This window comes from Vigna angularis, chromosome 1 (assembly GCF_016808095.1).
Source record: "Vigna angularis cultivar LongXiaoDou No.4 chromosome 1, ASM1680809v1, whole genome shotgun sequence".
NCBI classification, from domain to species: Eukaryota; Viridiplantae; Streptophyta; class Magnoliopsida; order Fabales; family Fabaceae; genus Vigna; species Vigna angularis.
The window spans coordinates 54,891,306-54,963,394 of record NC_068970.1 but is presented as its reverse complement, the minus strand read 5'-3'; the positions used below and the strand labels follow the sequence as shown (position 1 = coordinate 54,963,394).

Sequence of the window (72,089 nt, the reverse complement as noted above, 5' to 3'; positions counted from 1 at the left end):
ACGATGATGAAGAGAAGCCAGAAGATCAAGTTTCACAGCCTTGAGGACAAGGTTGTTTTGCAGCGGGGTGTAATGTTACGGTATATGGTAGGGGGTAATAATAAGGTTTGGAAAGTATATGAGAAGAAGAATGAAGGTAGGAGGGAAGTGAGGCCGAACGGTATTGACCGTAAAGGCCGAACGGTGGAAGGCGAGGAGCGACCAGGCTGAACGGTGGAAGGTGAGGAGCGACCAGGCCGAACGGTGGAAGGCAGAGAGCGACCAGGCCGAACGGTGGAAGGCAGAGAGCGACCAGGCCGAACGGTGAAAGGCAGAGAGCGACCAGGCTGAACGGTGGAAGGCAGAGAGCGAGCAACCAGGCCGAGCCGTGGGAAGCAGCAAAGGACCTGAGTCGGACGGTTGAAGAGCTACCATCCTAACTGTCATGGCGGTTAGGATGGGCGGAAACTAATTACAGTAAAGGGAGATATATTTGAGGAGAATACTCAGTATAAGATAATTAGAGTAAATAAATATATATTCCAGGGAAATATACAATATAAGATATTTATAATTAATGATATATGATAGGGAAATATACGGGGGAGTATTTACATTAAATATAGGGATATTTATATTAAATATAGGTATATTCTAGGGAGATATTTAGTATGAGATGAGCGGGAAACAATTAGTATAAATAAAGCTAGAGTCTAGGGTTAAGGGTATGCTTTTGATTATTGAGTCTCGTTGACAGTCAGCTATGCGTCCTGTGAGGGAGGTTATGCTCCTCAAGTAATTGAAGGAGGTTATGCTCTCAATTATTGTTTACTTTTGTTTATTCACATATTTCCATCAATAAAAGAAATTCTTTAGTTCAATTCCATTCTTTCATTATTATTTTGCTTACTTTGAGTGTGTGAGAGGTTGTTCTGGTTAAGTTTCGTACTCAGGTACGTAACAGATTCTAATAAATCTTCCCATTAGTTGAACTTTTTCTTTTGCTTATCTATGTGTACCCTACCATGGTTGTTCTGTACTTGGTTTCAATTCAGCAACATGGAATAATAGCTTTGATGGTAGAAAGATGAAAGGTGTCCAACCTTGTCTTTTCCCATACACAGTTGGACTTAGTTTGCCCCAAATGTACCTTGGGCTCATGGGAATCTCAATGAATCATTCTTGACCCCATAACAGTTCTAAAGATTCAGCTTCCTCCATATTGCCCTGGCCCTGTCAGTTTCTCCCACACAATCTAACCTCAACTTTTCTCCAAATTTGGCCTAAGGTGATTAAGCCCAGCTTTTGTCTCAATCACAATCTGATTCCAATCTCTCTTTATGAGTTTCCACAGTGGTCTTTATTGGTGAAGCCCATAACGATGAAAGAAAAGAAAGACATTTGTTCGTATTAAGCCTAAAGCTTATAAGCTTTAGCTTGAGGAAGAGTTTTAGAATATTTAAAAATATCCAATTATATCGTATCATATCTGACATTATTTCGAAAGATTAACTTCCTCATTTCCTCATTATCTTATAGTTAACATAGTTCCTTATCTCATTATGATTTGTTCACCAAATTAGCTAGGATTGTGATTAGTATAAATAAGGGTAGTACTTAAAGTTTTATGAATATATCAAACACATCAATACAATGTAATATGAATATCTTAGTTAATACTTAATATCAATTTAGTGTTTCGTTGTCTTTTATCTTTCTTCCTCTCTCTCACTAAACTCATAACTTGAACAAAGGGATCAACAAGACAATTTCAAGTTTCAAAAAAGTAACACCAGTCTTCAGATTTCAAATAGAAGACAATATATACCAAAAAAGAGAACACATCACAAAAAAATTATATTGTCCTGAACAAACCTGCTTCTTTCCTCTTACACCAAGATGAGGAGTTGCTAAAGTTATAAAATTGATAGGCTCCAACCCAGCTATTAAGCCTCCTTTGGAAAACTTTTTTTCCTGGAGATTTTCTGTCGTGTTGTTTGCCAGATCACCTGGTTGATCTCTACTGTAGGTATCAGGTGAATAAAGAACAGCAATTGCATATCTAGCAAACAAGCCTCCCAAAGAATGGGATAGAAAGGAGATTCTTTTAAGGCTCCTTGTCTTTTTAACAACTTGCAATACCTGTTTTCATGATAGGCAATAATAATTCAACATGAAACAATTCAAGAGAAAATAAAAGTATCGGAACTTAAATGGAGCCTTCGAACTTCAATAAATTTTTGTAGCTCGGAACTCACTTCATCAGCTAACCGCTTTCCAGCTCCATCAATCCCAGTAAATGTCTTAGTGTAAGTATTTGATGAACTGACTGCAAACAACAAATAATTGATAAGAACTGTTCCTAAACAGATATATATATATATATATATATATATATATATATATATATATATATATAGGCACACACACACGTGTGTAAGTGTATGTACTATTATAATCAGACAAATAGTTTTAAATTCATGGACGAGACAATCATCCACTACCTAAGAAAATCTTCACAATATACAAAAAATTCATTATTATCGTAAAAAGCTTAAGCTTACTTCTTTTAAAATTATAGAACTGGTCTTTTTTTCCAGAATTAGCTAGACAAATTGTGAAAAGAACAGTCTAGTAGTGTGAGTTTAATTTGCAAGTTTACTCAAACTTGTATAGTATATCATTTTTTAGTTGGCATCCTTATCTAAGTTGCCTCCAACATAGATCATTAATAATTTGCACAATTGTTCTGATGTTTTGATCAATTTCATTTCTGTTCATGGCACATAGACTGTCAATCGTATTCAAATGAAAATGAGATATTAGAGCAATTTCTTAATCAAACATTCCAAAAGTAACATTGAATTTAAAGAGGCTAAGAACACTATGGTTCAATGATCAAACGTTACATAATAAGAGAAAGAAAAAGCTCTTCTAAAATAAACTTGTATGTAAAATACACAAATAAGGGTGTATCCACCATTGATTTACTTTCAACTGCACGACAATCTTAACAGACTAAACTAATTTCAATAACTTTATCCCATTAATTTTTTTAAAGGGATACACCGTTGTACACTTAACAAATAAGCCCACTTATAGGAGTAGAGGAGCACTATGCAATATAACATAGAGAACCAAAGTTAAAAGATGCACAAACCGTAAATTAAATAGTTTTTTCCAAGACGCCTTTTTAACTCTGTTTCTGCATAAGTCCAGTCCGCTGTGCTGTATCAATAAATAAACATGAGTACAACTTTGTAAATGACCAATTAATTGAGCAACATTCAAAAGAACCTCATAAAGGTTTTGGCTCAACTTCTGCACTGAAACCTGTCAATGGGATTATTTAAATTAAATCCCTGGTTTATTTATTCCTTACTGTTCGCCTAAAATTTTTCAGAAAAACTCTGTTTCTGATATTATTCATTGAGGAACAATTGTTTTCAAATAGAATACAAAAGCTTAATAACTGAAAATCCTAATCTATGATGGATATATTATATCCCTACAATTCACGATCAATTATCTCTTACGATAAATATAAAATATATTGTTAGCCTATTACTTTTCCTACTTATGGAATGTAATTAAATTTCCTAATTATATTATTGACACGGTATAAGGAAATATTAATTGCAGCATAAATGGTGGGATTCTAACACTCTTCCTCGAGTTGGGAAGTGGATGCCATCCATTTCCAAACTTACCAACAGTAGACATCACTTAGCCCTTTTGTCAATATCTGCAAATTGATTTCCAGAGCATACAAATGGTGTGCATTATCCAACTTTTCCTTTATGAAGTGACTATCAACTTCAATATGCTTAGCTCTATCATGTTGCACTAGATTATTATACACAATATTTATTATTGAATTGTTATCAAAATACAGACTCATAGTCTTCTTCCAATCACTCTTGAGGTCTTTTAGAATTATCTTTAACAATAGTATTTACAAAATCCCTAAGGCCATGACTCTAAACTCTGCCTCTGCACTTTATCTCACCACAACATTGTGTTTCTTGCTCCTCCAAGTGACTAAATTTTCTCCCAAAAAAGCGCAATATGCAGAGGTAGATTTTTTGTAGTCTATAGAACCGGCATAGTTAACATTTGTGTAGGCTTCTAAGATCAACTCCATCCCATTTTTGTAATAGAATACCTTTCCCAGGAGTTCTTTTCAAGTATTATAGAATGCAATAAACAACTCTGAGACGAGTATCCTTTAGATTATGCATAAACCGACTAACACCCTCTGCAAAATTGGCAATGTTAGGCCTAATGAGACAAGTAGATCAATTTCCCAACCAGCCTTTTATAAGATTGTCTATCCACAACTACTTGTATCTCTCTTGGGTAGGTGATTAACCAAAAAATGTGCACTTAATAGCTTGAAGATACTTTACACAATCTGTTATCTTTACTTTTTTGGGCTATAGCTCATCTCATAGAGGTTATGTATGTTATAATGTATGGTTAATCACATTTGTATTTCTAGAAATGTGATATTCTTTAAGGATCAATTCCTTTCAAAAACATATTTCTCATCTTGATCACGTTGTGTTTCCTCTAGTGGCATCTTAGCTTCCTACATGAGATCACTTTTTTCTTAGTGCTACTTTGGCTTAGATCATGGTGTCTACCTCTTATTCTTAGATAGAAAACCAAACTAGTGAAAGTTGTAGAAGAATAGTTGCAAGCCTGACATGAAAATCATACATGGAATATTGTTCCTTTCCTATATCTAGTGTTAAGCCCATTGGATGCAAATGGATCTACATCATCAAACCAAATATGATGGTTTATTAGACCAATATGAATCTCCTTTAAATCAAACAATGAAATTGCATTTTTCAAAGGAAGTATATATTGGATATTTTAAAAGAAATTAGACTAAAGAATTTCAAGCCCATTGACTCACCCATGGATCCCAATACTAATTTTCTACCTAGTCAGAAGTACCCATTTTTTGCTCCTGAGAAATACAAAAGACCGTTTGGAAAATTGAACTACCTCAGTTACTTGACCTAGCCTTTCCTTTGCACTCAATGTGGTAAGCCAGTTTCGTAATTCTCCATGTACATGACATTGAATGTAGTTATTCACCTTCTGAAGTATATCAAAAGGTGCCCTCATAAAAGGTTTGTTATAAATGGTCACAATAATCACACTCATGTTGTGGATTATTCAGATGCAAATTGAATTGGATCTCCTACTGACAAGAGATACACCTTCAGATATTATGTCTTTATTAGGGATATTTTGATCTCCCGGTAAAGCAAGAAAAAGACTGTAGTATCAAGATCTAGCATAAAAGCATGTGGTAAGCCAGTTTCGTAATTCTCCATGTACATGACATTGAATGTAGTTATTCACCTTCTGAAGTATATCAAAAGGTGCCCTCATAAAAGGTTTGTTATAAATGGTCACAATAATCACACTCATGTTGTGGATTATTCAGATGCAAATTGAATTGGATCTCCTACTTACAAGAGATACACCTTCAGATATTATGTCTTTATTAGGGATATTTTGATCTCCCGTTAAAGCAAGAAAAAGACTGTAGTATCAAGATCTAGCATAAAAGCATAATATAGAACTATGACCTTTGTCACATATGAGCATGGTTTGCTCAAATAGTTGCTTAAAGAATTGAGATTTCAAGAGTTCACACAAGAGATTCTCATGTGTGATAAGCATGCTACCTAGCATATTTCCTTAAATTCAGTATTTCACAAGAGGACTTACATATTTAGATAGATTGTCTCTTTATCGAAAAAAGATTGTATTTGGACGCATCACCACTTAATTTGTAAATTCTAATTATCAGTTGGCAAATATCTTCACCAAATAATCTATGTCCTAAAATGAGTTTTGGCTCATCTCTTTGTATTTGTGACACTTATACACACACACATATTCCTATGATGTAATTAACACAAATTATTATTTGACTCTTTACCATATGCTTGAACAATATTCAATAGGAATATGGAGTGGGGTGTAAGATGTTTCCTCTTATGACTGATTGGCTATCGTTCACACTATCTTAGATATAAGTGCATCACAAGGATGACCCCTTTAACCAGTGGATGTCAAGAACCCTTTTTTGCATGAGATCTAAAAGAAGAAATTTATGACTCCACCTTAAAGTCCTACTCAAAGTCAATATGATTCCTCTTTATTTCTATAGGGACCTCTAATGGTGTTGTTTTGCTTTTAGTTGGGATTTTTGTAGAGATCCTTTCCAATATTTCTTGGGAGTGGAAGTTCAAAATACTTTTGTTGGTATTTTCTTACATGAAAACATACACACAAAAGTTAACCACTTTGGCTAGACTGTAAGACGCCAACTATGTCCAAATTCCTATGGAAGTAAATGTGAAGCACTATAAGGATGAAGATGAACCTTTGGCTAATCCTTTTTTATATTGTCAATTGTTTGATAACCTTAATTATTTTATTAATACTCATCATGATCTTGCTTTTTTTTTGTTCAACAAGTTAGTAAATTTATGCAGTCACTGTCTCCTCCCATTTAGCTATTGTTTGGTGAATAATTAGCTACCTACAAGGTACTCTTGGTCAAGGTCTTTACCTCCCTTGTCCATCTCTTATGCAATTGATTCCTTACAATGATGTCAGCTGGGTGTGAATAATCATTTTTTATTTTTTGGTTGATCTATATTTCTTGGTCATGCTCTTATTACTTAGAAGAATATGAAATAATCTTAGGTTTCTAAATCTTCTACTGAGTTTGAATATTAGACTATATCTTCTACTCATTCTAAGATTGTTTGGCTTCAAAAATTATTGGGAGAACTTGGTTTACCTCAACACAAGGGCACTCCACTTCATGTTGACAATACTAGAATTATCCAATTTCTTGTCATTCTCGAGTTTATGGATGTAGAGCACATTAAGGGTGATTGTCAATATATTTGTACATTAAGATTGATTGTCAATATAGTTGTGAAGGCTATGATACTCACCTCATTCGTCTTTCTCATGTCTACACCATTCTCTATATTGTTGATGGCTTTACTAAGAAGACCTTGTTTTGGTCTTGTAATCATTTTTAGGTGGGCCAATGATGCTTCAAGATCTACTAGCATCAATATGAAGGGGATGCCGACAGAATTAGCTAAATTCCTGATTTATTACTTCCTTGTAGATTCCCCTATAATTTCTCTATAATATTTACTTGAACATATTTGTCCAGATTTGAACAGTTGACTTACTTGCTATTTTTTATTCATTAATTGAAAATTTTGATTAGCTGAAAATTAGTCATGTATTAGGCAAAGTTTCCTTGTATAGTTATGTTAAAAGTCCCACATCAACTAGCGATAAGATTAATTTAGAGTATATAAGTGGGTCCAAACCTCACCTTATAAGCTAGTTTTGTGGGATTGGGTTACACTTAAAGTCCACTTCTTAACATGGTATCAAAGTCAGGGGTTAGAGCCTATCCTAACAAGATTTGTGTTTGTTGAACATGTCATTCCACCTGCTATCGGGCCGCTTTCAGACCACCCATTAATATCTAGTCTCACGCACTAGATGTATATACCTCAGCGTGAAGGGGATGTGTTAGAAGTCCCACATCGACTAGTGATAAGGCCAGTTTCGAGTATATAAGTGGTTACAAACCTTATCTTACAAACTAGTTTTGTGGGGTTGAGTTAGGCTTAAAGTGCACTTCTTAACAAATTACATAGTGAAAAAAGCTAAATTGTGAAATTATAAATTGACATCCACAAGCTAAATTCAGAGATTATAAATTTTAATCAGATTTATATAATTGACATGCAAATTGGACAAGTACCTATTAATCATAAACCGGTTGAAAACAATAATCCTTTCCTACTATACTTGGTAATAGTAATTTATTGTAAAAGCATTGAGTACATTAACTTCACTTTTCACCCATAGTTCAAGACAAGCTTCGGTCATATTTTAACACAAATATTTTAAACAAGGTTTTATTCTCACAATATAATTTATAAATATACCATATACCTAGCCAAGATACCATGGACAAGAACAAGGAGATGATCAGGGTCGTTCTTCAAATTCCCTATGCTAGAAATAGAATTTCCATGAGTGACGGTACTCATAGCATGAGCACTAAGGCCCTGGTGTCTCTGTCCAATATTTATACCTGCAAAAGTTCATCTACCAGCCTTAATAAAAATTAAGCTATATTTGCACCAATATTATCATTGTTGTTAGATTATTAGGGTTATTGGTCTTTGTGTTTATAGCTTACACTAGTACTAGTACTTGTCCCCTAATCATTAGTAATAAGAGTACTAGGTTGTAGTCCTTTATCACATCTATACATCTATAAAACTTGTATTCATCCAGTAAACAAATATGCACACAGCCATCTTGGTCTCTTTTCTCTCCTTCCTAGATAAACCCAACAATTCCAACAACACCTAGAAATGTACAAAGGAAAATTGACAAAGAGTGAAAAACAAAGGATGGAGAACACAACCCAAGGAAATAATTGTAAAAAATGAGGTTTTCACCACTAATGGACCTTGAGACAGCATATGTAAGAATCTTGTTTAGGAAAAGTTCATGATGCCCTATAGTTTTAATGGATAACAAACAAAACAATGTGATTAAGAATGGTATGTTCTTTTCGTGTTCTCTCTATAAGTATACAAGACTAAAAATTTGCAAAATGTCTGATTCAAAGATATGGAATTCCATGATGATCACTCTAAGGCAATGCTCGACAACTGTGTGAAGACTTCATTGTCCTATTATCATTTCACCATCAATCAGAGGGTTTGAAGATTATGTCTTTTTGAAAACACTATAGTCCAACGTGAAGAGACAAACAGCATCAAGGTAAAACTCCAATGCAAAATTATTGAGCATAATGTCTGACACATAAGGACAAAAAGCAGCAGATAAAGTTGTCTGGAAAGTTCTACATACTCAGATCTCTTGTCAGCTCAACATTCAAATCGTTAAGTGCACACAACTTTTAAATTTTATAGAACCTAAGTAAGCCCACTAATGAAAAAAATTTGATGGTATTGGTGTTAGTCATTCAGCATTGGTGTCTAAACATATTCGGCAGGAAACTACAGCTTTAACGGACCATTATCACGAATGAAAGAAAGGGAATTGTCACGGGGCCATTTTTCAGCATGCATAAAAATTTCAGCAATCAAAGAATGCAGATTTTGTAGTGGAACACCCTATCCAGAAGCACAACATGCGCAAGCTGCGTCTCCAGCAGGTCTACTCAAGCTTTACCTACCAGACCAACGGCTGTTACGGATGATGTGGGGATTGATTTTATCACAAGACAGCCTAGTTGTTTTAGACAGACTGTCCAAGTGTGGTTACTTCAAGTTATTGAAAGACCCCTTTTCATCTCAAAGGGTGGCTTAGTTGTTAGCTGAGGAGGTTGTTCATTTCATGGAGATCCAACATTTATAAGCAAGTTCTGATCTGAATTTTTTTTGCCTAAATGGAGGGTAGTGCTATCCAAATGATCTAAACACATCACCTTAAAACAGATGGGCAAACTGAAGAACTAAACAAGGTGTTAAGAGTCTTATGCTATTTTCCTAATGAGTAACATTAGCAATGGGAAGATTCGTTGCATTGGTTGAGTACTGGTATAATATCCACTTTCAGAGTGCTGCTAGTTGCATTTAATTTGAACTGGTCTACGGCAGAAAATCGCCCACACTATCTACCTAGGGAATGCTGGGTTGAGTGGAGCTAATGAACTTCAAGACAAAGAGATTAGGTCCTTTAGCAGCTTAAACTTCCTATGGTTGAAATTATCAAGACTAAGTAAATGCCACTGTTGTATTTTCCAAGTCTAGTGCACCATCATGTGGTACATTTTGATAACATTAATAAATGTAACGCCCAAACACAAGTATCTCAATTCATCAGTGGTACCAACGGAAATAGTATAGGATAGTGTTTATCGGTAAGCTCCACACCAGTGGGGTTTAGAGATTTGATAGGAACATAGAGTTGATTGCATACCTCTAGTTGAGCAGGGTTTTACGCTTAAATAGGTATTTTTATCAATAAGCATGAGCATTAATGGTCTCATCACCAATGTTTTCACACGCATGTTTTTGGTTTCAGTGAAAAATCTCTACTCTGGTATTAGTATGGGTATACTTTCCGTGGTTCCTTTTCTCAGAGTTTTATAGGATAAACAAAGAAAGAAAGATTCTAAGGAACTTCAACCCAAATCATCAAGACAATGAATGGGTTTCTGTCTTTCTTTTTGTAAGTCTCAATTGATACTTAAATTTCCAACCGTCAGTAGAACTAGATAAACAACAAAAACATTCAATGCAATCCAAGACTACCAACAAGCCAGCTGTCAAGTACTAAAATATAAAATCAGCAGAAAAAAATTGGTCTTCTAGTCACTTGACAGTTTCCCATTGATCACTGGTAGAAAAGAGACCAAGCAATCAAGGAAGATGGACCATCTCTCGGGCCAGTACCAGGCCCACCCCACCCTCTAGCCCAGTTTTACAAACCTGGGCCATTGTCTGACTACCTTAATTTTACACTTCTTTCTTTTTTTCTAGAGAGTGGAAGGGTGGACCCCATTCTTCTCACAAAGTCCAACTTTATTTTAAGTTCATATATTTTTTAAGACTCTCTTAATTCTTATTTAATGATAGGGTTTCATAAGAATTAAATTTTTATAACTTTTATTTAAATTTAAAATTTTTATAACTTAAAAAGATATAATTAAATATTTTTTTATTCTTAACCCAGGGTGTCTTAAAACAAGGACAAAGGAAAGATGATACACCTTTTACATTTATTCAGCACACGTTATAAAAAAGTGAATTTTTATATTTTTAGAAAAGGAAAATAATAAAAAAAATAAAAATAGTATCACATCAATTTTGTTTTTCTAAAACAAGACCTCGACAGGTTCTAAAGGGAATTATAGATTTTTATAAAATATATATCTTAAATTTAAAGCTTCACCTGGAGAATAAAAGATACTATAATTTGATAACGAAAAATCCAGAATGACGAAGGCTGAATGTATAATTGGCCTATGAGACGAAACAAACGCTCTTAATTGTTGGAACAGTAAGTAAAACGCCACGAAATGGATGATAGAAAATAAAATTTGGGGATTGGGATTGAGAAGTGAGTGAAAATTACCAGAAGAGAGAGAAAAAGGAGAATTGGAAGCCGAGGAGGAAGAAGAACAGGAAGAAGCTAAGGGAGCTTGTTGCGAAGGGGATTTGTTGTTGCGATTGCAAATTCTTGGGGAGTAAGCACAGCGCGCGTGAATCATGTAAGGCGTTGCCATATGTATAATTTTTAGAGAGAGAGAAGGTAAATGAAATCCTAATTTCAAGGCACAAGTGTCGTGTTGTTATTCCTTCTCCACCAAATCACAACGCTACCCATATCACGATTTTCTCTCTGTGTCTGAAGGTTCTGTTCTGTTTGGTGATGAATTGGTGAATGGGAACAAGCGAATTGTGAATTAGTGATGGATGAAAACGACAAAAGAAGGGCATAAACGACACGCAATGCAACCCAAGGCAATGGACGCAGACAGCGCAGCGTCATCATACACAGTTTTGGCGGCCTCTATTTTTTCTTCACCAACTAAACATATTTATAAAACAAAAACTTGGGAAATAAACAAATACTAAATTATCTTCTGATATTAATACAATGCTTTTAATTTATTTTTTATCAGAAAATGTGTTACTAGACATTTTATAAAAGTAAACATTTTACAAGTAAATTATTATCATCACCTCAGGAACATATAATAAAAGACATATTGCAGCCTTATAAGAGGATGCAAATTTTTTGTTTTACCCTACTAACAGAATAATGAAGGGTATAAATCACCTCAAATTTACCAGTCCACTTTCCCCAACAACGAACCCAATAAAGCGTTTGAAGGTTTTAAAAGATATCCGTTAGTAGCACACTCTCTCCTCTTTTAAGAATTCTATGAATTCATTAGCTACAGCTAGGTTCATATCTTAAATCACATATCAAATGTTAAACAAATTATATTTATTATAAAAGAAATATAAATAAATATATAAAAAGAAAATATTAGATTATTTATATTATTTTCAAGTTAAAATAATCCTAAGTATTTTTATTTACTGTATGATAACTTGAAGGAGAACAAATTACTCATAATGTTCTTCTAATGGTTTATTACACGTGTTTGACTATTTACGAAACTCGAGATTTTCATGTTCAAAATGTATGTGACAATTTCAAAAATTCAATTTTGGCAGAAGTTTTAAACATATTTATAATTTGGCTTAAAATATGGGTTATGTCATACTTTATTGTATTGATATTCTTAGTATTTTTATCTTATTATTTATTAATAAATTATTTATACTTTTCAAAATATTTATTTTAGTTTTTCTATCTTGAAAAGTGAGTCATCCGTCAACATGAAGATAGTTATCCATGAAGACAATAACATGACAGAAGCAAAGAATGATCCTCTAAGAAAACTCATAAAGAAATTAAACATGTTGAATAGAGAATCGGTATGTCCCATTATACAAGAGGTCATTGAGGAGACGACGTCATTGAGGAGACATGATGTTCAATTATACAACTATGGTGCATTTAAGATTTTTTATTGTCTTCCATATTTAAATATTAAAATTGCTACTTTTTAATTTATACCTTAAACACAATCACTATAGACCAAAGGCTTTTATGTGTATATTTGTTGAACCTTAAACAATTAAGTCTTCTAGAAACATACTTGAGCAAAAGTAAACCTATTTACAAAATGGATGTTTGAGTGATAAAGAGAAATGTATCTTCCACCTCATATTGATGGGCAGGAGTTATTGAATATAATATTTAATGAAATAATTCTAATTATTTATGATTCATTGTTGGTTCCATTGACAACTAATAATCATCATTTCAAAATAATACATAGTTGAAATCCATGTTACAAACCTAAGATTTACTTTTTTTCATATCATTTATTTAGTTTATATTAATATTAACCTATGTAACCAATTTAATTAGAGTTCTAGATAAATCCAAATCATAGCAAATTCAAGTAATATATCCAAAGCTTGGAACTCTTTCATCTTAAATTTATTAATTTTGGCATGCAATTTATGATCTTGATATATGATTATTTTCTTTATCATGTTTAGTGTAACAAAGAGAAAAATTTATGAAAAAGTAACTATTACGTCATGTGTTAAATAAAAATCATCATTCAAACAAAAATTAAAGAAGATTGGACAAAGGTAACAATCTATACTTTTCACATATTATAATCACATACATTAATATGCATACATAATGAATTTTTGTTATTTTTTCAATGATTCAAGAATTCATAACCTATACTGTACTGGTAGGTAACATAAATCTATTGGAACGATGGAATTATGACCCTCATATAGCATTAGTTACTTTACATGAAAATTGTTTAAGACAATTTTGATTATAAAAGTTTAGTTGTCTTAATAGTTTTAGTTTTGATAATTTTAGTGTTAATAACTTTAGTTTTCATATGTGTTGTGAAATTTTCTGAGTTATGTTGGATTATTAGTTTGAGTAAATTGTAAATATAAATAGTTTACTTTTTTAAAAAAGAAAATATTTAATGTTTGTTAGTACACTAACAAGTATAAATGTACAATTTTAATTTGAAATGGTTATAACTGGATGTCAGTGTGTTGTTGTAACCTTTGTTAAGGAACATTGGATTCTACTGTAACTGATGTTTCTAAGATTTTCAACTTCGACATTAGTTTAATGTACTGGATATGACATCATAATTTCCATTAACGTCAAAACTCAAAAATAGCATAGCTATTTTTGTGCTAGTAATTATTACCCTATTAAATGAGAAAATTAAAAAAAAAATCCATGAAATAATTTTCCTTGCAAAAATAAAATAGTCTTGAAATCATATTATATGAGAAAATAGGAAAAAAATTCAGAGAATAATTCTCATAAAAGAGCACACATATTGGTTTATATAGATCAAAAACTTCCCAGAGGCATTTATATAGAACGAAAAAAGTCAAACATATGGAGAAATGAGAAAGGTGCATGTTTGTGTGAGGGTTGTCATCAGTTAATATAGACATGAGCTTCTAATCAATCATTTGCACCAATTGGCTTATGGTAATAGCCAAAGTCTTCACCATAACTATATCCACGCTTGTAATAATTGTAAGAAATGAAGGGTTTGGAAGAAGCAAAGTAAGAGTCGTTTCCATAACCATTGGAATAATGGTTAACCAAGGCAAAGAAATTAGTGTTTTATATGTTTTTCATTGTTAAATTATTATAAAAGATTATGTTTTTGTCTCTGAACTGAATTATAAATTATAAAGTATTTTATTCCTACACTAAATAACGTAAAACATTAACAAATAATATTATACAAAAGTTATATTATTGTAAAACTCTATTATTATATGGAAAATACTTTGTTAGGAAATATATGTTTTACATTGCATAGATTTAATATTTTATAATTTAGTTTAAAGACCAAACACAAACTCTATTATTGATTTTTTTTTTCTTAATATGGTTTTTTTTATATATAAACCCAAATTTATTTTTACTCGTATTAGTGACATGTTTATAAACTCAAATTTATTTAAACTTCTATACGTTGCAAGTTTAAGGTTTTATATATGTATATAATTTAGGACAATCCATGTGCACACTCATCTCCACTATCTGAGGAACACAAGAAAAGCAGAAAGAAGAAAAATTAAACATATAAAGAAGCCATATGATTAATCCAAGGTTAACATGAAATGTAATGGAATTTTTTTTTCTGAGATTTGTTTGATGGAAAATATAAGCACTTAAATTTCATTTCTACTACTATTGATTTTATAAACGAATTTTAGTGTTAAGTCAATCAAACTTTAAACTTCTTATTATACTTGAGTAAGTTAATTTGGATGCTTTTTTAATATAGTTTTCTAAAAAAGAAGTGAATATACGAATGTGATATGGCTTTGTTTATATAAACCTTTTTTCAGAACTTAATAGTTTCTGAGTTCTTAAAGAAGTATGCAAACACCTTTATCAGTTTTTTGAGTTTACATAATTATTATAATTTTTTAAAAATATCTAATGTATAACATACTTGCACTTTGACAATGAAGCAAAAGAAATTGACTTGCAAAGGTAATAACAAGGAACTAAGAAGAAATTAGGAACAGAATTTATATGTCTTCTTTGTTGGTGCAAGATTCATCAATCTTTTAACTCTATATAAATAAACGAAAACCAGAAGATTAAGAAACGATATATAATTAAGAAAAAATTTAAAGTAAATTATATATATATATATATATATATATATATATATATATATATATATATATATATGTGTGTGTGTGTGTGGAATCAACAAAACGAAAGAGACATACATGTTACTATCCATCACATTACTTTCTCTTACAAAGTCATCAACATGATCGCATGATAATAACATTTAACAAGTTAATGGAATATTATGAAAGGAGGTTATTATTTTAATAATATGTTATATTTCTCTCTTAGTTATAAAATTTACTATAAAATTATATATTAATTTAGTCATTGGTGCTATTTTGTAGAAGGTGCTACGAAGCAACAACTCATACACTCTTAAATTTTGAACTTTAAAAAACTACTACTACTACTACTAATAATAATAATAATAATAATAATAATAATAATAATAATAATAATAATGTTTATATATATATAAGCGAAAACATATTATTTTACTGCAGTTCAAATTTATTAAACTATATATAAAGTAATTTTATTAAAAAAGTAATTATAAAAATTAATAATTTGTATTTTTTTTGTTTTATTATAAATAATTAATTGAATTAAAAAATAGTTATAAAAGTATAAAATTAAAAAAAAAAAATTGTTATGAGTAATTATTTAAATTTAAAAAGATTGCTATTAAAGGGTAAAATTGAAAAAAAATTATGGATACCAAAAAGATAAATCATCTGCTCATGTTAGTGAAAACACACTTGTATTCACATTTTTATGATAATAAAAAGTTATGAAATTATTATTATTATTACAATTATAGAACTAAATGTAAATAATTTTTATAACTTTATCATAAATAGATTTTATTTATTTTGAAAGTAGTTTTGTAATTAAGAAAATAATTAAGTTTAAAAAACAATTAAATAAAAAGAAACATATACTTAAAAGAGAAAATTGATAAAATAATTTTTTTAATTTAAAAAAAAATATTTAAAAAGTAAAATTGCAAAATAACATAAAAGAAAGGAAGAATTTGTTATATATAGTTATAAATAATTACAATACTTAAAATCATCACCATTAAGTTCTTCCTTGGAACTCATTTTCATAAAACAAACAAGTAGACATACCACTTCATATATCACTATAGAACTCATAATAAACCATCACACAAACATTAAAGAAGTCAAAACAGTGCATCATAAAACACAAAAAAAATCCAAAACTGAAAAACTCAAAAACTGGCTAAAGGGGCGCTCAGGAGGCGCTCAAGCCCAAAGCTTGCACAAAAAGGGGGGCTCAGGGGCGTTCGAGGCCCATGACAACAAACTGCACACTTCCAAAACTGGCATTTTTATGCGCTTGAGCTTTGTTCTAATCATCAAATGAGTTTTTTACACCCTATAATTGATGGAAAATCACATTTAGAATTAAAGCAAAGTATTTATTTGATCATTAAACTCAAAACTAGGTGCACTCAACCACTTAACAACTCCAAAAGCACCTAAACTCCAAACATCACCTTCTAACTCACACTTCTGCCAACTAAGGGTCATAACAAGTCATAAATGACTCAACAACAGACCTAACACCTCAAATTCATTATAACTTCTATACTTTAGATTTTCACTACTTAAAACCCCTAAAATGGACCAACATGTGACATAAAACACCATAGAAAGCAAGTATCAGCTCCAACTCAAGTTTCGCCTAACTCAACATCTATACAAATTCTAAAAGACTTAAGAACTAACCATGAACTACTAGTTTACTTGTCTAACTATTTTCTCACAAATTCCAATGTCAAAACCTTTAAGAAAATGAACCAAAGCCCATACAAGATACCCATTATTAGCTAGAAATCAGTTATACATTAGATTACTCTTAATACATGACTCAAACACGTTCTAATTGTAATAAAAATAGACCTAAAATTCCATATTTTTCACTCCAACCCTTAACTCAAAAATCCACTTGCCACAACTCCCAATTTGGACCAAAAACTAACTATCACGTCAACTAGTACTTTCTTCCCAACATTTTAACATCTTTTACACCACTAAACTTTCGCACAATAACATACATGATAATAATTAAGTCCAAACAAAATCATCCATGTTTACAAACATCATTCCAACAAAGCACATTCATTCAAACATAATTAACACCAAAACCAAGCATTTCATACATAGTCAATCACATATACAACAACACACATACTCACAAATCACAATTTCATACATTATAATTTAATTTAAATATAAACACTAGTTTCTCTTACCTTACACCGAAACAACGAAGTTCTATAAACACCAAACCCTTGCTTAGAGCTCAAGGAACTCTAGAAACGCCTACAAAACACCGAACAAAGATCAGAGAGAGTCTTTAGGACCTCTGATCAACAGGAAACTAAAAAAAGATATTATAACTCATATGCGACAAAAACTCTTGAAGGATGATCTCAATTAAGAATGAAACGAGAAAAATGAGTCGAAACTTACTTGTTCTATTGAAGGGATTGATCGAGTAAAAACGTAGATCTCGTTGTCGTGGTCGTTTAGGTACCTCCTGGTCGTCAAAGAGATAACTTAGGAGTTAAAACTCTTAGAGAGAAGGTAGAAAACTCAAGAGAAGAGTTTTTAGAGAGATGATTTGTGTTTTAGATAATGAGACTAGTATTTATATTACAATACCTTTATTGTTAAAATAAGTTGGCTTCATTAAAATATAACACCAATCTACTTTGTATACTCAAATTTCTTCATTCTTACAAATTGTCACTTGTAAAATTGACAAAGTAATTATTTTAATTTTTAAAAATTCAAAAGAAACCCTTATAGAATAGCATAGGTAATAACTAAAACACATACAATTTACATTTTCTTAATAATAATGTATTTTACAAGTAACATTAAAATAAAGATATATCAAACTGTATAAATAACTTAAGTGTTAACTGAAAAAACATTTCATACATAAAAGAAAAACTTAATGTAATGAAGTTAAAAAAATTATTTTCATTCCTTTTTAAAATTTAAAATCAAAATATATCAAAATTTTAAACTAAACTAATTCTAATTTTACTTCAAAAGAGACTAAAAGCCTAAAATATTTAACCTCTTAAGCACGTATTTTCTATTAATAAAGTGATTTTGAGTTGTCAACCCCCGTCATTTTTCGATGCAGAAAAGCTTTACAATCTTTAAATTCGTAACATTTTTCTTTTTCACGTGATAATTTGTACATCGCTTGAACCAAAAAAAACAAAACCAGCGAGTGTACATCAAATATAAAAAATACTAATTAAAAAAAATGGTTTATCTATTAAAGCTGTTTTCAAGCACTAACCTGAAAGTACTTAAGAAAGAAAACTATTTTCATGAAAAATGTAAGTGTTTCCCTGTACAAATAACGAAATGAAAATGTTGATAAATAACATGCAACTGCAAAACCGAACCAAAATAACTATTTTCAAATATTAAGGTAACATCAATGCAGATAAATAAAACACGTTACAGAATATGTTTCAAGGCAACGTGTACAACGATAAAAGACAATACCTACATGAAGAGATACATTTTAAACATAAAGCCCAACGATAACTATCTATTGAGAAGTCAACCGTTAAAAATAACTTAATAAAGAAATTCAACCATTTAAAAACCGATAAAAGGAATAAAGATATTTAAAATTAAAGACTAATCTCACAAAAGATATATTCAATAATTTTACCTTCACCAAAACTCAATGTTATAAAGAAACCCACATTTGTTTTATACTTCCACTTTAATTTTCAATGCATTTTCAAAATTGGGTTGAATTTTTTTAAAAAAATATATTATTTATTGATTGCTTTAGCCAGTAATTATGGCAAACAGGGCTAAAAACTTCGATGAGATTACAAAACTAAAAAAAATAAAAATGTGGGTAAGAAAATAAAAATAGTTGCACAAGTTGAATGAAATTACAAAACTTCGATGAGAGGGTGTGTGAGATAGAGTGCTTATTCTAGGTTTAGATATCTCCACAAGTTTTTCTCAATGCTAAAAATGGAATTGTACTACTCTGCTCCAGCCGCATCCAATTCTATGATGTATCACTAATACAATGTTTTGTATGCAAATCCCTTGCTTCAGTCGCATCATTAATAAACTTAAAAAATGATCAGCTCTATTGGTGTTTAGCTGCCAAAAAGGGCTACAACACAGCCAACAAATTATTCAATGCTCAAAGCTTGAATTCAACACAAAATGCATCAAGAACTACAACCCGTAGCCTTTCTGAAATTTCTGAATCTGGTTCAGGAAGATCCATGTCATCTGCATAACCAATTAATACAATCATATATCACAAACATAACAACTAAACCATAGTAAACGTGACATGTGACAGAAGAGAACATTACCATGACATGAGGAGCAATCCTAATACAATAGACGGGGAATCCAGTGTAAAATTTGAAAGGTCCTCCAGCTTTGAAGGTTTTGGCAGCACAATCAAGAGATCCAGTGTATGGATATTTTCCATCAGCATCAGGTTGCATCTTCTGAATCTGGGTCTTCACATAGTCAAATGGCAAACTGCAAGCTGCTGCAAAGAATCCAGAAACGGAACTTGCACCTACAGATGAACAAATGTTAGTTGGCAACACTGAGAATAAAATCTTTGGCAGCTTTTTTAACCTATGTTTCAATATCCTACAACAGTAAAAACCAAGACTCCGAACTTGTATCAAAATTATAAATTCAATGCAGAAAGAAGAAACAAGTAAAATATGAGCTTGGGCATTGTGCAAGGGCGGTAACAAAAATGCAAGTGCCAGACAATTTGAATATGCATTCCCCCCTTTCCCAAGTATAAACATAAGAAATCATGGACACAGTATTCAATCCAGAATCATATTTAAATACACGCAAGTTGCAACATGAATGCACCTTAATGCATTAAAACAGGATGATACACCTCTAACCCATATTAAACCTTAAATCAAATCATAAATTGTGTTTAGTTTCAAAAGAGTGAATTACTTTGGTAACAACATACAGAAATGTAGCAATTGCACTCTTTTTTACTTAGCATGAATAGCACAAACTTATAAAAAATATGCACTGACATTGTCTTCTAAAGCATACTAGAAGCTGACAATAAAAATCCAAGAAGAGTTGTCAACAAATTTAGTTCCTAAATAATAGAAAACAGAACAAGGAAACATTAAGGGCATGTTATGAAAATTGTTTCAAAATCGTTTAAAAAAAACAGAAACAGCTGGGAAATGTTTTCTCATCCTATTTGTTATCTTCAAGTGGGTGCACAGGGGGGACAAACTTATAGACAACAGAAATGTGCTCACGAGACAATCACTTTTAAGTGTGCTCCAGGGCAGTCAAATTTTAGATAGCAAAAACACTGCTACGGTAAATTAGCCGAGCCCCACCAACTACTGTATCTGTTGGCAACTTTTGGAATTTTAGCAAATCCATAATGCTAGTAGATTTGGAAGACGACTGGACTATTGTAAGGTTTGACTAAATCATTTTGTTAAGGAGTAAGTGGAAGAAAGGCATAGACTTTTGAAACATCAATAGAAAATCTTAAACAATCTGCACCATAATAAGTGGGACAAAATCTTTAGAAAGGTGTAATTTGACCTTTATATCATGTTTTACAAAGTACATTTAAGATTATTTGTCTCATATTCTATCATAAGATATCAAGCTAAAGCCAAAAATATCAAATAAAATTACATGACAATGGTAATATGGTTTCTTACCTAGCACAGTAGCAGCTTCACCAAGACCAACAGAATCTCTGAAGAATTCAACACTTTGATCATAGGATGCAAGCATTCCCATGTTCAATGCCATGGCTCTTACAACAGTAGGCCCGGCACCTTTCCAAAGCGCCAAAACCCCTTCATCAGCACCAATTCGATAGAGTGCCTGGAAAGCATTTGTGTAGTTACGGCGCTGAGCAGCCGGTAAAGTTGCATCAGCCTGCATCCGAATGAGTGCCAAATCTGCTGGACTACCCACAGTTGCTCCGATAGCACCAGCAGTCAGCCCACACAGAGCTTTCTGATACAGTGGCAGGGGCTTTCCCTCATTAGCCTCAATTGCTTTGCTTGTCAAGATTCTAAAAACCAACAAAGTCATTAAGTTAGACGCAAAGTATTTCCTTTGAAACCATAAAAAAGGCTACACACCTTTGAGCAATTAAAGCTACCATTGTATAAAAAATGCAAGGAATACAACAAAACCTCAACAACGAAATCGAAAAACTTTCTACTTTAGATCTTAAAGTCACAAACGACTCACTTAAACGATCCAAGACGAGCAGTGGTGTATGTAGCCTGCCTGAGTAATCCAGCAGATAGACCCTACATAAAGTGATTCGGTTTAGGCACCACTAGATAACAACACATATGCAAAAGCCACTTCCACTAGCAGATCTATAGCAGGTAACAAAAAAAGGGAAAGAAACACAAGAAACGACGCTTAGCCATACTAATATCAACAACACAAGCCTCCCACATTGGAATCATCATCCAAACACAAAGCCGAAATCATCCCACCAATCGAGTAAATATCCATAATTTGATAAAATGGAAAAACAACCTCTCAACAACAAGAACATGGGAACAAAATCAAAAACCTTATAAAAGGCAGCAACTCCCTCATTCTTGAGCATGTTGGAAGTGACCTGCCCAGCCGATCCTTGCCCCAGTTGAATCCTCACCTGAACCACCAAACCCATCAAACCAATCAAAACCCGTAACACATAAAATGGGATCGTGAACAAAAGGCCACAGATCTGAATCAAACAACGAGAATCTGAGACACCCAGGAGACCATTCGGTAGAATCAAGTGCAAAAGGGCATAAAGGTGAAAGCTTGACGTCACCTTGATCATATCGATTGGCTGAATGACGCAGGTGGCGAGCATGCCGGCAGTACCGCCATTGACGAAAGGCTTGATGGTAGACCAGACGCCAGAAACAGGAGCCTTGGGCTTCTTCTCGTCTCCCATTGCTGTTAGGAAAAAAGGGGTTCAGCGAAGAAGATGAAAAGGGAGAACGAGAAAGAAGTGAGTGAGTGGTGCTCTGCGAGCTGAATGGTTAGGTATGGAGCGAGTCCAAGAGAGAGAAATCACACTGTTGAGTTGGCCAAATATTTATATATTCCAATTTGCAATTGCAAACTTCTTTCTTAGTATTTTTCCGCAACAAACGAGAGAACAACGTTTATGTGGTATTCGTTTCTTCTTCTTTTTCTTACATTGTTAATACGTTATTGACCTTCCACTTCCCTCTAATTTACGAAACTAGTTTTCCATCAACGAATCGATGTTCCTTATTTGTTTATTTTTTTCTATGGAGTAATAAATAAATAATATAACGCTTTTTACCTGTTAAAATTATATATTAAAATATCAATTAGGTTTTGTAAGAGTATCCGAGGTGATACACAAAAGCAAGAGAAGGCACTAATGGCAATGGCGGATGACGCAGAGGAAATGGAGTAACCAAGGAACATAAGATACAAAAAATAACCCAAAAAGAAAGAAAAGAGAAAAGGTAAATCAATCATTTTAAAAAGGATAAATAATAACAAGAATTAAAATTTTTTATTTTAAATAAAATAAAAAATTTTAACTTTTATTAATATTAAAGTAATTAAATATATATTCAATTTTTATTTTAATAATGATCATAAGTATTTAATAATGAAAATAAATAAATTTTTATATAATCATCATTAGATATCAAACACCTCTTAACCATTAATAGTTTATAGAAATTAAAACTTTTTATTAAAATGATAACTTTTTTATTATGTTAAGAATAAAATATATCAATATACATTTCTAAAAATAATTTCTTTTACAACTTAATATAACAATAATTATTTTTAAAACTTTAATGATTTTATGAATGGTTCCCTCAATCTAATACAAATTTTTATTAATTTTTCAAAATATAAAAAATTTATTTTTTTAAAAGCAGTTATATTTGATCTAAGTAAATATTAATCTTTAAAAAATTATATATTCTCAATTTATTCCTCAAAGAAAATAAAATGTATGGACCCTAACCTAGTAAGTGAAAAACATGATTTTTCTTTCTCCTATTGCCTCACTCGCCCGTCAAAATTTATTGTAAAGAAGAAACAAATTTGCAGCCTTTTTTCTCGTTTTTGATATTAGGGATTTAATATAAAAATAAAAACGGACATATTAAAAAAATCATTCATGTCTTATTTCCAGCAAATTCATTGATCAGATGTCAGTGTTAAAAAAAATTAATATTCTTTTAACATTAATTTCTGCAAATTATTTTCCAAAAAACTTAAAAAAGTAATTATGCCTTTTGAAAGACTAACTTTTACATATTGATTTTAAATAATTTTGTTGATTTTTCTACTAAGCGTACCAACTGGTGATTAAAAAAATAATACTTTTTTTATGACCAATTTCAACTTATTGTACCTCAAAAAGGCTAAGAAAATTATTATGTTGTTTTATAATGAATAGTTTAAAAATTATTATTTTAAATTGAGGAACTAAAAAATATTTAATCTAAGTATAATACTGTTTATTTGTCATTTAGATGTAACTATCAGTAAAGTCTAACCGTGATATAATAAAGAGAAAAGATATATGCATAACTTAATTTAAAGTCTATATTCAAACACTTTAAGTATAAGAATAAAAGAGAATCAAGTTTCTATTTGACAGATGATTTATTTATATATTTTTCAAAATTAAATTATTAGCGCATATCATTACTTTATCAAAACAAGGTTGTTAAGTAAGTATTTATTTGACAAATAATGCTCTGACCTATTATATTACTCTCTTTTTTCACAAAAACTAATTTACAATACCAAAATCGGTATACTAATAAGAGATAAAAATTAATATTTTTCATAATAAATTGAACCATAAATAATACTGTATATTCACACTTGTGTAAATACATAAGTTCCACAACAATAATAATAAATAAATAAAACGTGCATAATTTTTTAATAAATTGAACTAAATACATAAATAATATGATATATTCACACTTGTATAAATACACATTTATATAGAAGTATGATTCAATGGTGTTGAGTTTTGTTATAATATTAAAATTACAAAATGCATAAGATACGTTGTAATATGTAATATAATAGAATGGAAAGAAATAATTTTAGGTCTTTTTCTTGCAATTTTATGGCAAAGTCCATGAATTTGTTAGAGTACATCTTGAGGTAGTCTCAAATATCATGATAGATATTATAGTTCAAAATAGCTAAAATTTCTATTTATCTTCAACCACTCGTATCTCAAATAATCATCAATAAAAATTTATAATGGAATAACAATATTGTCTTTGTATTATGAGAGACAAATGCTTATACTTTATAGGTTACTAGTCTCTTCACCTCTGTATATGCATGATCTTTTTTTAAGTAGGGATGATAAAAAGGATCAGGTTCGGTGGATTAGTTTGGTCAGTCGGTCCATCCTGACCATTCCATCAGTCCATTCATCATGTTCATTTCGTCAATCTGTTTATCATAGCAACCTCGGTCAACCCATCCAATTTGTCAATCCCAAACATTTAGGTCAGTACAGCCCGTTTATCCCGACCATCTAGTTAGCTCGTCCATCATGGGCATCTAGTTAGCCCGTCCATCATTTCATCTCGTCCATCCCACCAGCTCATCCAACCTAGCCATCTCATAAATTTGTTCATTCTGTACATCTTGTCTATCTAGGCTAGTTTGGTCCAACTTAGTCATATACATGTTGAAGAAAAAGAGAGAGCAGAAACAACAAATGACTAAAAAACCAAAAAAGTAGATAGGTGTCATGATATTAGATTGGGTATTTTTGGTAGTTCCCTAGGATATTGTTTTCGTAGATAGATATTAATTCTCAAAGTCAAAAGTTTTAGGTTGTTGTTTTATTAGGTCTCAAGTGATTATAAATACATTTAACTTTTTAAGAAAATATTATAGTTGTATCATTGTTATTTATAACACTTTAGCTAAAGATGTTAAGGATGTTTAATGACTGTGATGTAATTCATCATAGTAAGTATTATATGATTCACCATACAAATAGTGTGATACAGTGTGATTCATCTTCCTATGTATTGTGATTGAAATTGAATTATGCAATTGGGTCTTATTGTAAAGAGAATAGGAGAAAATGAACAATGTTAGTGAGAAGTGAGAAGATGAACCTAAGAGATGGAAGAAGATAAGATCAAAAGATGGACCCAAAAGAAGAAGATGAAACGAGAAAAGATGGACAAAAAATGAGAAGATAAATCAGGTCAAAAAGATGTAAAATATACGTCAACAATAAATCTATAGTAATATTTTAAAATGTAAAACACCTTTTCGTTTCTTTTTCTCTTTTTGTAGTGACAACTTTAATCTTTTCAAATTTTATTTTGTTCTTTTAAAAAAAAATATTATCTTTTAAGAAAAAATTAACTATTATTTAAATTAATATATAAGTGTTATCAAATATTTTTTATGTAAAATTAATTATTTGATGTTTTTTAATTTTTCTTTATAAAACATTCTTAATATTATTTAAATCAGTATATATTTATTTTTTTATAATTTCTCATTATATTTTTTATGTTAAATTAATTATTATTTAAGGATTACATTTTCTACATTTATTCTTATTCTCTAAGTCTAGATTTTTAACAAAGTAGTTGGGTCATAGAGTCCAATCCAACCATTATAACATTGATCTAATATGTTCACTTTACAATCACTTTTTTTTGAATTTGATTGTTATTATGTTATAGTTTTTAAATATTTATGAATCTTAATATTCATAGTTTGTATCACGGTTCAACTATCATGATGTGATCTTTGTTCCATCCTTTGGTTGTGAAATGGGGGTGGTTACTTTCTTTGGAATATTGCAAAGAAATGGATTAGAAAGTGTGAAAAAGTGAGGAAGGACCATGGTAGCACTTTGAGGACATGTCCCTCCATACTCCATGGAGGTGGAATCCTTATCATTTGATTGTCATAAAACCTTAAATTCAACCTAATATTAGGATAATATCCCCATCCATTATATTAATTTTTATTAGCAATTATTGATTAAATATTGCCAATGTGGCTTCCCAATCTGCATGTGCTAAGTTTATTTAACTTTTATAATAACCACCTATAAAAAGACTTTTACAATAACGATGTGAACAGCAATAGGGTAAGGATTAGAAGAGTAAAATAGGAATAAAAGAAGGGCATTTTAGAGAATTGAGAATGGAGATTCCAGGAATCCATTATGCGATGTTGGTGCTCCACACGAGGACGTGTGATTCTATGAGAGATGTCAACTTGTGGAAATGGTTGTTGCTGCACAGGATATAAAATTTGTGGAAACTCTTCCTTTGGGTTTGTCCTTCAACGAAGATTATCACATCAAACTTTTGTCTCCTTCACACTCTGTTTAATTGTGAAAAACTTTCTGTTTAATTAAGGACAACAAAAGCCGTTACCATGTTACAACTTTTTATTCATTTGTTTAAGGTTTAAAGAGAATGAAAAGCTATCTTATTCTAAAGACAATTCAGATTCAATCTTCGCTGCACAACAGTGTTTGGATCTCAATGGGCACCATAACAATACTTTTTTATGTTTGAATTTATATTTTTTAATGCCCATACTAATAATATTATTAACTAATTGAAAGCGAAAATTTTAGAGTTTGTTGCGAATGAATAGGAAGAGTAAAATAGGAAATAAAAAATCAAATTGTTTTCCGATTTTAACTTACTGTCTAAGACTAGTTTTTGACGAAAATTGGCGTAAAAGAAAGAGAATAATTTTGTATGTTTCTTTAAAAGCTGCTTAGAATAGAATCCAAGCAAATGAGGCACTCCTTGTTTGGTTGCTTTTTAAGCTTGGAAACCAAGAGGACAGAATGATTGTGACCACTGAGCAGGGCTGGCCTAGAGTTCAAAATTCCTCGTGAATAACCATAAAATTCTTTCAATGAATTATGACCAACATAAAATTCTTTCATTTGTCCACCATGTACTTTAAAATTATATATATATATATATATATATATATATATATATATATATTTTGTTAAATATTAGAACAAAAAAAATCATCTCTATCTCGCAAGGGTAGCAAAATACTAGATACTGTAAGAAGTGTCAACAAAAGTGAAATCTGAAAGAATTACACACACAACAAAACCCTACAAAAAAGATTCTAATGCAATTTGAACTCCGTAGCTAATGCGTAGAAGATTAAAGGATGATTATGTATACTGTTTTACATAAGATTTTTAAATTTGGTTGTGCCCGATTGTTTTATTCTTCTATATTTTTGTACACACAAAGACAGTTGCTGCAATTTTTTTTTCTTACCAAGACATAATCTTCAGGCTGGCATTCGTGAAGATTAATGAAGATAAAACAAGGCCTTATCATCTATCCACGCAGGCTTCTTTGCATTGTAATAGAAAAATGCAATCATCTGAACCAGCTCATCTGCAGTTCTGAGTTCTGCAAAGGGACAAGTAACAGTGCATCATTGTAAAAGAACCTTGACAAAGAATGTGAATATCTTGGGTGCCAACCAAACAAAACTCTGGTTCACAAAAAAAAAAAAAAGTGAGGAGAGAGATCACTGGTCTCACCTTTCTCCCTATACACAACCCTGTTACCCCGTAAGAACAAAATTTGGGGACATTCTTTAACTTTCAGAGCGGAAGCCAAATCTCTCTCGATATTGATATCTATCTTAACAGCCTATAAAAAGGAAATTCAATATGTTAAATAGTATTAAAATAAAAGTGAGGTTATCACTTGTAACTTTTGTATAGTGATTAATGGCAGATATATAATTCTATAAATTAAACAAGTCGATAGTCAGAAGGAAGATTTTAATTGATTAAAAGTAACATCATTATCTTTCATTTTATGCATGCCTAAAAAGATGAAAATGAAGTTTTAACGCGAAAGGAAAACACCATACCCGAGGAGGCAGCTTATTTTTCGCTTTCCAGTATACCTTCACTGCTTTCTCCAGCTCTTTCAAGTTTTTCCAGTTGTCAGTTGCCCTGTGGATAAACAAATTTAAAATCCTAATCTGAAGGCTACATTTAGCTATAAATAACTAACATTATCAACATATACATATCATTCATTATATATGGGGATGCGACATTTTCATATATTGAAATTTTAACACACAAAAGGAAATATTTAATTGAAATAATTGTAACAGAAAATTCTTTTCTAATAAATTTTTTTATACATTCCCACACACATGCGCAAACGAACTTCCATATAAACGACAGTTATCTTATGTGAAGAAATGATATGTAAAAGAAGTATAGCAAATCATTTCCAGAAAAAAAAAAATCCTTTCAAAGAAGAATTTTCCTGAGAGACAAGATAACCAAAATTATAAATTAAGGATGGATACAACAAGTTTCTCACTTACGAAAGAAAGCTCATTTTTTACTTTCACACTTGCAGACGAGGAGAAAAAAAAATCAAATGATATGATGAGAAGTTTTCTTTGGCCCCAATTCTAAAGCATATGTAAAAAAGTATCCAAAGTTAACAAACAAGCAATTTGCCCAATCCCATGTTCCCACATGCTTTCTTCTATGGGAAGTAAAGGCGCTGAGCTCTAGTAGGTTTATCAGTACTTAAAAAGAAGTTAGAGAAGGAACCTAACTTATGCAAGAAGTTTGATTCCTTTTTTTCCCTTGTTCATTTTATTTTCTTGGCATATGACTGCTAGTTGAGAGGTTTTAACCAGTTCATTAGGCATCACCAGTTGTTCCATCCCTCTCTTGCATTAGGTATTAACATTTACCGGTAACGAATAGTACTATTATTCTTTAGTTGAGCCAATCCATGCAGAGTCCCCAAAAGGAAACACAGAACGGTGAAAATTACCTGTTATAACGTTCAAAGACAAGGACAATCAATGGGCTGGGATGGAAAGCAAAACTCTCCCATTCCAAACAGTTAATCTCCTGCACCCAGTTGTCATCAATCTCCCCTTCCCAGTCTATTTGACACCCATCTTCTCCCACCACATTCTTAATTGGATGCTTCTCAAAATACTCAGAAGCTCTTACTCCCCACCCAACATCTGCATCCAATGGCCAGCTTTTACTTTCTTCCTCAATCACCATCTTTTTTCCTGTACCTTCACCACCATCTTCCTCTTTCTCATCATTATCATCGTCACTGTTACCACTCTCATTTTCAGAATTGTCACCATCCCTTTCCTTCATTATATTCTCATAATTCTCCAAAGAATCCTCGTTTTGTTGCTGAATCGTTGCAAAAGTGCGCTCGAGCGTATCACGCACCATATCTTCCACTGCCACGGCTTCACTTCGGCGACCACGCCTTGGCTTCCTTGGAATCGTTGTGGGGAATGTGTCTGCAGAATTTTTAACATCATTGTTGGATACCACATCTTTAGGTTGTCCACTTCTGCTTCTTGCCTTAGGCCTTGCTCTTTGGTTCGAGCCAGTTTCACGTTCGGGCTCAGACTCGGGTTTAGGATGAGACTTTGTAGAACCAGAGCATGAAATAGACTTTACAATGCGGCGGTTAGATACAGGGGAGTAATGAGAAAAACTGTGAGTACCTTCCAACATAGGATTCTTAATACTAAGTGATAATAATGGATGCAAAGTGGCATCACAAAAAAGAGAAAAACGTCTAGGAGAGACAACAGTTTGAAGAAGCAGCATTTTCGTGACTTGACAACGTTGTCAATGGAAATACATCTATCTATCTAGAATGAAGAGTCTTTCCCTGTTTAGCAGAGTGCTACAAAGGAGAAAAGTGTCAGAATCATTGCGGAGGAAATAAACAGAGTAACATTAATTTGAAAGAAATGGTTGGATTCTTTTATCAAATAGTTGGTGTTCAAGAGTCAAAAACACACATGATAACCAAAAGTTCAAGTAAACCAAGCCTTACTTACTCTGGTTTGGGGTTCGAAACCCGGGAAAATGATTGAATTAAAGCTTCGAAATTGTGAACAAGGGATACATGAAACGAAGAAAGCTAGGTTTTTTTTTATCTCGTCTTCACTCTGTCACTTCCCGCAAAACTCTTGGTTCATGAACAGAGAAAATGAGGAAAAGGCCCAAAAGCTACACATCAAGTAAAGATAAATTCAAATCGATTCAACATTAAGTACAATGTAGAAATATAATTGATTAAAAAGATAAATTAATGTTATTTTAAATTGCAAAAGCGATCTAGAAATGAAACAATATTTTTAAAATCTGAAAAAAAAACTAAGATAGTATAAGTTATTAATCTGATTTTTCGTTGCAAAATTATATGTTTAAGTAATTTCAACATTTAAGTTTCAATATATAACGTCACATTCAATTTCTCGTGATATTATTAATTTTGGATCAATCTTAGACAATTTTAATATTAAAAAAGTTCTTTTAATAGTAACTATTGTTAATAAAATTCTATGTATTTTTTAAAAATAATAAAATCTTTTTATATAATTTAATATTTCCTTAGTTACTTTTTTAACATTTCTCTCAATTCTTCATATTTCTAAAATAAATCCCGATTTTCAATGTCAACTAAAAATACTAAGAAAATAAAACAAATTTTCGCAATTCATCCAAATATAAGGCTTTAAATTGTTTAAATATATACAAGTTTTAAATATAAAATCATTCACGTTAGATCTCAATAGAAAATTAATTCAATCTTACATTTACAAAAAAAGAAATGTAAACATGACATATCATATTTTGTATATATGGATTTATGATTAACATGTCAATTACTATAAATGTTCGATCTAGTAAATTTGAACTAGATTCATTTTCTAATTATTAAAATAGATATTTTATAGTTACAAAAAACTTTTAATATCTTTATCTATTACAATTACCCAGTTTGTCAGTAACATATTGGACATTGTCAGTAACATCTTTCTTCAATTATTCAATCAAAACTGTGTCCTTTAAAAGCATGCATCTGAAAAATCAATGTAGAAATATTGCATAGTGCATGATAATGAAAATTATTTCAAGATGGTAAAGTCATGTATCTTAATCAGAGACTTTATTTTATCATATAAAGGTGAATTGCGTACACAGCATCGAATGGTTGTAATTCTACTACCATATTTACTTATTGAATGGTTGTATAAAATATCTATATTCATATACCTTTCATATTTTTACCAACCACTGGTACTTATTTTCTTCGTCTACGCTATATTAAAGTGATTTCTTCATGCTTCCAATTCCGAGGATTGTCTATCATGAAGGTTGGTGTCTGTTCTGGTCTTCTGAGAAAATCGGTTCACTAAAGTCTGCTCTGAACTGATAGCTCATGCTTCATTTGATCCCTCAGTACTCTCCTCAGAATCTTGTTGGAAGATGTTCGAGGAAACTCTGGCACAATTTTAACTAGAGTTACCTGTAATGTAATGAAAAAGTTTGTGTATGCTAAATCAGTTAACTTTATGACCCCAATTCAGGCTAGTTTTCAGATTACTAAACCACAATCAATTCACAATTGTTTGTAACCAACAAGGTGTCAGACCTTAAACAAAGGGTTAAGGTTGCTTTGAATAGCTTTAGTGAATTTCATCTTCAGAGTTTCTGCAGTGGAATTGTATCCTTTCTTTAAAACAACAAATATAACAAGCTGTTCTGGGCCTCCATTTGTAGATGCCACACCTACTGCAGCTGTCTCCAAAATGCATTCATCAGCCCCATCACAGACACGCTCAATTTCTACAGAACTTGTCTGCATGTAAATTTCAAGTTAAAAGAACAGTGACTCCAAGAATAGAAAATAGCAATAATCATGCAAGTTTAAGAATTTGGTATATCTATATTCCAAAGAGAGGTGTCACATTATAACTAAGTAATGTACATCGTGCACATCAAAACTATGATAAAAGTCTCACACCATATGTATAAGAATGAAAAGTATTTAAAGTCTCATATCGATTAAAGATAATATTAATTTAGAATATATATATATATATATATATATATATATATATATATATATATTCACTTCTTAATATAATATTAGAACTATGGTTTAGTATTTATCCTAACGAAATTTGATGTTTGTTAAATCTACTGTTCTCCTGGCTATCGGATTATTGTCAAATTTTCTTCTTTACAAAATGTTTTATATTTGCTGGAATGGATTATTGAGTTCTATGGATTGTAGTACATTATCAAGGGTAACAGATTTATGGTTTATCACTTTTTATTGTTTTGTTGCATCCTTTCGCAAATGGAAAGTTTATCAGATATCACACTTCCAGGAATGAAAAATGCTCTTTTGTTTCCTACACTCTTCCATTTTTTCTTAGGTTTTACGAGATGTATTCTTCTATTGCTTCCCTGGTTGATATCTGTGACTACTATCAGATCAGAATCATTGAAATTGCTGATTAATTTCTAATTCAGCTTTCTCCATGTAACAGTACCTTTATTCCACCAAGATTCATGGTGTCATCAGCCCTCCCTTGTACAACAATATATCCATCAACTGTTCTCCTAATTATATCTCCATGTCTCCTAAGAACCTGTTAATAAATTTACAACGATATGTCCATCAATACCATAAAAATAGAATAAGATAAAATTAGAAATATAATTTTTTGTATTATTATGTAGTTCACAAAAAAAGGGGTTATTTGAAAATACTTAATGGGGGTTTACTGATCTACAATATTTTTGGACATCAAAAGCTTTCATGGGCATTGGGCCACCAACTATTGAACATCCGAAATACAGAATGCAAGATATTTCTATATTTTCACTCTTCACTAGTTTTTATTTGCGGTTCAGAGAAAAAATGGTATATGATGAAATCCTTCACACATGAAATACTTTGTTGAAAGGTGGATTTTAAATCTAACTCAACTTTAGAAAATTGATTTGTAAAATGAGGTTTACATCTATTTATATATTTTAAATTGACCTTATTTCAAATTACGTGAAACTTTCAACATACCTTTCCTTTATAAATGGGCATTCCCTTAAAGTAAACCTTCTCGTGATCAGCATTAAGAATTCTGTCAGATGCTCCCAGAGAGAGGGGAAATAAGCCCACTTCCCCAACACAAGCAACATCATCTGGCTGTCATATTAGTCAAAGAGATCAAATATTAGAAAACCAAAAATGTAATTTGTCTAAGCCATAGACAGGTTTGCTATTATGTTTGGACATCTGTTTAGTGAAAAGGCAACAAGCCTAATTGAGAGGAATATGGAATTTCAAAAGAATTGAAGAGAGAAATGTGCAGGCAACAAAGTTTCACCCAGATATGGAACTTAAACAATCCAGTAAATTTTCTTACATATGGAACTCCATTTTCGTCAAAAATGACAAAACCAGTTGTCATTGATGCTGTGCTAAATGCTCCAAAAGCTTGAGGTTGGAGGGGACTTCCTGCAATATAGCTAGACGCAAGCTCAGTGCCTCCACACAATTCAACAATTGGGCTGTAATAAGCTTTTGAAGAAAGCCATAGATCATCATCAACATTTGATGTTTCTCCAGTGGAGCAAAATGTTCTGCACAGAACCATAGTTCAGTTCATTTTTCTTAGTAAAACTTGATTATTACACTAGTGAGAGATATTACTTTATCTTTGTCCAATCCAAGCCCTCCATACACTTTGTATTCTTCCAAGTTTTTACTAAGCTTGGAACGGTTCCCAAAATGGTAACACCTGCATCCTGGACGATTGTAGTTTAATAAATAAGGCTGTTCTTTGACGTAATATATCACATTCTATTGAAGCAGAATACAATGCAGAATCTACCGTTGCAATTATGATGACACTTTCACTTTCATTGTTGTACTATTATTTGACCTAAGCCATGTTCTGATTTTATCCAACTCCGTTTTTTAGTTGAGCTAAATTCTAACAGTGAGAATCTTTCCATCTGAACAAAGGTAATTTTCCTTTCTTTACTTAATTAGTATAGATTTCACCTAGCACTCAATCAGATCCATTTGTTAGTTGATTCACTGTAAAACATGCTAGTAACATACGTTGCTTCCCACTTGTACCTTGACACAGGGCGGAACCATGAGGAAGGATGACAACTTTGTTTACTGTCACAACCTTTAAGGTTATTAAAATAATAAGGGTTAAATACATTTTTAGTCCCTAAATTTTGAAACAAAATTAGAATTCGTCTTTATCCAAAACTTTGATACGTTTTTATTCTCAAACTTTAAAAATAAATGGATATAGTCATTTTAACCCAATTAGGTTAATTTTTTTTACATGTCAAACGCATTTCATGCTAGCATGAGTTGTTTACACTGTTTGATATTGTCCCGCTTCATTGTCAGCTGGAAAACGGGAATATTAGCTGGAAAACGGATTTGACATGTAACATTTTTTTAACATAATGGAATGAAAAAGACTATATCTGTTTATTTCTAAAGTTTAGGAACTAAAATGTATCAAAGTATTGAACAAGAACGAATTCAAATTTTGTGTCAAAGTTTAGGAACTAAAAACATATTTAATCCAAATAATAATTACTACTATAAAAAATGTTAAATTAAACTTTATAAGATAAAAGGTTTGATTTGGGGGATTTACCTGAACAAATTTTCCAAAATTACGGCCTTGAGGAGATCCATGGTACAAAGCCAAAGTTGCACCAAGTAGAAAACATTGATACAATACTGTTGGTCCCATAACCCATCCTAAATTTGTAGGCCAACAGTAGACATCTCCAGCTTGAACATCAATGGCAGCCCATCCATCAGCAGCACTTCGTATTGGTGCAAGTTGAGTCCAAGGAATAGCTTTTGGGTCCCCTGATGAAAGTCAAAATACAACCACAAAATTACTATAACGGTAGTACTATCTATCTGATACACTCTAAGGGAGAATCTTTACCCGTGGTTCCAGAAGAGAATAGTATATTAGTGACAGAATCAACTGATTGATAGCTTGGAGAATAATAATCTGACCTGCCAAGAGTTAAATGTTAAGGTTAGACAAAGCTCATGAAAAAAAAAATGCATCTTCTCCATCTCTCTTTCTCACTCTCCTTTAGAAGTGATAATTTTGGTTAAAAGAATGATCATATGCTTAGATTCTGATATTGTTCAATGAACAAATTGAAGTTTGGATTACCTGGAGTTCCTAGTCTGATTTGCAGAAGAGATAAAACCTTTCCATGATAAATCTTGTTCTCTTAATTGAACTCCTACATCATCACCCAGCACAGGTAGCACAATAACTTTACATGCAGCTGCCTCAATGACCCAACTGCATGAGGAAATATCAGAATGAGGTTTCCAGTGGTTTGTCCTTAAAGAATTGCCATAAATCTATTTAACAGACATTCAAACTAGAACACTGCCTACAAGGTTAGGACAGCAAGGTAAACTGAGAAGGATCATTGGAATCAGTATAAGTCAGAAAATAAGCATGTAGAATGCAAACTTTGCCGCCCCAAGAGCAGCAGTAATACTTTCATTTCTAAACATTTTTTAACATAGTGAGGAAATTATTTATTTTTAAAATGCTGGTCGATAAAATTATATTCCATATGTTAATACGAACTAAGTGAAGGGAGATTTGACTTCTATCTTTGGCACATTTCACTCTAGTGAGCTAACTAATTTTGTTACCAATAAAGAGGTCCTTTAGATATAATTTAGTGATTTAAACTAGCACCAGGACAACAACAACTATCAGAGAACATGTTGCAACATGTTGAACTAATTCAAGAAGGATTTGGAAGATATTAGATGTAATACTACAGATTCGCCAAGAACGGAAGGAGTAAAAAGTATTTATGTGAAAATCTTGAGTTAGCATTTGCTGAATAGGAGATGTGAAGAAGAATTATTAAAACTTAGATTCATTTGAATTTTGCCTTTATAACTGAAAAAGAAATTCATTGGGGAAACCATTCATTTCTGATACTACTTGTGCCAATGACATATACCAAAAAATAAGTGAAGAAGAAATGAGAAAAAGAAAACAGGGTTCTGAAAACACATATAGATACCAGTTTACTGAGTTCTATTATGCAAGTCTTCAATAATTGGAGTGATCTAGCAGTCATTGTAGTCATGTCTTCTGTCATTCATATTCTTGCTGAAATATGGATTAGTAGAAATAGTCTAATTTGTTAGCATGAAATTATCCTATCATCATGTGAAGAACAAATTTTTTTCTGCTTGGAATCCCAAAGTTTTATCTCCACAGGTTATATGTTATCAACTATTAAAGAATTTAAGCTTTGAAATCATTCACTATTGCTTTAAGACCAAGGAAAGAACCCACTATTGAAGCTATCGGTATAATGACAACATGTATTTACCTGTATAAAGGGAATTTCCTGCCACCTCTGGCGATGAAATCCTGAGAACAAAATAAAGTTGAGTAACAATGTTAATATGTTACAAATAATGGGAATTCAACCAGAGATTGTAAAAAACGAAATAAGAAACACAACATTACAGGAAATAGGCTAGAACATCAACGGACTAGCCTCCTCCAAGTTTCACTCTTTCCACTGAACTCTATCCTGCTTTTAACAGATTTCATACCTTCTTCAATGCTCCCTCTTCCTCTCCCCTTTGCCAGTTTCCTAGCACTAACAGAATAATAAAAATCCCCCATGCATATACACTTTTCTCTCACTTCTCTTTTTCATATCAATTGTTAAGCCATTACCTTTCCCTTTAATTTATCCTTGTTCACATAGGCTGTAGTGATAGGTATCTATCAAAAGTTGATTGTATGAGTGCTTGTATCTTATCCAATCCAATGCCTATAAATTCAAAGCTTCTGATATATGCAAATTATTAGCCTTCGATTTGTTTGGTGTATGGAAACTTCAGCAATTTATTATTCAAGAACAGTCTCGATTTATAAAAGAATATGTAATACTTATTGAATATCGGTTACTCAACGAAAAATTCAATATAAGATTTTAACAACACAGATGCATTTTCTAAAGATAATATTTACGTGCAGTTCCAGGCATTAACAAATTTGGTTTGAAACTTTGAAGCCTTCAAGAAATGACTAATAATAGCAGGTTAAGCTTCCAAGGGGACTCGAAAGGACAGCTTTTATTCTCTAACATATAAAGATTTGGTAATGTTACCATTGCCTCACTCATTCTAATTTGCACAAATCCGTAAGTGAGAAAGAATAGAGACAATTCCAAATATTGAATACTCTCATTTCAATCAACAGTAACTTTATAATTGAAACATCACCTGTGTGAAGATACCCTTTGCTTTGGAAACACGAAGGCGAGTTGCAATCTCTTTTGGTGCAAAACTATCAGCTATTGAGACTACAGCGCATCCTGCTAGGACAATGGCTAAATAGATTATTACGGCATTTGCTGTCATTTGCATGTCAATTGCTATTGCATCTCCCTTTGAGAATGTGGCATCTATTGCTTTAGCTACCATCCTGGAAAAAACACAGCAAAAACTATGAAAATTACTTAAAGAATAAAACAGAAGGGAGAAAGATCAAAATCTTAAAAGTGAGATACAGGAACAAAAAGAACGGAAGAAAAATAAAATAAAGCATAATGATACACAAATTAATCCCGAATCAACAAGAAAATCAAAGCAGCGATGAGATTGAAAAACACATAAAATTATTGAATCAACCAAAGTGGCACAGGTATGATGATGAGCAACACAAATTTGGTCCAAACGCAAGACTGTGAGCTGAAAAGGCTTACATTACTTGTTGTCGGAGCTGTTTAAGCGTGATACGGTTAACCTCGGAATCATGAAAAGCTTCATCTCTCCAAACGATGGCTAAACTGTCATCTGGTTTGTAGGGATGAGAACTGGGTTGCAGGCAGCAATCAGCAATGTTGAGGACAGAACCGGGAAGCCAGGTGCCTCCATGTCTAGAAGGGTCAGAAGTATCTAAAATAGACTTGGGAGGTTCAACAAAGGAGAGAGAAAGCTCCTTGAGAAGAAGGGACCAGTAGAGCTGCATTGACAATGAGAATTAAGAAAGAAAGAAAAGAAGAGATGTGATGTCTGAATAGAAAAAGAGGTGTTGGGTTGTTTGCCTGAGGGTGTTGAACAGAAAAGTTGTGAAAGAGGCGATAACTGGAAATAGGGTCTTTGTAGGAAGGTCCTAAAAGTTGAGGGGCGTGAGTTTCCATGAAACGGCCAAGGTTGGTGCGTTTGGAGTTGTCCCTGAAAAGAAGAAGAGAAGTGAGTGGAGATTGTAGTGTGGTAAGAGTGATAGATAAGAAGAGAAAGACTTACAGGGAAGGAAACCAATAGAGTGGGAGGGAAGCATGTTGAGTGTGGAAGGCAGAGTGATAAACAGAGTGATAGAGAAGATGATGCAATGAGTGTGGAAAGGATGGTTTCAGCAGTTTTCGAGTGACAAGGTGGCGCCATATGAGTGAGGGTTGGTTGTCGTTGTCGGTGTCGGTGTCGGAGAGACACTGAGACAGAATATCCCTCAAAAGACGGTAGAGTTGATTGGCTTCTGCTACTGTCAACCCTGCATTCAGCAAGTCTTCCACTTCCAATTCCCTCACACTCTTCACCATCTCTGTTTGAAAAGTGGAAGTTGAATGAAAAGTTGCAGAGGGGTTGTTGAGTTCTTGAGGTTGAGGTGATCCAAGTGGATCATGCGGTATCTTCACACCACCAAACACTTCAAACTCTGTATTATTAAGCTTCCACCACCTTCACAGCATCTCCCTGAGAAAGCTTTTCTTTTTTGAGTTGATTGGTGGTGGTGAATGGTTATGTTTTTGTGGGAGAAAAATTAAAATTGGGATGAGGCAGGCACCAACTTTACTTAACCACGTGATCTGTTTATTATACCTACCACAGAGTGAGTTAACGTGTAGATGTACTCGTGCTAGGTAAATAAGTACAGAATTATTAATTAAACTGACTGACTCAATATATATTATAAATATTAAAATTACATAACTAACATATAATATATATTAGAAAATGCTTTTTATTCAAATAAAAATATTATATTTTGAGCATAAATTTCAATTTGCTTCAATCCTCGTGTCAAATATTTGTTAGGTATGAGACTAAGGTTTCCATCTTGGAGACCTCATAGGGACTTAATAGTCATTTTCCTAGTTACGGGATTTTAAGTCCAATTTTCTTAAATAGATTTAAATCAAATTTATATTGGATTATTTTTTTTATTATTTTGAAAATCTAAAATCAAGGAGTAACTAAGTTGACTTAAAATGATAAAACAATTAAGTTGAGCAGACTTGGCTGAAGGTAATTCAAGTTGATTCAAGGTGAAGGTTTAAGTTAAGTTAATTTAGTTGAAAAAAAGCTAAATTTATTTGACTCAAAGGTCGAGTCGAATTGACTTGAGTTAAATATCAAGCTAAGTTGATCTATGTAAAAGGTTGGACTAAGTCATTTTAGGTTGGAGCATGAGTTGCGTCGTCTCAAACTGAAGGTCAAACCAAGTTGGCCTGAGTCAAAGGCTGAGCCGAGGTAGGTCGGGTAAGAGATGGAGTTAAGTTGGCTCGAGTTGGATATCTAGCTGAGCCTGCTCGAACTGAAGGTCTAACCCAGACGACATGGGTTAGAGGTCTAGCCAAATTGGCCTATGCCAAAAATCGTTACAAGACGACTCTAATTAGAGGTCAAAACAAGTCAACCCAAGTTGAAGGTTGAGATTAGTTAACTCAAGTTGAAATTTGAAACTAAATAGTTTGAGTCGAAGGGTGAAACCAAGTCAGCCTGAATCTAGAGTCTAGCCTAGTCATTCCGAGCCCAGGTTTTAGTTGAGTCAACATGATCTGAGGACGAGTCAAGTCAAGCCAAATTGGCCTAGACCTAGGTAAAGCAAAGTAAGCACGGGTCAGGTTCAAGTCTAATCAACACGATCCCCGATCAAGTTGGTCTAGATCTAGCTGAAGCCAAGTCAGCATGGACATAGGTCAAGTGATTTTAGTTCGAGCCTAAGTTAAGTGAAGTCAATCCTAATCGATGTTGAGAGATGATGTAACCTAAACTCAGGTCGAGCTAAATAAACTAAACGTAAGTCAACCCAAGTCTAGGTTCAGTTAAGTCGATTCATTCCATGTTTGATAAACTTAATAATTAAGTATAATACATCAATTTCGCTAGATTTAATCTAACTATAATATTGAATTCGATCTAGATTCAAAAATCTAAATTTAGTGCCTCCTAAAATCTATTTTATTGCTTCTAAATTAAATTTATAATGAATTTTGAAATTTTTTATCATGACCATCCTATGTTATCTCTTAATTATCAGTGTACATATTATAAAATTGTAATCTATTTCCAATTGAAGTGTTTGTTATTATATATTATTTTAATGAATTTTATTGATTTATTCTATTTGACACGGATAATTAACTTAAGTAAAAAATGGTTAATATTAATTGTAACTTTAACATTGTATTGTTAAGTTACAGTAAATTTGATTATTTTATATTTTTGTATAAAAAATAGATTTTTTAAGAACATACTTTTACTATTTTTTTTTCCTTTATATTTTTTTTTCTTCATTTTTATTTATAGACTAATAATTAGGATTAGTGTAAACAATCCGAGTATGATTGTTTATATTTTAACAACACACATTTTAACACATTTATATGAAAAAAAAGTAGAATTCTTAAGAACTCAAGGGGGATCCACTTGCATTCGTCAAAGAAAGAGTGGATCCCTGTTCAGTTCTTATACTTTCATTTCAAAAACCAAAATAGAATAATAGGATGGGGTTCAAGACTTTTACAATATACACATAAAAATTATAAAGTGATAAAAGAACCCAATATTTCAATGATTAATTATAAGAAAATGAAATTAATAAAAAAATGAAAGTAGAACAAAACCATTTACATATTATAAATTACATAATATAAATAGGTAACATTTAAAAATAAAATATCTTAATTAAGTGACAGCTTAAGAATAATTAAAATTATGCATTAAACTTTATTACTACTCATATGAAATTATATGATATAATGTTTTTAAGTAAAGTACATCAAAACTTAAAAAAATATAACATCGATAATATTTTTCCATTTTTATCTAAATACAAATTACTTTCAATAAAACAAGGAGGATTTACACAAATTTTCACAATTTGCTTCAGACTGAGTTGCATGTGGTGGTAGCTGAAATGCTTAAGAAGATTATTTGTTTCAGGTTTATGGAACTTAATTAAAAAAAGAAAAGGAAAGAATAATTGGATGAAAAGTTTTAGCTCAGCATCGTCGAAGCCAGTTCGAAACAAAAGTTTTATCTGCGTATTACAAACAAATAAGTGAATATCAATAATCTAACAATCATATATTATCATAAGCATTTTCTTCAGCATCACGTCGTCTTTTGATGCAGACTAGGCCCATATTTCTGTAACCAAGAAGATGCGTTAATCAAGCTCCTTTAATGTACTCATACATTATGCAGAATTTAGAGGAGCTTATTTGGACTTATGGAAATAGCTTATTATGAGCTTCCCATAAATACCATTCAACTTATTTTAATAAACTTGCTTTTCATGGTTAAACTTAACGTATTTCTCACTCGATTTAACAACTACAGGAAGATGTTTTGTATGCAAGAGTTCGTACAACTGGTGTTGTCGAGATATGCTGAACTGACATAATTTTTGTACCGAAATGATACTGAGAAGTGCTAATACTGTACCCACTTTGTCCTTCTGTTTTTCAGTTCACAACAAAGTTGGTCGTAGCAATTTCTATAGCTCATTTGTTCGTATGGCCTTGTCTTTTTTTGGAGTATGTAAAACACCTGTATTACATGAAGCTGGGTAGGCTCCTGTTTGGTCCACACCCCAAACTCCTTTCTCTGGACCGCTCTCATTCGCGCCTACGCCGTCCGAGGACCCCTCTCCCAAGCCCTTCGCCTCTTCTGCTCCGCAAACGACGCATCACTCCCCTCTCGTTTACCTTCGTCGCTCTCTTTTCCGCTTGCTTCCGGTGCCACTCGAGACATCGGTTTGGTAGCGCAGCTTCACGCCCAGACACTCTTGATTGGTGGGTTCGATGCGCGCGCAAGGTGTTCGATGAAATGCCTGAACGGGATGTCGTTTTTTGGGTTGATTGTTGCTTACGCGAGGAGGGACTATATGAAGGCGGCAGATGACTTGTTTGATGGGTTGCCTGTGAAGGATATGGTTGCTTGGACTCCATGGTTACCGGGTATGCACAGAATGCCTTGCCCGAAAATGCGGTGGAGGTTTTTCCGGTTGATAGATTAGGGTGTCGAGATTGATGAAGTTATCTTGGTTGGTGTTATATCTGCTTGTGCTCAATTGGGTGCGTTGTTTATGCTAAGTAGATAAGGAACATTACTGACAGTTCTAGATTTGGGGATGGAAGTAGTGTACTTGTGGAGTCAGCCTTGATAGACATGTACTCAAAATGTGGTAATGTGGAGGAGGCATATAATATCTTTAAAGGAATGAGGGAGAGAAATGTGTTTTGTTACAGTTCTATGATTGATTGTGGGTTTTGCTATACATGGTCAAGTTCATGCAGCGATTAAGTTGTTTTATGACATGTTAGAGACCGATGTGAAACCAAACTGTGTTACTCTTGTAAGGGTGCTTACTGCGTGCAGTCATGCTGGCTTGGTAGACCTAGGGCAGCAGCTCTTTGCTACCATGGAAAAGTATTATGGTGTTGCTCCAACCCCTCAGCTTTATGCTTGCATGGCGGATCTTCTTGGTCGAGCTGGATACTTGGAAAAGGTAATACCGCTTGTTGAGACAATGTCTATGAAGTCTGATGGAGCTGTGTGGGGGGCGCTTCTTGGAGCATCGTACGTTCATGGGAATCCTGATGCTGCGGAAATTGCTTTCAAACATTTATTTGAGCTTGAACCTGATAACATGGGAAAATATTTGTTGCTTTCTAATACCTATGCATCTTTTGGAAGATGGGATGATGTGTCTAGGGTCAGGAAATGGATCAGAGAGTAAAATTTGAAAAAAGATCCAGGATGAAGCTGGGTTGAAGCAAAAAATGGAATGATTCACAGGTTCGCTGCTGGTGACGTGAAACATCCACAAATTAATGAGATAAAGAAGGAATTAAATGAACTTTTGGAACGACTAAAGGGTATTGGATATCAGCCAAACCTAAGTTCGGTGCTGTATGATGATGAAAAAAGGCTGTTACTAATGTCTCACAGCGAAAAACTAGCTTTGTCATTTGGATTGCTGAGTACTGATGCCGGTTCCACCATAAAAATTATGAAGAACCTTAGCATATGTAAGGATTTTCATATTGTAATGTGTGGAGTATCAAGACTTACTGGAAGAAAAATTGTTGTGAGGGATAACACGAGATTCCACCACTTCTTTAATGGGGCCTGCTCTTGTAGAAATTTTTGGTGACAGAGGCTAGTGCCATATGCGGTTCAACGCATCGGTGTTAGAAGAACTAACATGTGTCTGTCTGTGTGTGGTTTTGTTCTTGACTTTTGCTTCTTAGCACACTGTCCTGCCGAACTCAATAAATGGAGCTAGGCCCAAGAGGATCACTACAAGACCATCAGGTGGGCTGAGTACATTCACTAGGCTGATAGATTTTGTTAGAATGTGGCAAACGAGTTTACTATTCCCTTTATACAATTGTCTTCTGTGTAACTATAAAGATATCAATATGCCATGAATAATGACATGATGATTGCTCCCATTCTTTCTTTTACATAATTTTCTGTTGAAATGAATCCTGAACTTGAATTCAAGATTATTTTCAACTTATGGACAGTTTAAAATAATAAAATAAAAATCTATATTACTTTTAAAATAATAAAATAATCCATATACTTCTCTGTCTTTATCACCCAAAAAGGTACATTACAAAAATGGCTTCACATTTTAAAAGCCATTCTCAGAGCAAATGTATGTTCAGTGATACCAGGTAGATTTTTTTGTTTTCATTTTTTACAATTTACTAGAAGCTCTTGCCTCTTGAAAATTTTGTACACAGGATTGTTTGTGGTGGTTAAAATCTAAGACAAATAAGTCATAAAACTATAGCAATTATTATGGGTTTCCTTTCTACTATTTTCTTTTTTATTTTGCTTATTAAAACGTGTGAAATAGAAATTTACTAGAAATATTAGATTTATAATTCAGTTGTTGTTTGTGGTTATAAATTGTTTTAAAAAATAAATATTTTTTTTTTATCTTAGTCATGTACGAACACTCAAATATAGTTGAACAAATTATTAGAATTATCTAGTAACTTATGCATATACAATACAACCTTTTTGTTTTATTTTAATAACTACAGTACTATTTGATTTCTTGCAGAAAGAAATACACATGAAATGTTGTTTTCTTAATTTCGTTGTTTTTCATTATTTAAAGGACATACAATACTTTAATCTGTATGTTTTTAATTGAATGTCAAGATATTTTTACATAAAGTAAAATAAAATAAAAAATTGTAATTAACTTTTTTGTTTTAATAAAGCATCTTTTATTAACCTTTCACCACCACTGTGATTGCATGAATGATTTGAAAACAGCCTCTGTATCCCAACAGGATGCAGTGGTGGAAGAGAAGAGAAATGCACTAAATACAACAACAGAAGTCTAACTTTAATTTCAATGTGCAATTTAGATTATTTATATTGTATAGAGTTAAACTTTCCATGTTGTTATGCATGCTAATTAATGTTAAACATATTAGTAGGTGAGAACTGAGTTATAATCTTGTTTTTAATTTAATTTAACTCATATATGTTAAGAATAAACTCAATTTTGTTACTTGTCTTATGAAGATACCCCTTCTCCCCTGCCAAAAGGGAATACACCCTTTCTCCTCCTCCAAAAGGAACTTCAACTTTAATTGCTTTTCATTTTCTCCTATATTTATTAAGGGTGGACATAGAGAGTTATGTATTTATTTTTAAATAATAGTGCCTAATTTGCATTACACAGTCATTTCAGGAAAGAAATAAGAAAAAAAAGTGTTAAAATTTGAATGTTTTTTTCTAGACAATCTGTTACGGATTGTTTGCTTCTTGACATAAGAAAACAAATGGACAGATGAAACTCATCTTTGTTAAGGCATCTCATATTGAGATTGCAATGAAAACAAGATGAAAGTATTAAAAGAAATGTAAATTTGATTCTAAATTTCATATTAAATAGAAATGAAAAATTCAAACACAGTATAAAATATAAAACTTATATATTTATTATTTTAAAAATTTGAATTAGATAAAAAATTAAATTCATGCTTTAATGGTATTATTTCTTTTCTATATATTAATTAATAATACATTAACTAATAAGAAGAAAATTAAGCATCAGATAAATAATTATTGTTTGAAGTTCCTTAGAGTATTGTTTATAGTATAATTTATTGTGAATACATTTACATTAAAGATTGTTTATATATAAAATTTGTTGTGATTACATTTACATTAAAGAATTCAGAGTTTTTGATAATTATTTAAATTATTTCAATTTTATTATTAATCAGATTACTTGTATTTTTCTATTTATTTTTTCAAATTCAATCAGCTTGCCTTCTTTATTCCATTCCTATTTATTTTCTCTATTTTCAAATCCCCACTTTTTACTTGTATTCCAAATAAAGTGTAAAAAAAAGCCTAAAATAAGCTGCGTGCTCGTATATAATTAAGTCATGTTTTTTTAATATTAGTTTTGGAGAAAATATAAAATTGATTCAATCATATCACACATTTTATTTACATTTAATTACAAAACACTTGTCGGTTGCTTTTGAAAAAGTGTCACTGAACTTGACATCTTCTCTAGGAAGGATGTATGATACAAATGGTTATACTTTTTTATGTAGCTTGTTAAGATTAAAGATTATGGTTTCTCTTTCTAGCAAAATCATGATTCAAATTGATTATATAAGTTTTAAAATATCGTTTTAATGGAATTTTTTAAAGTTAATTTTCATAATATACCTTTTTCATTTTTGAAATATACTAAACCTATTTTTGTGTTTCCTTTTATACATTAATTATGTTAAAAATTATCAAGAATAATATTGATATTAATGTAAGGAAGAGAGTAGGAAAATCTCACATCAACTGTACATAAAATTAAATTATAATATACAGATGAATATAAATTTTATTGTAAAAATAAAATAAAATAAAATTTAAAGTCTGTTTTTTAAAATAATATTACAATTAAAATTTATTTTAAAAATACTTATTATTTATTAAATCTATCATATTACCGTTATCATATCATTATTAATATATTTGATACAGTGAAAGATCAAATTAAGTTATAGTTTATCATTAAGTAAAAACTCCCTTTTGACGAATTGATTTTGTAAAATTAAATTAAACTTAAAATTTTAATAATAAGTTTTTCTTACAACAAATTTCATATACATATATCTGAGCTTTAGAAAATTAAAATAATATATGTGAGTTCATATGATTCATAATTTGTCTGAACTGCTTACTGTATTTATCATCTCTTACTTATTTTAAATTTATCCATTTGTTTTGTCCAACAATGAAAATCCAAACAACGAAGGCATGGACCACCAATAATGGGAATATTAAATTTTAATGCACAACCAAACTTTTATATTTTAGAAAATGGTATAATAATGCATCATTGTTTAGACTTTATCTTATATTTCTCATTTCTTTCATGGGCCTTTCGATTAAAATAAATTATGCTTCCCCAGCACAAAAACATGCCATGACTCAAACTAGCCAATAACCACTAAACTTTTGAAAACATAAAAACTTTTTATGTTTCATAATAAAGTTACCAAAAAAGAGAGTAAATGCTTCATGTCCTCATCATCTTTACACTCTTCTTCAATCAAATTTGACTTCTTTAATAAATATCTGTTTTATAGATATATAAGTGATTAAAGGTTTAATGTTATTGTTTTTTAAGATTGTAAGTTAGTTGTGTTTTATGTCACTAATGCCTCGTTTGTAAAAATAAGGGAAGTAAAAATGAGTGACTAACAAAAGAAAAAAATGAAAATGAAAATTGTTTAGATAAAAAATAAAATCATATTAATCATATTTTTATTTGTCGGTTAATAAATCTCATATAAGTATCAATAGATAATAAACTCCGGAAGTTCCCAAATCTTTTTGAACAAAAATGAAAGTGTATATTTAGTGTTGTCAAAATAGATAATTCAGTTCGACTTTGATCTATCATGAGTTGATCACTTAGTAAGTTAATTTAATCTGATTCATTTATTAGCGAATAAAAAAAATTTGAATCTAGTCTACCCTATCATGGGTTGATAAATTAAACTTCATTAGTTCATTCAATTATATTTTTTTTTCAAATCTAAAAAAAATTAATGAGTGTGTTCACATACGAGAAGAATGAGTTTATAAAATCTTTGTCGATTATTTTTTTCTAAGTTTCAATAATTTTAATTTTTGTCTCATAAAAAAAATTGAAATTGATAATAAATCTTTCATGATATATATATATATATATATATATATATATATATATATATATATATATATATATATATATATCTTTAATCATATTTATTTGATTAAATTACTTTATAATTAATTAATAAAATATAATAATTCTAATATTTGTTATATATATAAATGACTGAAAATTATTAATATTAGTTTCTTGTTTTTCTTTGCTGTTATGTTTTCTAACGTTATTTATATTTCTTTCTCTTGTTTTTTACGATTAGTACGCCTTTCATCTAATAATCCAAAACAGAGAGTAAAATTTTGTTTGGCACTTAAGTATAGTTAATTATACGTAATTCAACAAATATGCTTGTTTAAGAGAAATTACGAGATGATTTATATGTAACATGTAAGAATGTTGTTAATTATTTTTCGTAAATTATAAACTTTGAATATACATTACATATATTTTGGTTGAAATCAAAGAATATGGCAATTGAGGATCATTTAATATATTTTTTTGGGTGATTTAAACCTTCTTTCTTATACTTTCCTGAACCAAAATTTCTTGTTCTTTGTGTGGATGGAAAGTGTAAAACATTATGATATATTTTAGTTGAGAGAGAGGAATATTCCATAGATTCCATTTTTTCGTTTCTTTGGAGGATGATGAACTATATCTAATTATATATCTTCCCCAAATATTCTGTCCAACAATGAAATCATCATGGACAACCAATAATGCAAATATTTTATTCCTATGCACAAATTAACCCTTTGGATTTTGGGAAATGGTTCAATCATTCTATCATATATATTAAACAAAATGTCTCTTTTCCTAAGTTAAAACATCACCCATCCACCCACTTTAATACCTTTCCCTTTACAATTAATCCAAACACCTTTCACATTAACTTATAATGATTGGTATTAAACTTTTCCTAACCTCATCTGTCTTACATGCTCATATAATTTCACAATAATATACACAATCTTTCAACATCCAAGTGAAAACGAACAACTTCAAATCTCTTAATTTGTATGCCGCAAAAAACATTTTCTTAATTCTTTTTATCATCTCAAACACATATTTCGAAATAGCTACCAACCAACCAAATGGGGCACACCATCTCATTAGGCTATAATAAATAACACACCACAAAAGAAAGGTACAATTGTTTTTAAGATTTACATGTCTAGAAATATGATAACAAAATACCTTAATGTATATTCATAGTTACTAACCTTTTAATATAAATTATTGGACTATGTTCTTTCTTAAGTTACTGTTGGTTGAAAATTTCCTCATATTATGTAAACAAATTTATATTGGTTTAAATTTATTCTATATTTTATTTCCATAAATAAAAATTTATGTAAAGTGAAAAAGAAAAAGAAAGGATCCATGTTAATCAAACAATTTTGTCATGAACATATAGATGGAAATTAAAGGACCCAATTTTAATTTGTGGAGAAGAAAAAGAAAGCCCCACTTGAAATACAAACAAGCTTAACAGAACATAAAGTGAGAAAACAATAGAACATTACAAGAAAAAGGAAAACAAATTAACAAGAGAGACATGAAAACACGACAGTGCGGTGTTACAATGGAATGGACGAAGGAATCACGATTCCGAAAATTCAGCGATCAATACATCATCAAGATGTCATTGTCGGCGGAAGCCATGATTGGTTGGTTGAAGGGTATTCCACTCCAAGCATCCATGAAGCCACAATCATTGAACATCTGAGTCTCCTGTGCCTCATCGAACACCAAGTAGTTCGTGGAGTTTATGAAACCGATGATTTCGTTCAGAGAGTTCAATCTGTTGCTGAGTTCCGCCATCTGCGCCCTCAGAATCGCGTTCTCAGCTTCCACCTTCAGGTACACCTGCGTCGTCATGCCTATGTTCCTGTTCATTTCATTGTTCTCCTTTTTCAGCTCATCCAATTGGGCACTCAAACCTTCCAGGTGCTGCTGTTTCCTCATGCGAGATCTGCGTGCCGATTCCCTGTTCGATTGCATTCTCTTTCTCTTCCTCTGATCCACCATGTCTCGGTCGCCCTCGGAGCCAGAGTTTTGAAGAGAACTGGAACCGGATGAACAGGCTCCACCGGGAGAAGCCATCGGTGCTATTTGTGCAATAATTGATTGATGAATCTAATTTCCTAGCTAAAAAATAAAAACACAAGTGGTACTATACTATGTTGTTTTTCTGGAAATAAATATGTTATTATTTTGGTAGGAGGTTGGTTGATTTAGTTCATGAGAAAACGTAGAACCAGTGGAGGAAAACAACCGAGAAAGATTGAACCAAGTGTGTCCTGCGTCTTAGAGAAGAGTTTATGGTGAAGCCAGAGAGGAGAATCTCGCAGATTACTGGAGAAGACATTGGTGTTGTCTCTCAATCATTCATAACTGCATAACATGTGTACGAACAAGTTAGCAACGATCGAAACCAGTCCGTGCAAGAGAATCGAATTGGGTTTTGGGAGGAAGGAGAAGAAGATTTGTGGTGATTGATGATGTGTGTGGAGGAGATTAAGATTATTATAGAGGTTGGAAAAGGGTGTGAAAGAATTTTTCAATTCTAGAGGCAGCCAAGAAGATGATAAGAAGGAATAGGAATAGGAAGAAGAAGGGATTGGATTGGATAGATTTTGACCAGTTTCTAGGAGGAGGATAAGAAGAGAAGAGGAAGAGGTTTTGAAGAGATTCAGGGGCTGAATTTATAGAAAAACAATTACACATTGTAACGATGAAAAATAATAAAATAAATCAGAAATATTGGTTTTTGTTTTTTGGAGAATTAAAAAGTCAATAGAAATAAAAGGAGGTAAAAAGCAGGAAAGGGGGAAAGTACTGAGAAAAAGGTCACACAGGGCCACCATGGTCACTGCTCCTGTTCATCTGCACGCGCAGATTTATTTTATGTTCGTTTACGCTTTAATTTCTATTCAGAGTCAGAGATTTTTTTCTATAACTTTTTCAATACAATTTTTATATTTAGCAAGTGGTAACTAGCAACGTGAAGGTGGAATCTTGGCTCATCAATGGTGGTTGCACCAGTTCTTTACTTTAACAATTAAATTTCTTGGTGCTCCTTCCCTCTCTCGATTTCACTTTCCGATTAGTGTTTATTCTTGACAAATCTTTAAGTACATAAAAACTAATCAAATAATGAGTTTCATGAAAATAGCACATTGTTTAGAGTCCTTGACGGTGTGTAGGTATAAATCTATCTGTCACTAGTTGTATTATATAAGAAAGATGTCTATTTAATTACTAAAATATTGCTATCATGAAAGAATATTTTATCACATGCAACAATTTGAGGTATATGTACGACAGAAATAGTTTAAAATGAATTATTGTCACATGATGGATGATGGAGTGCAGCAGAGGTAGTGGAGTATTTAATTTACCGAAGGTGATCGATGCTTTTTTCAACACAGCCAGCTTTTAATTTTATTTTTCACTAAAATATTTGTACTTCATTATTTACATGGTCTTCTCTGCAAGCACATGGTTCCAGTCATGAGTTGTTGGAAAAGAAATTAAAAGCTTCCGACCAAAAATCCAGTGCCAACCCACCTTTTCTTAAGAGGGGGTTTACAGTAGAAAAAATAACATCAATGATAATATCAATGAAAAATAATATATATAATATTCCAGCTGTTACTTGATGCAGGTAAGAGAAAGAAAGATGAGTGTTTCTCTCTCTAGATGCTGCTAGAAGATCCAAATCTATCGAATGTGAATCTAGGGAGAAACTATGTCTGAAAAACAACCTTTTTTCTTACCAAGTTGAGTAGGGTCAGTCATTTTTCATTTTTATGTGTTGTTTCTTGGAAGGTTCAAGATAACATATACATTCATGCATGTTACAAGTATAAGCGTAAACCTTATCACTTAAGTCAATGACATCACCATCCCCAACAACTGAATCTTATTTTATTTGTTAAAAGATTTCCGCTTCACAAAATGTACAAATGGTTTCCACGTGGAGAATATAAGTTTAAGGAAAAACTAGAATGGCTGCTGTCTTTCGTTTTTACTTTGACCGAGTGATCTTCAATGGTTTAATTATCCACAATATGTTATACTTTGATTGCCCAAAAAATTAGATGGCTGCTGCTTCAGTTCGTCTTTTCTTTGACCAAATAATATATATCATATATTTTCTTGGTATATATATATATCTCATAATTCACGAGTTATAACAAACAGAAATAATATTAAAAATCTGTCTGAATGTGCTATACCCATTGTTTTAAATATCCAATTTTTTACATTGAACATGCGTAGAGAAATTCTTTATGAATGTAAACAATGATGCCTTTCATCTAACTATTATTTAATATTTGCATAGTTAACAACTTAACATGTCATTAGAATCGATGATCTTTTTCATCAACGATAATCATTTCTAAATAGGCAATAACAATATTAGTTAGTAATCATTTTTTTTATTTAACTCTAGGAAAACTCTTTTAGAGGGTTGGCTATCTTCGTTAATATATACTTAATATTTAGCTACTTTTTAGTTTTTTATTAGTTAAAAAAATTGTTTGACAAGTGTATGTTTTTAGTAGTTTGTAGTTTTTCTGTAATGCTTTTCTCAGACGTTATTATCTTCTTTTTTATTAGATTATGTATTTTATTTATTTTGTATCGTTAAAACATTCATTAAAAAACTTATTTCCTTTGCTTTTGCATAAACACTTGTAATTAAAAACAGATTAAACTTTATAATTCTATTCATATTGTCATTTTACATTTATCAATGTAATACATAATTTTATCAATAACGTCTATGACAGCTATTTTTACTGTACATATCATATATAATATATGTGGATTTATATATCTATAACGTCTTCATTTGCAACTATTTATTAAATTAAACACTTCTGCCATTTTTTCCTTGGCTTTTAATTAAATGTGAAAAGTGTCAAATATGTTATTATAATCTTTCAATAAAAAATGTGCATGATGTTACTTTATGTAGTGAGCACTCTGTGATGTAGCTGAGTATTGTGGAGCAATTGAGTTCTCCTTTTCAGTCATTGCTTTTGCATCTATTTATAAACATTTTCATTGGCAAATAACATCATATCATACTCACACTTACACTCACACTCACAAAGTGTACAGATTCTCTGACATATTCGTGCCTTGAACAATATTAAGGGGAGATACATTCCAAACAAAATACAATACTCTCACTATATAACAGAATTATGTGTACACAACAACACTAACAATACCAATATGTCCAAAGAAAGTGGTAATGTGCTTGTAAATAGATAGCCATTTACCCAACTTTATATCATCTTAATATTAGACTCAGTTATCTTAGTTTAGACGCAACCTGCAAAAGGCTTGGAAGGGAAAAGCAAATTTCGTATGAAAAGTTGAAGATGTTAAACTTGTGTTAATTTAATATAAATTTCATACTCAATAATATCAAATATATGTTAAATTACGAGTAGTGTCATTTACATGTTAGAAAAAGTTTCGATATTATTTAAATATTTGAATTGGATCGAAAAAAAATAAAATACTAATATGAATTAAAAGCTTGACATTAATTACAAATAAAAAAGTTAATATATAAAAAAATAAGGTCCACAACATTAAGCTTTAAGATTTTATATTATATATGTGTCGTTTCAGACAATTCATGCTTAAAAAATAATCAATTTCTCTAATATATCAATGTATAACACCCAAAATTAAAAGATCACACTATTAATTAATGTATTACATAATTGATACTAAGCATATACAATTACATAAACATATATTATACATAAGCATATGTATTTACAAACCATCAAGTCTAGCTACTTCACATTTCTCTTACTTGCACTATCCTCTACTCACATATATTATACAATCATCAAGAGCGGATCTGTGACACCCGGGCACGGAGACGAGGGCGGGGAGTGACGCCGGTGCAAGAAGCATGGTGCAGGGGGCACAGACAAGGAGCGGCTCCTGGCAGCTTCGGGTGGAAGGGGTACATGGACGAATCGAACATACACCGGAATGAGAGGGATTTGGAGACTGTGTAGGTATGGGACTATACAGTTGAAGGATAGCTTAAAGGAATTGATTTGACTACTCATATCACCAAAATGCATTTGCTTTTCGGTAGCCTGACTCATAAGAACTCCATGGTTAAGCGTGCTTAGCCTGGAGTAATTCTGGGATGGGTGACCTTCCGGGAAGTTTTCCCGGAAAGTGTGCGAGTGAGGACAAAGCACACTGGAAAGCCTGGTGGTGATCTGTGGGGGCAGTCGATGGTCCCTGTGAGTTGCCGATATATGAAATAGTAGACTTAGAGATTCTACACCTATCATGTGAACACTCAACCAACAATATACTAGGACCTATCTCTTCATCACCATGACAATGTTAATTCAATATAGTTGTCAAAATGGTGTTCTTTCACTCTAAATCTCACTATAGGAACCTTCATTAACTCTAACAACTAAATATTTTTTTTTCTATGTGAGTAGCATACTAGTAGAATCATGACAATCTTTTTATAGAATCATCATTCAATACACCCTAAACTCAAAATCAATGTAACTCTTCCTCCTTGGAAGTCACTACAATCTTATCACCCATACAACCAAGCATCATACATATAAAATTAAAACATTCATTATTATTAAGAAATCAACACATATGTGTAATTAAAACAATCTAAAATAGACAAATTATCTAATACATAGGGTAGCGCCTAATGGGACTCCCTAACACCCAATACCCTAAGCCCCTAGAGCTCCTTGGAATCTTATTACAGATAGCGTCCAACATAAAGCTCCTAGTGCCTAACGTAAAGCTCTTGACACCCAACACTATTGTAAAGCGTCCAACGACGTTCATTAGACGTCCAACGCCCATCACTCTAGAGCTTATTGTCTAGTGAACATCCAATGGTCTCTAGATAACGCTAATGATACAACATCCCTCGATGAAACACATTTAGCGACGAAAATGAGGTTGTTGTTCGGTAATTATAAAGGGATTTCACGTCTCGTTAATAAATATTTCCAACTACCTTATTATCGATTAATTTTATTCCGTTGAAAAAAGACATTTATTAACGAATTTTTATTATTTCCAACAAATTATGAAAGTCAATTATACTTGTTTTTTTATATTTAGTGTTGTTAATGAATGTCTTTGGTTAAATATTGATTCACCGTATAATCAATCAATTATAGAGCAAGTTAAAAAGTCTGGACAACTTACTCAAGATCTTTGGTTTTGAAAATGAAAAGTGTAGTATTTATTAAAAAAAATTGTATCCTTCACTAGTAAAAAAATGGGATTAGAAAGCGCAATATACGCTTCGGTTTAAGCGAACCCAAATCGTATAATAGTGTGGTGGCAGAGTCGTAATAATAGCTTAAATATATGCTTCGGTTGTCCCATGACCGGTGCCTAAAACATGCTACTAACTCGGTTCTACGTAAAACCGAGGCATAAAACTCTGTCCAAACCTGCTCCACTAACAGCTGTTGGATCTGATAAAAGCTACTAACTCAGTTGCCCAGCAACCGATGTCTAAAGGGCACTACTAACTCGGTTCCTAGAATCGAGGCATACAACTCTTGCCACCTAACTCGATTCTGATGAAACCCGAGGCATGATGTGGTCTTTGATTTTTTCATTTCCAGAGCCCAACATCTTCTGCTCTCACATTAACTCTTCATTTTCACTTCTTCTCTGTCCGTGCTCTCCCATTCTTCCTCTCTTCTTCGTGCTCTCACTCCCCTCGTGCTCTCACTCTTCTCTGTTTGTGCCTTCGCCGTTGTACCTCCTCCGCCGCTGCTGCCTCTGCCACTGCTGCCTCCGCCGCTCTAGATCCACCGCTCCAAATCGTCATCGCCAAGCCGCTCCAGATCGGCGAGCCCTCCGTCGTTGCTGCCTCCGCCATTATTGCCTCCGCCTCTCTAGATCCACCGCTCCAGATCGCCATCGCCAAGCCGCTCCAGATCGGCGAGCCCTCCGTCGTTGTTGCCTGCCTCCGCCACTCTAGATCCACCGCTCCAGATCGCCATCGCCAAGCCGCTCCAGATCGGCGAGCCCTCCGTCGTTGTTGCTTGCCTCCGCCGCTCTGGATCCACCGCTCCAGATCGCCATCGCCAAGCCGCTCCAGATCGGCGAGCCCTCCGTCGTTGCTGCCTCCACCATTCTTCCCCTCCGTTGTCGCCGCCGCCCTACCTCCAGCCGTCGCAACCCTGTGTGATTGGAAACCCTAAGGGAGCTTCCTGGTTCGTAGCAGAAGGTGTTCATCTACTCTTGTTCTTCTGCTTTTGAGGCCAGGCCAGTAAAGACTCACAATCACAAGCACTTTGGGTTTCTGAAATTGGGAAATGTTAGGTCTGTTTTGATCTCGGATTGGGATTGAGATTTTCCGGTTGTGTGAAAAATATTGACTTGCACTTGTTGTTGAAACAGTTTCTTGTTGCTTAAACAGTTTCTTGTTGCTGAAACAGTTTCTTGTTGCTGAAACAATTTCTGCTTGCTGAAATAATTTTTGGTTGCCTATTGAAAACACGTTGCATCTAAAAAAAAAAATAGGATACTGCCTCGGTTATGTAAGAACCGAGGCATATTTCTGTCTACTTTTATCTCAGTTCATAACCGAGGCATAAAGTCTGTCCTTTTTTACCTCATCCACATATGCCTCGGTTGCAAAACCGATGCCATTAATAAAAAATAACCGGTGTCTTTTCTTCTTATTGTACTACTGCTTGTCTTTTTTTTTCCCTTAGTTTACTTGAAAAATACATGGAGTGACACACTCAAAGTTGATAAATATTACAATGTTCAAATTTAAAATATATCACTTTTAAAAGCGAATTATGTATTTGGTTTAATGTTTAGAGTGTTGAATTCATCTTTGAGATGTAAAAAGTAAAAAAATCATGTTATGGGATTAAGATGATCACAATCACATAAGCTCATACTATTTAAGATTTCCTCTTAAGTAAAATTATCCTTAATTAACCAATAATGAATTATTAATGAGATAATTAAGAATAACGGACTTGTCTAATCTAGATGTATTTAAGTAAAAGTCCACTAAAATAGTATAAATGGGTGTTGTTCACAACTTAAAACACTATTAATTTATTATCATATTTATTACAGTTCTAACCATTACTTGCAGCATCAAAGTGTCTTTATAAACATTTATCTAGGTCTCTATTTGAATTCATCACAAACTAAAATGGATAAAAGAATATTTGAAACTTAAAAAGTGATGTGTAAGACTTATCTGAACTTGTGAAGACATCTTATCCTCATAAATACGAAAACTACTTGAAATATATTCAATTTAGAGGGAGATTATTTTTTTAGCAAGATAACGTATATCTATCCCTATATATAAAGCGAATACCTCTTTTTATATATACAATTTTTATTATCATTGTACCCTACATAATATAATTATTAACTAATTTGTAAAAAAATATAATTGTTAACTGATGCTTTTAAAAAATATAATTACTATTTTTATTATTTTTTTTCTTATATATTAACTTAATCAATTTAAATATATTATTAACTCATAATACAATTAAAACATTAAAAAAAAACGGACACATGAACACGCTTATATTTACACTAGTATACATAAACATGATATCAGGGCTACTAGTTTATATGCATAGCCAAGAAAAAATCCCATTTGGTTACACTTTGTGTACAGTGCAAGTCTATAAAAAACATGTAACCAAACACAAAACTAAAATATGCAAGTTGGTTCCCAGCCTCAATATATTAAGAAACAAGATTTAGAAGAACAGTTCACATAGTAGAACCAGTGACAGTTACATGAGACCACAACGTCTATACTTAATTTCATGAATGACTTTGTCTACACAAACCTCTTCTCCTTGGAAGATGCTTCGATTGTGTTGTATCCACAATGTCCACGTCATACTATACCATAATATATCCCATTCTGTTTTCTTAAAATTGTTTTCTCTACACAAATGTTCACCCACTTATAAGATGTTTCCCAAATATTAGAAAATAACACTATATGCAGATTCATGCAAGTGTTTGCAAAAAGCACAGACAAAATCCTTTGGTTTTTGGATAATTTCTCTCCTCCTCAAATTGTCTTTAGTTTTTGCAACGTTTTGTTCCAGTTGTCATCTACCCACATTCTCATTCTACTCTCCATCTCTAATTTATAATCTCTGACCAAGAACAACCTGCTATATGCTGTGTTCAAAACATAGTCTTTTCATTCCCTACTTTTCTAGGCACCATGTTTTCAAACCATTTCTCATGGGTTCTTATTCCACCTATTTTTCTAAGATCCCTCGACCAAATTCAGTTCTTTTTATCTTGTACCTTACCTGTCTCTAGTCCACACTTGACCTGATCTAACACTAAGTTTAGAGTGTACTAAAGTTTGATTCCCTCTTGAAATTTCATTTTAGTACCATGAGCTTCTATAAAGATTCCAACGTATATTAGCATTTTTAGAAGGGGAAAAAGCCTGCAAATTTCATTTCCATCTAGATTTATACTAATGTTGAGTATGAAGTTATACTTCTATGATAAAAGGTTGTGATTTCACATTCGTTCCTACATCATCAGTTGAAGACAATGTCCAACGGTTATCAACTCAGTAACTAAATTAACGGTTAACATTATTGCAGCTTCCTGGAAAAGGTAGGTATGCACATCGAATGTCTTTACATATTTTGCAAACGTCTTACTGCTTCTACTACAAAATATTATTACAGATCAAGCATAATTCAGGTAAATATTTTATTCTTTTTGTTTTATACTTTCATTTTACTGAACTGATATATAACTTGTTTTATCAATACATTTCAACAAGTGCACAACTGAGGGTGTGGATAACCTCTCGTATGAAAAGATCTCGTTGAATAAGTACTTAATTATACATCTTATGAACTCACAGGCAGTGATCCACATTCAAGTTAGAGAGAATTGCCGTGTTATATGAGGAAAGCATCACCTTATAACCATGGATACATTTGAAAGCACAAATTATTTAACTCTTTTCTATTAAATTTAAGAAAACAACTTATGAACAACATAGTACAAATGGGTTTAGCCGAAATACCAAAACGATATGCATGGCTATATACAAGTTTAGTCATTACGAGACGCCATTATCCTTGTGGAGACGCCAAATTAAAAAAAGTACTGAAGCAATCTCATCAAAGTACAAAACTTGGCAGTTATAGGTCCTTTAAGTTTACAGTTTGTCTAGGGAAAAACAGAACTACTACTCCTAGAGACAGGCAACAGAGCTAGAACGCAATGGAAGAATTAACCATCTATGCATTGGCAGAAGCAGCTTCAGGATGATAATGTTGCATCTCATTCCACATCATTTCCCTAATCATCTGTTCTCCCCAATGTTCATCTATGTCAAGATTGATGGGAACCTGTGCAAGAGGGTTGCACCTTGGATCATACAGGCCAGACATATATGGGTGTTGGAGAGCTTCTAAGACAGTAATTCTCTTGGTTGGATCAAATACAAGCATCTTTTGCAACAAATCTATGGCTAATGGATCTGCTTGTGGATATAGCTGAGAGAAGTGTCTCCCCCTAGTATAGGGCAGTGATTTGATAAACCTCCTGGCTTTTGCATTATCAATAAACTCAATATGAGATTCATGCTGGCTTCCAAGAACACTTATAATTAGTTTCAGCTGGTTGAGACACTCGGTGCCAGGGAAAATTGGCTTTCTACCAAGAATCTCAGCAAAGATGCACCCTACTGACCAGACATCAATGGAGGTCCCGTAGTTGTCACAGCATAGCAAGAGCTCCGGTGCACGGTACCAACGAGTGACAACATATTCTGTCATAAACTGGCCATCAACTCCATTAGTTCGAGCAAGCCCAAAGTCACATATCTTCAAATCACAGTTGGCATTTATGAGCAGATTCCCAGGCTTCAAATCCCGGTGAAGAATATTTGCTGAATGGAGGTATTTAAGACCTCGAAGGAGCTAAAGTAAGAGTTCATGGTTAGTATCAATAACAAGAATAGTTAAAATGTGCAAAGATTGGAAATTCATAGAGGATCCGTTAACTGTTTCTAATGGTCAATGCTGATAAACATTCTACAGCAGAATTCTTTAACAAAATGTGGAAAATTACAAGCATAATCAATAATAGTTATTTTCTTAAGAAGTTTAATCATTTAATCAATCGATGTTAAGGTCACATCAGTCCACCAATTGGGGCCCATGACTTCCATGATAGGACACGATCGAACATTGAAGGCACAAAAAAGTTAGAGAGCACGAAATTGCCCCAACTTCTCTAAAACAACTTGATGTTACTGTATAAGAATGCACGAAAGAGGATGTTTAAGGGTTGATTCACTGATGTTGTATGTTAATAACAGAAAACGGAGAATTCACTTCGAAACATGACAATGCCAGTTAAACACTGAAAGAATGCATTTGCAATTACACTTCAAACCTCAACCAAATCTCTTTCAAAATGAATATGTCATGCCTTTGTGCAAATCCAAAAAGAATTCAGAACCACAGTTCTAGAAATTAGAAAGAAGAGATGAAGGATTGGAAAAAAATACCATAACAGAGTGGTTAGTACCTGAAACAAGAAATATTTGCAATGATCATTGGAAAGTGGCTGCGAGGACTTAATAATTTGGTGAAGATCGGTATCCATGAGTTCGTAGACCAAGTAGACATCCTTAAAACTTGTCCTGTGGATTGGCATCATGACATCTTTCAAAGCAATGACATTCTCGTGCCGAATGTGTCTAAGCAGCTTCAGTTCCCTCAAAGTTCTCAAAGCATCAATAGAATTCTCAAATATATTACCAATCTTCTTAATTGCAACTCTCTCATTGGTTTCCCGATTGATGGAAGAGCACACCACGCCATATGCTCCGCGGCCAATAGGCTTGATTGGAACGTACTTCGTATCAATCTCAAACAAAGTTTGCCATATTGTATAATAATGTTTTCCCTTTGGCTTAATTCTGTTTGGTGGTTCAACTAGAGTTGCCATTTCCTGCAAATCAACACCAGCACAATATATTCTCAACAAGTAAACAGACATAGGAGACTAAAGTAATAAGCTCACAACTATAACAGTAAATTCATTATTATAGCCACGGGTCATGCATTACTAACTGGGTCATGCATTACTAACTGTGACAAGCAATCAACAGTCTGTTAAAGCTGGCATCAAACAAATATCAGAAAGACAATGCATTATATATCAGAGGTATTGTTGCAGGATAAAGGTGAATCATTGGATACTTTTTTATGCCATGTTAGAGAAGGTTCGAATCAATTCTTACTTGTAATTTCTACATCTGGATTTTGATCTTTTGATGTCACCCTGTCTCTTTTTAGAACCTATTCTCTCCAAGACCATCTTTTTAGACATCTTTTTTGTTAAAAAAAATACCAAAGATTCAATTTTATCTTTCCTCTTCCCTGATCTCAACCCACCCACCCATCCCAATAGCAAAGAAACCAAATCTTAGATTACAAAAAGAGTGAGAAAAGCGTTCATACCACAAAATTCAGCTTTCATCCCAGCATCTCCCCTTTCCTTGCAGCTCTGACTCGGAGGCCCCAAAAGCGAATCCAAAGACGAAGAATCCCTCGATTGATGCAGCTTCAAGAAAACGTTCTGTACCAAAAACAAATTTTCACAGTTGAAGCCACAACTAATATAGTGGATTGGATTCACGAAGTGGGTCTCGTCTCATTTGAAATCTTATCAAATTAACAATAAATAAATATCTGAATTTCATCGAGATCAGGCTAGAGAAGAAGAAAAAGAGGCCATAGCCATAGCCATAGTCATCATCATATTAAAAAAGAAATAAATATAACGTATCCTCATATAATAATATTAATAATAACAGTAATACTTACCTAAACATAAAGGCAGACAATAAAATATTATGTAAATATAAAAGGAGGGTCCGATTCAATTTAGAAGGGAGAAAAGAAAGGGAAAGAGAGCATAAGCATTTTAGCATATCCTGCTACTCACATGAGTCACGACGACGACCCCAACCCACACGGCATTGGTTTTGTTTCGTGGTATTATCACTGTTTAGCTTTGCTTTTCCCGCAAGAGAGAATGCAAAATACGACAACGTAAGTATGTGTGTTTGGGCTTTCGGAACTAAAATACTAAATTATAAAACAGTCTTGCTTTTGCTTTTTCTTTTTCTTTTTCACGCCAACGTTAAGATTCACAAATTTGGTTCAGCCGTTTGGTATTAATTTCGATTCAGGCGCAAACAACTTGGCAAGTTTCCTTTCAACAAATGTTTTGAAAATGTAAGGAAAGTATTTGGTAGGCAGCGAGGTGAGGTACCAATCCTACGTCTACAACTGCAAGTGCAACCAAAACCTATTCAATGCTCGCTCGCCAAAGGAACCCTAACTGCGTGAGTTCGCTTCTACGGTCTCTTTTGCCCCCACACTGCTACGTACACCTATTTCTCTCCATACATTACTCCTCCTTCCTCTTTTTTTCTTCCTTCCGATTCCACGTTTTTCCTTCTTTTTTAAATATCTTCAACCTTCACTCAATATAGTCAAAATCAAAATATATTATTTTACAAACAGTTGGGATATTAATTGCTTATCCACATTGAAAAGATAAAAGTATATATTATATGATTTTGATAAATATAATTCACATTTAACACTAGAGCATCCAATATTTATATTATTTTCTAACAAGTAAAATTAATGAATTCGATATTTGTTATATATTTAAAGATTCTTTTTTAAAGTAAGACAATGTTTTTGACCGAATAAATCTAAAAGAAATCAAGCTACAACAACTAATTTGATACAATATTTATTTGTAAAATGAGATATTATTTTGACCTACTTATGTGAATTTCATATAAAAAATAATAATATTGAGTTAGATTGATTACCGGAATTCTACTATTCGGATATTTAAAGGTTTGATTTAGTCTTCCCATTTAACAAAAAGGTCGCCTTCAAGCTTTTTATAGAGATTCTTTTGTTTGTTAAGGCTCTGACAGTGCATTCTTTAGGTACGTGATTTTGATTCTTGGAGGACATAATTAACACATTTTTTTATTTAATATTGATCCTTATGTAGAATTGTTGGTTAGTTATTTTGTCTAATTGGGTTTAGTTATTAATTATTATTTACTTTCTTGTAAAGATTTATAAATAATAAAGAATAATAATGATCTTTTAAGAGATGACGATTGATTTATTAATAAAGTTGTTATAAATAGATATTTTTATTAATCACGTTTTATTTTATAAGAATCATAATTTAAAAAAAAAATATAAACCTTTTTATTATTTAATAGAATATAGATGATATATATAGTTTATTTACTTTTGACGATAATATATTATACGTAATAGATGATAGTATAGATAGAAAAGTTGAAAAGTAATAAATCTGTTTAATATTTTAATAGAGTATAGATGATATATATAGTTTTGTATTTTATAGATCTCTTTTGTTAAAAAAAAGTTATATATGTGTCATTGAAATTTATGGACATACATACATATATATATATATATATATATATATATATATATATATATATATATATATATATATATATTATAGAGAACTGTATATATTAAAATGATACATTTTTTTTTACTTTGAAGTTTCTACATTGTGTTGGTCATGAATGAAGCAACAAAACTCCAATTTTTAAAAATTTGGATAGCTATGAAAATATAATGCAAAGATATAAGATTGCCTCTTAAATGTTCATGCCAATTCACACTCTTTCAAGCAAATTCACTCTTTTCAATTTGTCAACATAAGACTTAACTTTTATATACTCTTATACATATTTAATTTTTTTTTAAAAAAGCGTGATTTTCTTACATTTAGAAGTAACTTTTTAATAAATTCGTAAAATAAATAAATTTAAAGAAAAAATCATAAAGAAATAAATTATATTTTGAAAACAGTGACAGTTGTATTTTACTTTTTTTATTTCTTCATTTATTTTTATTAAGATTTTATTTTAATATTCTTATGTAGTTTGATACGTATTTGCTTAGTATACTACACAACTTTCAGACAATGTTAAATAAAGAATATAGTTTTTTTGGTCCAAAGTTTTGGAATTAGTACATACAAGACAATAAGATAAAGGTAACACCTCAAATTAATCGCACATATTAATCATAAAATTAAGGTTCTAATCATGATTAAGGCATGATTGGCTCCTCCTTACTTATGTTAACAGTAAAGGTCCAATAAAAAATAATATAACTAGGTGAACATCCAAGTGAAAATGTTAGATTTTCTAAAAACTCTAGTACCTTTTCAAAACGAACTAATATTTATTTGAAAGTTGGAATGCGTCCGCAAATATACTCACCAACTAGAGACTAAAAATCCAAATCTAAGAAGTGAAGAAAAGAAGCTAAAGACCGATAATCAAGCATATGAGTACAACAATAATATATTGTGGTTATAGGATTTATTCAATCCTGTAAGAAAATTAATTTTAAAAAATACTATTTTAATTAAAAAATATTTTCTCTCTCATCTAACACTGACCTTTATAAAAAGTTCATGTTATTATAAGAAAACATAATAAAATGATTATATATATATATATATATGTTATTTTTTTAATTTCTTAACATGTGTAAAATTGTATAGGTTTATAGAAGATATATAAACTTAATGTCTAGTTAATCCTAAAATATTTAAATGTCTTTAACATTAAATTTTATAATTAATTCTTTCTAGGATCTCTTAGTTATGCAAAAACATATGTTTATATACTAAGTATATTCATTCTAAGTTTTCAAAGCAATAACAAGCACAAGTTTAAGTTATCATGCAACATTTGTAATATCTCACTAAAAAATTACTTTCTTATTAATCATCACAAGATAATATATATATATATATATATATATATATATATATATATATATATATATAATATATATATATATATATATATATAATATTTACATCACACTTAAAACTTTCTTCAAAATAAAAATCTCCTTTAAAATTATAAACATATAGATATCTCAAAAAGAAATTAAACAAAACAGAAAAAGTAAATATTTTCCCACTTTATTTTCTATCACTGTTCATATAATTTTTTTTAAATATAATGTGTAACACATAATAAAACAACATGAAATGATTTTTTTTTAAATCTCTCATTCATGCCATAAAACTCATATACATGTATGTATTTTTCATAATTCATAAATTATAACAAGTGTTTAATAACAAGTGTTTAATTTTTAATTTATTGACTACATCTCATGTTATAAAACAAGGATATGATACTTGTATCGTCTGATTGTACAGTCAATCACAAAATTATAACTTGAACGGTCACCTAACAGACAAGATGACAACTTAACAAACTAAGAGATCAACTAACAAACCAGATAGTCAACTAATAGATCGAATGGTGAGCCATCAACCAAAATAGTCACCTAACAGACCGGACAGAGGACCATTAACCCGTACGACCATCTAACATACTAGATGGCGAGCCATCAGCCCAGATGGTCACCTAACAGATTGAACGCGCGAACCATCAACCTGGACGACCATCTAACAGTCGATGTTGCCAACTAACAAATCGAACGACAGATCATTAGACCGGACGAACTACTAGATTGGACTACATGTCACCAACCCAGGCGAACAACTAATAGACCGGACGATAATCTATCAAGTCGAACGGTCAACTACCAACCCGACAACAAATAATCAACTGGACGATCAAACAACAGATCAAGTGACTGATCACCAAATAGAACCAAAGTATATCAGCTCCAAAATAGTTTCATTTAAGGTTAAAGCATTATTAGTCATGTTTGGGCCATTATTAGGCCAACATTAATAAAAAAAACTTTCATAAAATTTATAAATAAGGGTTTGAGGTAAGGAGGTTGTTCACCTATTAAATATAACATTCACTGCTTTTTTTCTAAGTTGATCTGAATTTGTCATCGTAGTACCGTTTGTAGGTATCATCTAAGTAGTTGGATGCACGAGAGGTTCCTCAGACCGAACAAGACTTATACTTGTGAGTGAATATTTAAAGACTAAGTAGTTGGACCTACAGACTTGACCCCACACTTGAAACAATACCAATATCATAAGAACTTGATTGTGTTTTAAGAAGACATATGTGTTGAACCAGATTCAAATATATGCAATTATCGCACTACCTTCGATAAGTTGTCTCACATAACAAAGTTATATGATAGGAATATATCTTTTCATATGATCCGATGAATCCCTATAACCTAAAGGACAAAGTTACTTTTAACACTGCATACTAGATCATAAAAATCTCTTTTCTTTATGTAAAATATTAATAAAGTCCAAATATCTCTTTTAGAATTTAAAATTCAATACCTAATCTAAACATCTTAATATAGTATTCATTCCTCATAAATAATTATGTCTATACCACATTACACTACATGTAATATTACAACATAAACATCATATGCTCTTATTGTAATAGATTCAAACTGAATTTAATAAATTTCAATTCATCATTCATAACTTTATAATAATATTCAATTATAATATGTTGATATAACATAACCATTAGTGAAAAATAAACAACTTTAGCAATTACATATAATTAAAAGCATGTAATTTAAAGTTTAGAAAACATTGTATTTTCTCAACAACTAACTTTCCTCCCTCAATGAATTAACACATGTCTTAATTTGTTCAATCAAGGGTTTATAACCAATGAATTTTTAGTAGTTTAGCCAACAAAACTATCAAGTTTTTAATGATGTAAATTTTGCCAAACAGTAAACCTGTGAAGTTTTTAAATAAATGAGTTTTGTTTGGAAAGAACATGGTCACCCAATAACTATGTGTAGTGTAGAATTGAATGCATATTGGCAAACTAGTCCAAAAATGTTATAATTCATTTTTCATACATATAATTTAGTTATTGGTTTCTAAATAATAGCATTTTGAACCAACTTGACTTAAAACATTCTATATTTTAACCACATAAATGCGCAACATATTCTATCTAACATAATGTTATAATTCATTTTTCATACATATTCTATCTAACTCTACCTAAGACATAGAGGACAAGATGAGAGTGACGTATCTCAACTTGTGTTGGTAAGCTTAATTTTCGAGGACGAAAATTTTGTTGTTGGGGAGAATGTAAGGACCGTATATTCTTTGGAAAAGAATTGTGGTGGAGGTGGGTCTCATGTGGGTGGCTGCACGTTTCTGGAAGAGGGAGGGGCAGCTACCTAACAGTAGATGGTGCAACTGTAAGTGGTGGGGCTCCATTCTTTCGGTAGCATCAAAATGGGTAGTGGGTCTTCCCACTTTGGAATGCTTCAGCCACCAAGGGAGACACCATCATCTCCTTCGTTAGTGGACACTGCACCAAGGAGTAGAAGGGAACGGTTGTGGTTCTTCCAGCAGTGGAGGGTTCAATTTGGTTGTTTTCCTTAAAGGTAAGAAGCCATGGATTCATGGGGTGTTAGTTCTGAACTTCGGGAAGAGTAGCATTCTTGCTGTCATATCTCTGAGAGGGGTGTTTGGTGCTGCATCTGGAGGAGCAATAGGCTTGCTGCAAAATCTGGAAAGGGAGAGCTGGCACTGTAGAGGACTGGAACAGCAGAGGGAGGAGGAACACAGTGCAAAGATTGGTTCAAGATTTGCTAGGAGGTCTTCAAGAGGTAAGGGGAGTTGGATTTTCTGGATGTTGATAGTGGTTGCATGAGTAGGATGCTGGAAAATTGTGGTTGTATGTATGGTTGGATTGAAATTGATGTGTTGATCCATGTATGTAATCTTGTATGCTTTGGAATTGAAGGAAATTGGAATTTCTCAGCTTTTTAGTCATTTGGAGAGGAAGTGAGGTAGTGATTTTGAGCATTTGGGGTCTAGAGTGTTATTGAGCCTTTGGAACAGTTTCACCCACTGTATTATGACTTGTTAGAGCCATCAAATTGATCAAAATAGGTGTAAAGTGGTAGAATTGGATTTTGGGTATCTAAGTTGTGAAAATTGGTGTTTTATGGTTGAATTGGAGTATGAATCCCTTAAGAATTGAATAAGGAACGTTTATAATCAATTAGGTAAGTCCAATCTAGTATAAAACATGAATTAAGGGTGTTAGAAGTTAATTGAAAGGGTTGAAAATGGTAAGAGAGGTGATGACCTCAAATCTGCAGAATTCTGCATTCTGCAGAATTCTGCATTCTGCATCTGTCGCGCCCAGCATGTCGCGCTCGAGCGCGAGAGGCTGCAGAGTGCGTTCGTCCGAGCCAAATTGGACGTTCGTCCAATTTGCTCAACTAAGCGTTCGGCCTTAAGTTTCAGTGAGTGAGCGTTCGTCCATTCGTCCAAAACTGAGCGTTCGTCCATTCGTCCAAACTGATCGTTCGTCCATTCGTCCAAACTGAGCGTTCGTCCATTCGTCCAAACTGATCGTTCGTCCATTCGTCCAAACTGAGCATTCGTCCATTCGTCCAAACTTAGCGTTCGTCCATTCGTCCAAACGGAGCGTTCGTCCATTCGTCCAAACTAAGCGTTCGGCCTTAAGTTTCAGTGAGTGAGCGTTCGTCCAAATAGTGTCCAGTGAATAGTGCTCGTCCAAATAGTATTTTACAAATATGTTGAATTTTAATTTTCTTTGCTTTTGGATTGAATTATGTGTACCAATGTTTGGAATATTATCTATGACATGAATTATGGGAATGTATGAAATATGTTGGAATTGTTGGGATAATATGGTGGTTTATGAGGCATATGATTCCAAAAGAAATATCATGAGTAAATGGTGGGATTGAATCGGAAATTAAGATCTCTCGGTGGGATCGGTTACTGTATAGAATGAATGTAAGAGGCTTCCATATGGGGGGTTATCCCTACACTCCAACGGTCTTTCATTCTCACTTAGAGAGGATTGACGCGTGTGGTGGGAGTAGAGGGAGGTCCCAGGGTAGACGCTATCACTGGAGGTCTATTCCGCGGTAACGGACTAACCTTGTGTATGGTCGGGTGAAACCCCTCGGCAATGGCTTTGCAAAGCAGTAGGGACCATCACAAGTGCACAACCCGCCCCAGCTCTACATACATTCTAGTCCGGACGAGTCGGTTTATAAAGTAACAAGTCGGGGTATAAAGTAACAAGTATTGTAGATGTCAATTTACCATGTTTGGATGACTTTTGCATGTTGTATGAGTGGATGGAATTATGGTTTAATGAATATGCTCTAATTGTTCTTTTATACGAATCTAAGTATGATAATATTGAATTTAACTGTTCTATCTGTATAACATGTTTTTATATCTAGCTCACCCTTGCATTGTTTTGTTATGTGCTGTTTGGGTGTGTTTCGTTGGCGATGACCATCCACTTGGATGGGAGCAGATGTTGTCGTGGAGTTTCCCTTGGAGCAATAGCTGGAGGTTGTTGATATTGCGGAGTAATCTTCTTAGAATTTCTTGATTAAACACTTGTAGTGTTTAATCCTTTCAATTGTTTAAGTTTAAATTATTACTCTTTTTTTTATTTGGATGACTGTAATTTATCACATTTTAATTACACGTCATACTCCGACTGTTCTCTATATTTGGATGTTAACGTCTTTATTATATAATATTGGTTATTATATAATCGGGATGTTACATTAATGGTATCAGAGCAGTTCTTCCTTAGAAACCTGTAGGTTGTGGGTGCGCTTCGTTTGTGATTGTGTACTTTGGTCTCGGATTGGAAGTTGTGTTGGTTTGTGTCAGGCTAATAGTATTTCTTTCTGTATGAACAGAAGATGGTACCTATTTCTCTTCATTCGTCTTAGGGAGTTGATCCGTCTGACTCTGATCAGATGCTGAATGCGGTGTTCCAAGCGTTGCAACCACAGAATGCTGCATTGGTGGAGTAAAATACCATAACCCTGCATAATCTAGAAGCCGCAAGGGTATTTGCCGAGAACGCGAGAGTAACATCTGAGAACACTCAAAGAAAATCCATTAAAGTGATTGGCTAGTGGCAGGACCGTTCAGGGTGTTTTCTCTTCTGTTATTCCGGTCCAAGAATGGAACTTGGTAAGCTTTCTGCAACCCCATTCAGCCTGGTTTGATGGGAAGTGCAGTTCGAATGAAGCTGATCAGTGGTTTAGGGACTTTGAGAGAATTTGTAGTGTTAAGAGATGTCCAGATGAGGACGAGGTATCATATGCTGAGTACTTGCCTTACAGTGTAAGGTATGACTTGGAGATTGAATTCCTTCAGTTAATACCGGGAAATATGTCATGACTGAGTATGCTGACAGGTTCGAGCATTTGCTCTGATTGTACACCACGACTTCGGTTTTATATAAAATAAAATAAATAAATAAAATTTGTTATCCATTGTGAATTTAATTCTCCCTGTCTTAACCTAGATGATGTGTTGTGTTTGGTCCATCGCTCGTGTTTAAGCCTAAACACTGTTTAAACCGTTTTTGTCATCAAGTTAATGTTTTAATCCTGTCGCGTTCAACCTTAAACATTTATTCATTTCATTAACATGTATCATTTTTGGATTATCAACCTTTATGTGTCTAAACCAGATTTCGACTCCCGTTCATATGTCTTTTGTTTTCAATGTCGTTGTGAGCCAATCTAATTTTTCAGTTTCACCCAGTTCAGGTTGTGTTAAACGTATGTGTTCGGTGTTTTCAAAGTTCATTAATACTTTGTTTTTTTTTTTTTTGCCTTAATGAGAAATTCTATCGATTAATTTGGAGTCTGCGAACATAAAGGTTGTTTTAAGTTTGGGGCAAATTAATGTTTTGTCTACCTCATCGAGTATTATAGCATCGTTAAAATCTTGATCAATTTTATACATAATTTTAATGCGTTTTCAAACTCATTGATAACTTAGTATGTTTTTCGTTTGGGCCAGATAAAAATAAAAATAGTTGAGAATGACTCTGAGTCAAATTTCAAAATTTTGTAATAAATTAATATGAATTTATGAACAAGTACATATATATATATATATATTAAATAAATACAATAAAAATTACAATCAGGTGGTTGTGTTTCTGTGGGGTTTTTCTCTTCTGATACTCTTGAGTTGGTAAGACGATAACCTGTAAGTAAATCGTTAGAAAAATATATAACTAGCAGGGCAGATAATTATTACAATGCATAATTAAAATAAAAGGTGTTCTAGAGTCGATCATAAGTGATCGTTAAATATTACAGTCTATAAAATACGCAGATAAGGCAAATAAACAAAAGCAAATAAAGGGTGTTCGGAATTCGATCACTCGTGATCGTTAGGTTACAGACAATAATAAAAATAAAAATTTAACGGAAAAATTCTCGAACGGGTTGTGGTGGTCTAAGGGAGAGCTCCGTCGAGGGAGCTCTGGTTTGGAATGTGAGAAGCATGGGCGGAGGGATCTGTCGTTCGTCCCTGTCATCTTCGATGATGATCGGAACGGGGAACAAATTCAGCAGCCTCGGCGCCCTCATAATTACCCAGCCATATTCTTTAAAAAAAAAAAAAAAAAAATTGTGTCAATAATAGAAGGGGAAGAATAATAAAATAAAAATAGTGGTAATTAGGGTTCTTACCATACATGTACAGCGGTAACTGAGAAAACTGAGTGCCACTGGGGTCTATCTCCGCTTGCCAGCGCCTGACCCGGTTGCCGTGATTGTTGAACCAGCAGTGTACATTATATTCACTGGCTTCTCCGAAGGCCCTGAGTCGAGATGCAATCTCGACGATTTGGGCTCTACTGGGATGTGTGACTCCGTAGTTGAAGATATTGGTCATCATTCTGACCTGATCATCAGTAGGTTTCCACCGCTGAGTGGTGTACCTCTCCATCTCCATCTCATTCATCTTCCTCTCAAAGTATTTCTAAAGCATAAAAATAGTGAAATAAAATAAAAAGAACAAAACAAAAATCGTCAGTGTTTTCTTGATTTGTTTTGGTTCCTTTTAAGTTTACTTCGTCCAGACGGTCTTTGTTGTTTTGGTGTCTAGTCTCTGGTCTGTTTCACGGTCCTCGCAAATGTTCCTAAACGGATCTATGTCCATTCGTCTTTGTCCATTATTGTCCATGTTCGGTTCATACAAATAAATTTCCTCTTTTTAAGTTTTCTGTTTTTATGGGGTACGTGGCGTTGTTCTACCCGATTGTCTCTGCCATACCCTCAATCGAGGGGAGATTAACGTCTGGTTTCCAGCCGATATACCCCTTATCTTTGTTAAGGCAGTGTGTTCTTA

General features: G+C 32.5%; 6 protein-coding genes and 1 pseudogene across 9 annotated transcripts in view; 1 reads left to right on the top strand and 6 right to left on the bottom strand.

Moving 5' to 3' along the window:
* The window catches only part of LOC108345050 (putative lipase ROG1), a 17,271-nt gene extending 5,662 nt beyond the window's left edge, over positions 1-11,609 (bottom strand). The window contains exons 1-5 of one of the 2 annotated variants that reach the window (XM_052878631.1): positions 11,170-11,609; positions 8,005-8,146; positions 3,140-3,207; positions 2,238-2,308; positions 1,855-2,121 (exon numbers count right to left, since the gene is read on the bottom strand). In XM_052878631.1, coding sequence (XP_052734591.1) covers positions 1,855-2,121; positions 2,238-2,308; positions 3,140-3,207; positions 8,005-8,146; positions 11,170-11,320 — 699 coding nt within the window. In that variant the 5' untranslated portion in view covers positions 11,321-11,609. The remainder of the gene's footprint in view (positions 1-1,854; positions 2,122-2,237; positions 2,309-3,139; positions 3,208-8,004; positions 8,147-11,169) is intronic. The other variant, XM_052878632.1, reaches the window with a different exon arrangement.
* Positions 11,610-19,204: 7,595 nt separating this feature from the next.
* Positions 19,205-22,522, bottom strand: LOC108322948 (mitochondrial dicarboxylate/tricarboxylate transporter DTC). Its single transcript, XM_017555266.2, has 6 exons — positions 22,177-22,522; positions 21,928-22,011; positions 21,591-21,652; positions 21,047-21,408; positions 19,682-19,896; positions 19,205-19,595 (listed from the first exon to the last, which is right to left on the bottom strand). Exons 1-6 carry the CDS (start codon positions 22,300-22,302, stop codon positions 19,539-19,541), a joined length of 906 nt encoding a protein of 301 aa, XP_017410755.1. The 5' UTR covers positions 22,303-22,522; the 3' UTR covers positions 19,205-19,538.
* A 4,897-nt stretch (positions 22,523-27,419) lies between these two features.
* On the bottom strand, positions 27,420-30,462 carry LOC108334049 (thioredoxin-like fold domain-containing protein MRL7, chloroplastic). Its single transcript, XM_017569658.2, has 5 exons — positions 30,273-30,462; positions 29,225-30,115; positions 28,290-28,374; positions 27,952-28,063; positions 27,420-27,817 (listed from the first exon to the last, which is right to left on the bottom strand). Exons 2-5 carry the CDS (start codon positions 30,034-30,036, stop codon positions 27,714-27,716), a joined length of 1,113 nt encoding a protein of 370 aa, XP_017425147.1. The 5' UTR covers positions 30,037-30,115; positions 30,273-30,462; the 3' UTR covers positions 27,420-27,713.
* An 884-nt stretch (positions 30,463-31,346) lies between these two features.
* LOC108321716 (probable CoA ligase CCL12) lies at positions 31,347-39,158 on the bottom strand. The gene is made up of 14 exons (XM_017553559.2): positions 38,594-39,158; positions 38,392-38,521; positions 38,050-38,309; positions 37,568-37,769; positions 36,661-36,701; positions 35,463-35,597; positions 35,223-35,296; positions 34,920-35,140; positions 33,944-34,038; positions 33,657-33,873; positions 33,311-33,436; positions 32,781-32,879; positions 31,874-32,080; positions 31,347-31,747 (listed from the first exon to the last, which is right to left on the bottom strand). Exons 1-14 carry the CDS (start codon positions 38,884-38,886, stop codon positions 31,634-31,636), a joined length of 2,214 nt encoding a protein of 737 aa, XP_017409048.1. The 5' UTR covers positions 38,887-39,158; the 3' UTR covers positions 31,347-31,633.
* A 2,830-nt stretch (positions 39,159-41,988) lies between these two features.
* On the top strand, positions 41,989-44,083 carry LOC108336128 (pentatricopeptide repeat-containing protein At5g44230-like; annotated as a pseudogene).
* A 5,140-nt stretch (positions 44,084-49,223) lies between these two features.
* On the bottom strand, positions 49,224-50,673 carry LOC108331322 (bZIP transcription factor 44). The gene has a single exon (XM_017565981.2). It carries the CDS (start codon positions 49,884-49,886, stop codon positions 49,407-49,409), a length of 480 nt encoding a protein of 159 aa, XP_017421470.1. The 5' UTR covers positions 49,887-50,673; the 3' UTR covers positions 49,224-49,406.
* Positions 50,674-58,927: 8,254 nt separating this feature from the next.
* Positions 58,928-62,279, bottom strand: LOC108323284 (mitogen-activated protein kinase 7). 3 transcript variants are annotated; one of them, XM_017555697.2, is made up of 4 exons: positions 61,836-62,279; positions 61,349-61,466; positions 60,411-60,836; positions 58,928-59,797 (listed from the first exon to the last, which is right to left on the bottom strand). In XM_017555697.2, exons 3-4 carry the CDS (start codon positions 60,831-60,833, stop codon positions 59,114-59,116), a joined length of 1,107 nt encoding a protein of 368 aa, XP_017411186.1. In that variant the 5' UTR covers positions 60,834-60,836; positions 61,349-61,466; positions 61,836-62,279; the 3' UTR covers positions 58,928-59,113. The 3 variants fall into 3 exon arrangements, with proteins under 3 accessions (XP_017411186.1, XP_017411193.1, XP_052732000.1); XM_017555704.2 differs by having other exon boundaries at positions 61,715-61,848; XM_052876040.1 differs by lacking the exon at positions 61,836-62,279 and having other exon boundaries at positions 61,349-61,655.
* Between the last annotated feature and the right edge of the window lie 9,810 nt (positions 62,280-72,089).

What these genes read in the sequence shown, in the direction of transcription:
- LOC108322948 (XM_017555266.2), bottom strand. Translation starts at nt 22,302, where the DNA reads ATGGGAGACGAGAAGAAGCCCAAGGCTCCTGTTTCTGGCGTCTGGTCT. An exon ending in GCTCGTCTTGGATCGTTTAA is followed by an intron (nt 21,409 to 21,590) that starts GTGAGTCGTTTG and finishes GTTGGTTTTTAG; the next exon opens with AATCTTGACAAGCAAAGCAA. An exon ending in GGATTGCTCCTCATGTCATG is followed by an intron (nt 19,596 to 19,681) that starts GTAATGTTCTCT and finishes TTGGTTATGCAG; the next exon opens with ATGACATGGATCTTCCTGAA.
- LOC108334049 (XM_017569658.2), bottom strand. Translation starts at nt 30,036, where the DNA reads ATGCTGCTTCTTCAAACTGTTGTCTCTCCTAGACGTTTTTCTCTTTTT. An exon ending in AAAATAAGCTGCCTCCTCGG is followed by an intron (nt 28,064 to 28,289) that starts GTATGGTGTTTT and finishes TCCTTTTTATAG; the next exon opens with GCTGTTAAGATAGATATCAA. An exon ending in GGTTGTGTATAGGGAGAAAG is followed by an intron (nt 27,818 to 27,951) that starts GTGAGACCAGTG and finishes GTCCCTTTGCAG; the next exon opens with AACTCAGAACTGCAGATGAG.
- LOC108321716 (XM_017553559.2), bottom strand. Translation starts at nt 38,886, where the DNA reads ATGGTGAAGAGTGTGAGGGAATTGGAAGTGGAAGACTTGCTGAATGCA. An exon ending in CAAAGGGTATCTTCACACAG is followed by an intron (nt 36,702 to 37,567) that starts GTGATGTTTCAA and finishes TTTTGTTCTCAG; the next exon opens with GATTTCATCGCCAGAGGTGG. An exon ending in TGCCCATTTATAAAGGAAAG is followed by an intron (nt 32,880 to 33,310) that starts GTATGTTGAAAG and finishes ATTTATTAACAG; the next exon opens with GTTCTTAGGAGACATGGAGA.
- LOC108331322 (XM_017565981.2), bottom strand. Translation starts at nt 49,886, where the DNA reads ATGGCTTCTCCCGGTGGAGCCTGTTCATCCGGTTCCAGTTCTCTTCAA.
- LOC108323284 (XM_017555697.2), bottom strand. Translation starts at nt 60,833, where the DNA reads ATGGCAACTCTAGTTGAACCACCAAACAGAATTAAGCCAAAGGGAAAA. An exon ending in GCAAATATTTCTTGTTTCAG is followed by an intron (nt 59,798 to 60,410) that starts GTACTAACCACT and finishes CTCTTACTTTAG; the next exon opens with CTCCTTCGAGGTCTTAAATA.